The sequence below is a fragment of the Miniopterus schreibersii genome (assembly GCF_964146895.1).
Source record: "Miniopterus schreibersii genome assembly, chromosome: 2".
In the NCBI taxonomy this organism is placed as follows: Eukaryota; Metazoa; Chordata; class Mammalia; order Chiroptera; family Miniopteridae; genus Miniopterus; species Miniopterus schreibersii.
In genome coordinates, this window is record NC_138102.1 from 9,818,940 (window position 1) to 9,891,028 (window position 72,089).

The 72,089-nt window shown below is 37.5% G+C and overlaps 1 pseudogene across 1 annotated transcript; it reads right to left on the reverse strand.

Moving 5' to 3' along the window:
• Nucleotides 1-1,063: 1,063 nt before the first annotated feature.
• LOC308553619 (UPF0711 protein C18orf21 homolog pseudogene) lies at nucleotides 1,064-10,546 on the reverse strand (annotated as a pseudogene). The gene is made up of 3 exons: nucleotides 10,475-10,546; nucleotides 8,222-8,291; nucleotides 1,064-1,573 (listed from the first exon to the last, which is right to left on the reverse strand). The product of its transcript is annotated as a UPF0711 protein C18orf21 homolog pseudogene (transcript).
• Nucleotides 10,547-72,089: the final 61,543 nt, after the last annotated feature.

The following is a 72,089-nucleotide window of genomic DNA, read 5'->3' on the forward strand; positions in this document are numbered from 1 at the left end:
TCTTCTGTCACCATATATCTGACCCTTTACCACCCCCCCCCTTCCCTCTGGTAACCACCACACTGTTGTCTGTGTGTCTATGAGTCTTTGTTTCTCTTGTTTGTTCATTTGTAGCTTTCAGTTTTAAATCCACATATGAGTAAAATCATATGGTTCTTGACTTTTCCTGTCTGACTTATTTCACTTAGCATGATACTCTCAAGATCCGTCCATATTGTTGCCAATAGCAGTATTTCATCTTTTCTTATGGCTGAGTAGTATTCCATTGCACATATGTACCACATCTTCTCTATCCAATCATTTGAAGGGGTTGTAGAGACAAAGGAACCCTCATTCACTGCTGGTGGGAATGTAAAGTGGTTCAGCCACTATGAAATGCAGAATGCAAGTTCCTAAAAAAAAAAATTAAGACTAGAGTTCTTATATGACCCAGCAAATCCTCTTCTGGGTATCTACCTGAAAATTTGAAAACATTTATTTGCAAAGATATGTGTACCCCTATGTTCATTGCAACAATATTGACGGTAGCCAAGGCATGGAAACAACCAAAGTGTCCTTCAGCAGATTTCATATGATTTTGATCCTAACCACGCTGTGAGGCAGGTGGGTTTCAGTTCTTCTTTCTAATTAGGTATTTTCTCCAAATGCACCGAAGGATGATATGAAAATTTTGCTCTTGGACCACATTTTCTTTTTTTTTTTTTTTAAATATATCTTTATTGATTTCAGAGAGAGGAAAGGAGAGGGAGAGAGAGAGAAACATCAATGATGAGAGAGTCACTGATTGGCTGCAGCCCGCAACCCGGGCGTGTACCCTGACCGGGAATCGAACCCTGATCGCCTGGATCCTAGGTCGACGCTCAACCACTGAGCCATGCCCGGCTGGGCTGAACCACATTTTCATGTATTTAAATAATAAATAGTTGTTTTTTAAAAGCTTTCTTTCTGACGAACTTTAGTTACAGAAACTGCATTGAACATTTGTTATTTTCACAGTTCATCCTTTATAGAGAAGGAAATTTTCTGAAGTCAGCCTTTGGATTGTTTAGGAATTCACTCTAAGCTACCTTTTTAGCTGAGAGAAGGGTTTCTTCTGTTTTGCTCAAATTCTTTGAGGAGCAATTGGGCGTTGACTGTCTAGACATAGGTGTCCTAAAAATCAATGCTGGGCTCTTGCCTTTGGCATCAAAAGTACCTTGAATTCAGTTTAAAAGACTGAGTCTTGAGTTTCCTTGCAGGAGTGGTAGGGTTGCTCTTCAGTGCTAGTAGAGAGCTTTCACTTTCACCTGATGTTTAACTATTCTGTTACTTGTTTCACAAGTAATTAACAATACATTTCTGGAGTCCTTGTACTTTTTCACAATTTTTGCTTCTTTAAAGCTGAGTGTATAATTTCTTGCTTCTCTATTAAGAAGTTTCTGTGTTTGGGGTATCAGTTTGGGCTTGGGTTTGAGGTGCACTCAAAAGTTATCCAAAATCAACATCTGAAAATAAAATGAACACGTCTCTTGAAAAGTGCCATTATCGTGTGAGGAGCTGTAGTCCCAGAGGCTCAGGCAGCTGACTCCTGTCCCTGCGGCAGCCACAGGGGATTGCCCATCTCATCGAGTCCCTTCCACGCCGCTGAGACCTCCTGAGAAAAGGAGACTCTTCCTGAAGCCAGCTTCCCAGTGTGGCCAATTCCATGTTTCTTAGTTGCTGAGTAGTATTGGTCTAGTTCCTTAAGTTCCCTATGGCTCAGATGCTTTATCTGTAAAATTGGGATAATAGTAACACCCACCTCACACAGATGTTGTGAAAATTGAATTAACAGTGCCTAGGCAAATAATAGAAACAAATGATAGCAAATATTGTTAAAAATCGCGTTTAATCTTCAGAGCAACCCCGATTGCTGTATTTACATCCACATGCTGGCGGACCAGGAGACCACAACCTCACGCAAGCCAGGAGCCTGAGGCCTTGCAGCTGATGCACAGCAGAACCCAGAGCGAATCGATTCTCGAGCGCTTTCTGCTCGATGCCCCTGCTCCTCACAGGTGATTAATGTGCCCCCGGCCTCTCCTGTCTCATTTCCTAGTCCTGGTTTATGTTGCCATGTTTTATTGCAAGTAACGTGTTTACAGTAAGTCAGAAAATTATAACATTGAAGAAAAAGAACCCAGAAGTGGGGCGGCGAGGTGTGCAAAGGTTGTTACAGCAAGATTTATGTCAATTTAGCTCAGTGTTCCTAGTGCATTCTGCCATCGAGTCAGAATGAAATCTCTCTCACCTAAAGGAAAAAAATCCAAGGGGCTTACAATTCATTCCAGTTTTCCAACAGATTTTATTGCACTCATGTTAACATAGATATGTCAACACATGCTGTTATGTAAGTAAGTAACTTAAACAGAAGACATGCACAGCCTTTTTTCTTTAAATCTTTTCTTGAGAAAATCTAAAATTCTCATCAAACATTTTTGTGCACTTTGAAATTTAAATTTCATAATGAGCTTGGATTGCTAATGCTTTTCATGCTGTGGCTTTCCAACTTGACAGCACCTCCCATTCATTACAGATAGAGATAGATATGTGTAGCTTAGAAGGTTAGATGCAGGTGCAAAGAGGTAGATCCCAGCCTAGAAGGTGCACTGTATTCATCCGTGAGGACTGTCCAAGAAACCCTGACTGTGGCACCATGTCCTTAGAAAAGCGTAAGAAAGATTAAGTCGTGGAAAGGAAGTTTCATTCTCTACGCTGCCAAAGCTTAGGGTGTTTTTAGTTGAACACAACTAAGAGAATGAACTGCAGAGTAATTAAGAGGAGGCCTGATCCCAGATTTGTTCAGCCTGCTTCTCAGAATCGTCATTAACTGACTTTGACATTCAGATTCACTTCACTTGGTGAATGCCGTGAAAGCCAAGTCACATCAGCCTTTCTAGACTAACAGCCTCTCTAGGGTTGGGAAAAACAACTCACCCTAAGAAATGTTGGGTGACATTTTGAGATGTTTGACAAGGAGTCAGTTTATGAAAAAATTTAGCTTTATAAGCAAGAGCCAAGCATTTTGTTTTTCTTAGAAACTAATAATTTCAATAAGTAATTGATTATTCTAATAATTAAATTAAATTAGTAGCCTTAATTATTTCTCTAAGCATAGCCCCTAAAATGAATGGCTAGTGACCATTTTTAAGGATCCTTTTATTGATTTTGGTTATAATACCGGACAGTTTAAGAAATGTCAAAAGATATTGCCTTAAACACTCTTATTCAAATTCAACTTAGCATTATAGACCTACATCATGGGACGCAGGTTTCTTGTGGCTCTGTTCAAAGACAAGTAGATGAGAAATGGTTGATCCACAGGAATGGGTGACGATAATTTCATGTTTCTATTACAGAACCAATGAAATGGCCTAAGTGTTCTTTATCGTGTGGATTGGAATGTGCAGAGAAATGGTGGATTAGACACGGGTGTTTTCCTACCACTCCTACATCATTTCGACGTGATTCCCCCAGGAAATCAGAAGTAGACAGGGGCCTCCCCTTCCTCACGGCGATCAGGTAGCAGAGTGCATTGTTAGCATCTTCTTGTGTAACCTGGACAAGCATGAACCTACGCTGTTCAGGCTCAGAGGGGCATGGGGTTCAGGAAGAAAAATTCAACAACTAAAAAGTCATTTTAAACAAACTCCACCTTTGCTTTCATGTTTGGAAAGGGGAAAGGTATCCAATCCATAGTCCACAGCAACCTTTGTAAAAATCGAGCTTCTTTTCTTTAAACATTTTTTTCACACCCTCACTTATACCCCAGACTCCAGGTCTAGAGTCATTCGGGTCATATTAGCTGTCATTCTCAGGTGCCAGTGAGGAGCTAGGTGTTTCACGTTGTCAGTGACCCTCATGCCAGTTTTACAATGTCCCCATTTTTCACAGGTGGGCTAACTAACTCGCGCAGACTCACACAGCGAAGATGCTTAAAACGTTTGATTTCAAAACTTACATCTCGAAGCCTAGACACTATGATGCCACTCAATATTCCAAAAACCCTATTTGTAATCTGGGAAAAAGCCTATTTCAAAATGTTTCTAATCCTTAATTCAAATTCATCAACAAATATTTTTGTTGACTTCACCCTGTGTGTGTTTCTTCTTCATTATTTCAGACTTTTATGTGTGGTTTTCTAAAAAATGGGCTGTTAGCTCCTTTTTTAAAAAAAAAATACCCAGTTCATCATGATTCCATTTGAAATGGTAATTGTGAGTTTTGCCTGCTCACTCCTGGAGTTACCAACCTTTCTCTTTAAACCTGTGGCTTTACAGTCTCCTTCCATCCGTACAAAATCTTTCTTGTGCAGGAGTCAGGGTAAAAAAAAAGGAATATTTAAGAGGAAGATGGAGAATAGGAGAATGAGAATTCATGTTCAGTGCATTTAATTCTTCAAATTTTTAAATATTATTCTTTATATTTTATATTAAAAAGTTACAGTTATTTATTGTACAATGTTACCCTAAGATTTCATAATAAAAAGTGAAAAATTTGAGTACAAAATTAACACATTTTCAACTGCTTAAATAAAAGAAAACGTTACAAAAAAGATGTCAAGGTGCAAAACATTTAAAAATAAGTTTTCCAATGGTCTTAAGTTTTAGAAAAGTTAAATAATTCATAACAGTTCAAGGGGTTTACCTCTTTCCCTTGTTTAAACCTATGCAACACATTAATTTACTTTTGGATCAGGAAGAAATAAACAAATGAATTGCATGACATTCAGATGGTGTCAGAGAATTAATGTCAAAATGTAACATCCTAGTAAAAATTTGTCTGTAAAATACAAGTATTTACACAAATATTTAATCTTTCATTCATGGCTAATAACTTTAGATTCCATTACTACTGTAATATATTAAATATGGTCCTTATTTTTGGAAAGAAATACTTTACTACATTGTAATAGTAATTGAATCTAAAGTTATTGGTTATGGATAAAAGACTAAACATTTATGTAAGTACTTATATTTATAGGCAATTTTATATTAGTATGCTATATTTTGACATTAATTCTCTGACACCAACTGGGTGTCCTACAACTCATTCTGACAGTAACTACCTAGCACAGACCCATTGGTTAAGAGCAGAGTCTTTCATAAGATTGGCCCCGCTTTAGATGCCAGCTGCCAGTCTCGGATGGCCCCAAGCCACCTGCACTTCTGCCCAGCCAGCTACAAATCTGGGGCTTTCTATTAGCCTCTCAGTTTCAATAATTTGTTAAATGACTCAGTACTCAGGAAAGCAATATATAGGGGTGGGCATAAGTAGGTCTATAGTTGTAATACAACTAAATAATACAATAATTGATAAATAATAATGCAAGAATAAACTGTTTCACATACAACTGTAAACCTACTTTTGCCTACCCCCTATACTTATGATTACCATGTTATTATAAAGGATACAAATAAATAGCCAGATAAAGAATTGCATATGGTAAGGTGTGTGCTCAGGAGCTTCTGTCCCGGTAGGGTCATAGTGTACACTGTCCAGGTTCATTGGTAGGCCCACCAATCAGGAAGCTCCTCTGAACCTTGAGTTCAGAGTGTTTAAAAGAGGTTTCATTACCCAGGCATGATTGGTACCTGCTCATGTACTTGAACTCAATCTCCACCCACCTTCCCTCCCCTGAGGTCAGGTTGGCCCAAAGCTACAACCCTCTGTTCCCATGGTTGGTCTTTCTGGAGATAGGCCTCCATGGAGAAGCTGAGTAGGCAAACCCCGACCATGAGTTGCTTCAATGCCAGCCTTGGTTCCCATCACTCAGGAAATTCTAAGAGTTATTGAAGCTCTGTGCCAGGAACTGGGGACAATGATTAGATATATTTTTATAATATCATAGATACTCATTATGTGTTAATTTTATTTAGTGTTGTAATTGATAGAGGGCTTTTAATATTTTGTTCTGCCATATACACTTTAATACTCTTATATTTTTTCATTGTTATTGATTTTGAGATTACATTCCAAGGCAACACATTCTTTATATAAGTTTCATATAAAAAGTTATAGTGACTATAGTTAAATAAAAAGAAGAAATACAAGAGAAAAAAAAGTTCATAGGTTGTAAACAAGAATACTTTTCTACTGGTAGCTTAAACTTATTTAGTCATAAAGATGGTTTAAGGCTGAGACAACCCAAAACAGGACCTGAAGCCTGAGTCATCCTTCTACTCCAACTCTAGAGACAGAAGCACTTGGAGAATAAGCAGATGTGCAGTATGAAACACCCTTGGGTCCTTGTTGGGTCCCTGAAGTCATAAACATACTTGAAACTCCATGTCGAAATAGCCGTGGAGAGCTTTTCAAAGCACGAGGATGCCAGCCTGCTCACAGAAACCAAGGCTGGCATTGGAGTGTGGGCCGTTAGCAACCAGAGGTGGAAGCTGATGGGTTCAGGGCTTAATAGAGGCCCCTAGTCAGCTTATTTCTAGCCTGAGAAGAATCTGTTTTTTCAGAGTCTTAGAACTATAGCCCAAAGAACTCCAGGATTGACTAGTGTGTCAGTGCTCTCCACCACGGCAAATGTTTTGTGTCTGGTCTTGCTTAAACCTCTCTCCTCATTTCATCTTCTCCTCTTAGTAGCAGCCAGGCCTGATCCACATCTTCCTGGAGTTCAGCCTCCTGATACATGGTCCTAATTTATCCATGAGCCAGACCATTGGTCCACAGTCTTGGCGACACATTAGAATTAGTGGGTGGAGTTTTAAAAATGGCCACATCCGAATTCGCCCACACGAATGAAATCAGAATCCTTGGAAGCGAAGCTTGGGCATTTGTGTGTGTGGTATTTTTAAAGCTCCACTGAGCTGATAGAGTCAACTTTTACATGTAGCAGTTATAAAAGCAACATAAGTTAAAAGCAACATTATTGTTAATTTGCATTCTATTGCAAGGTACCAGACTAAATTTTTTTTTTTAATCCTTACCTGAGGATATTTTTTTCCATTGCTTTTCAGACAGAGTGGAGGAGGGGGAGAGAGAGACATTGGTGTGAGAAAGACACACTGATTGGATGCCTCCTGTACCTACCCTGACAGGGATTGAGCCTGAAACCAAGGTACATGCTCTTGATTGGAAACGAACTGGAGACCCTTCAGTCCATGGGCTGACACTCTAACCACAGAGCCAAACCAGCTAGGGCCCAGACTAAATTTAATCCAGCTGTTCAGGGAATTTAAGAATGAATGATCAGAAATTATTATTTTTTAAAGTAGTGGATAATCTTCCAAAGCAAGATAACTTTTCCTTTAAAGTAAAGGAAAGCTACTCAACATCATTCAAATCAGTCTTAGAAGATCTTTTATGGAAGATGTCAACAGAGCACATTTTCAGATGACCCTACATAAATTAGTGCAAGATCAATTAAGAAGTAAAGAATTCGAGCAATATAATTATAGTTGGTGAAGTCAGAGAGTATTTACACTATAATGACTGATATTTTAACAAGACTAAGAGAGAATATTTCCCAATTAGTGTTTCTCTTCTGATATGACATAGGCTAACTAGGCCAATTAGGGATGGATCAAAGAAGAACACAACCCGATAGATATGGTTCAGGCTGATTCATTCATCTTTCACTCTTTCAAACACTTTCATGAAGTGCCTGTCATTCTAGAATGACACCTGGTACCATTCTAGGCAATGAGGAGGTAGTGATTAAGACAGGAGACAAACTCTCTGACATAATGACATCTGCAGTAGTCAGATGAGAAACAAAGAATGCAAAATGTAGTGTTAGGTAGTGAGAAATACTACAAAGAACAACAAAGCCGAATAAGGGACAAGGATGATGGAAGGAAACAGCAACTTAGAAAAAGTCGCTAATGAGGATTTGTTGAAGTGGGTGATATTTGTCACAGTCTTGAGTGAAATGAGAGAGTAAGCCATACAAATATCTAACAGAAAAACATCTGGGGCAGAAAGAACTGGAAGTGTAAAGACCTTAAAGAGACAATGAACTCAGAATGTTTAAGAGACAGCAGACACCTGTGACTAGAACACAATGAGTGAGATGGGCAACAGTAGACAATGCAGCTGAGAAGCAGTTAAGGGCCAGTTCATATAAGGCTTATAGAGCAAGATAAACATGAAAAAAATGGAAGTAAAGAAGACCCAAGCTCTTGTTTAGTTTTCATTTTCAGTATTTCCATTTGACTTTTACTTAAAGATCTCCTCTCTCTGCTAACATTACCATCTGGTCTTGCATGCTGTATACTTTTTCCATTATAGCCTTTAACATATTTATCATGGTTACTAAATCCCTGTCAGGTATTTCAAGACATGGAGCATATCTGAGTCTGGTTTGGATGACTGCTTGCTTCCTTGGGAGAGTGTTGTTTTCTCTTGCCTGTTTGCATACTTCCTAATTTTTGTTGTTGAAAGCTAGACATCTCCTTTAGGACTCCAGAAACTCAGGTAGATCTTTTTCACATGTGGCAATGAACATGCTTTTCCCTCTGGTCGTCCATTAATGTGAACAGTTGAGTTTGTCTAATTAAGAATCGAGCTGGGTTTGAAGCTTACAGTGCTGTGGTCACCACCAGGGCACCACAAGATTAAGCTTCCTATAGAAATATATTGTGTGTAGGGTGGGAGCTGCCTTACCAGAAGGCCTTTTTTCAATGTCTTTTGCATCCTTTTGCTTTTGGTATTTCCTGTGAGTATGTCCAAGAGCAGGTCTGTCTCTTGCCTGTAAGTTGTATGTTACCAGATCCTTGCTAGCCTGGCAATGAGTTGTGTGTGTGTGAGTGTGTGTGTGTGTAATATGGGCACAATTTCTCTTGTTTCCAATAAGCCTCAGTCTAAGGCAGGCACAATGCCCCTGGGCCTCGGGAATGTGGCCTGCTCCTCCCATGGCTATATGCCTGGGTGCTCATGTATCCTGCTCGTCTCCCACTCCCATCTCCCACCCATACCCAGGTTAAGGGTTTTGTTCCACAAGGGAGACTGGCGAGAAGGATCTTGGTGAAATTGCTCCCTTTTCTTGCCATGGCTGCTGTTCTCCTCCCTCAGTTCTATACAGGGGAGACTTTCTCAGGATTCTGCCAATGTTACTCTGAGTGCTCAGCAAGACTCATGCAAAGAAATTCGGTAAGAGGAGGTGGACTCCCCCAGGGTCTTCACTCTGTCTGGACAGCCTCCGTCACTTTGCCCATCACCTTAGCTGAGCTTACTGGCTGCGTCCTAACCTCATAAGGTAGTTCTGCCTTTCATCTCTTCCCACTGGCACCTGTATCTCCTTGGATTTTGAGCCAGTTCTCTGGTGGGTTCCAGAAAAGTTGTTAAATGCTGTTTATCTAAGGTTGGAAGCTATATTTGTTTCAGCTTTCTATATGCTAATGTGGAAGCTAAGCAAAAGGTTAAAAAACCTGCCAAGGTTATTAAACTATAGCTAGTTCATTCATGGTGGAAAAAACAACAGTTTTCTTACATTATTATCCTATCTGCAAATATCATAATAGTAGCAATATTGCAAAAACCAAGGATAAAGCCATTTCTTTATAGGGTCAGTAATTTATAGAAATGATGGCCACGGCCTCATTGATTTTGTGAATTAGATAGGGTGGTTGGTTTGGGGTGTTTTTTGCTTTGAATTAGACAGGAAGAGCTGTCAGGGACTGAGTTTGGTTTTTTCCTATCTTAGGGTGCACAGCAGGTTCCTGCTATGCCAGCTGTGGATATTGATGTGCACACTTACTTGTAATTGAGGCAGGAGGAGGTGTCCTACTTGCTTGTATACCCTTCTTGCATCTACTTAAGCCCAAGCTTATAATTGAGATGCTTTTTTCAAGATTAAACTTCCCTATTTTATTGCAAAGTTTGGGTTCACTTTTGTACACCTCATCCTTTCTTTGGGTTTCTACTGTTGCAAAAAACATTTGATTCTGGATTTAAGGGAAGACACCTGATTCCTCACCAGCAATCTTGGTACCTGAAATTGGGAGGAAAAATAAACAACATCAGCCCATTTACAGGGGTTTTGTCTCAGCCTTTTCATCTGTAGGATAGAACATTCTACACTGTTCTACATGCTATTCATTAGCAATATTCTTGGTGATCAGCACACCGTTCAGTGGCCAGGTCCATGTCCATCAAGCTGTCAGCATCGCAACCACCATTCGTAGCGACCAGACTTGCAGGGGCAGGGTCTACTTTTCTGCCCCACAGGAGTCCCCGGGGCCTCCCAGTGCCCTGGCTGTCTCCTCTGTGAAAATGCGCCCCTGCTGAACGTATGGTGCGTATTTCCTTTCTTTCAGATCTTTTCTCTCCTTCACCCTGCCCTTCCTGTCCCACCTCCTCTTTTTCCACCGGGTCCACAATCTGATCTCCCCCTCTCCTGACCTGCCACGGCGCTTATTTCCTCTAATACATGTGGTGACACTTGATTATACTCTGTCTTCCATCTTTGCCCAACATTTCATGGATCATATCATTCCAAAATTACTTGCATCCCTCGGGGAGGAAGCACGTCAGTCTTATTTTGCATTGCCATGCTCCCCTGCACGTCGGCAGGCATGTTGCAAGCGCGTGACAAACACCGAATTGACATAAGTTTAAATTTCTTTATTGAAGAGAGAGCAAGAGTGGGAGAGCGGCTTTGGTGATCGGTGCCAATTACCTTTAATTCAATAGGTAAAGAACCTGGTGACCACTGCACCCCAGAGCTGAGTAACTGGCCTGAAATTCCTATGCAATCCCCACCTCTGATTTCTGCTCTTCTGTTTGCCCGAAGCCAGGGCTGTCACTGCACCTTCCCGAGGCTGTTGTGTCGTCCCCATTTGTTCTCTTTGTCATGGCAGATGTTCCACTTCCTGACAGCGCCTCTGTCTCCCATCTGCGTCAGTTCCCTGTGACGGGGTGTCTTTTCTCACGGCGCCGAGCGGGACCCGTTTCCCCGAGCACCATTCCATCACCAGGGGGGGAGCAGGCGTCCAGAACCACTTTGTGGGGACTGTGTGCCACTGCTGATGTTAGGGTGACTCAGAAATGCCACGATGGGACTGCTCCAAATGACAGATGGGACATCCGCGGCAGAGCTCACCGCGCCTCAGCCAGTGTCCTGTCAGGCTGGGACCCTGCTGCAGCCTCGCTGGCCCCCGATTATGTCCATCTCCTGAGCACACTGCCCGGATCTGGTACATGCCTCACGCTTCCGTCAGTGAATTGGTCGACAGTGTGTCCCTCTGATGACAAGCTGATGACAGCTTTGTCCCCTTCTGCCGGTGAACATATGTTGGCGTAATGGAGGATTCGTGTGTAGTAAATGACTACATGACCTCAGGCTCCTGCAGGTTGCTGATGGTTCCTCTCATGACATTCTCTGCAAAGTGGTGCAAAATTGCTCGCTGAGTGCACTGAACACCCAGTTCTTGTCCAGCGTGCCTTCCCGGATGGCTGAAACACCTGCCTATTTCACAGCCGGAACACTGAATCCCTTGAGTAAAAAGCACTATTCAACATTCACGGGTTTTTTCTTTTTCTTTTTGTCAGTGACCTTTAGTTGCTTGTAAGGAGAAAATAAAGCTAGATCTACTGCATGTGTGGCTTCAGTTTACTGGCCAGGATATTATCATTTTGTTTTGACCAACAATATCACCGAATCTTTTCAGAATTTCCCTGGGGAGAAAACAAAATAAAACAAAACAACAACCAAACAATCTACTCGCAGCTGCCAGATTCTAAGCCTGCTGCTTTTTTATTGAAAGATGAGAAATTTAGCTAACTGAAACTAGATTGCATTCAGATGCGTCGAAAGGAGTAAAATGAGTATTTCTGCTAAGGAATTTGGATATGATTAATTTTAAATTGAATCACAATTGCAATACGGCCACTTAAATTGAAGTTTTAAAAAATCTTGTGTTATGCGATTTCAAATACAACCCCAAACAAACAATCGCATTTAAAAGTAAAGTGTACATTTAAATACAGCTTTTCCCCTGAAGAAAATGTCAGCAAGCCAGTTCCTTGAGATTCATAACATATGGTGTTTTTGAATAACTCTATTAATCAGCAGGTGAAAAATAATTTATGATTTTCAATAAAGAAACTTGCAATTTTCTTATTTGACACTAATACCCACATCCAGGAAATTTCAAACCCAGGGCATAAATGGTTGTTATTCTAGAAACCTTGGACTATTGACAATCCTGCTCCATTGCAGTTGTTCCTGCTGTTTCCATCTCTAGTCACTCTTGGGAGCTTATACCGTCTTTGGTTATCTCCCCATGAAGAATTATCTCTCATTCTCTTCGTCTCCCTCTCTCTCTTTCTTCTCTTCCTGTCTACTTCTCTTTTATACATATGTACATTTATTTCCACAAAGTTATTTACGCAGTTGGGTTCATTTTATATGCACCACCAGGCATCTTATTTCACTCACTCCTAACGATATATTAAGGTTACCCTGGTGCTCATGCTGCATTATTTCATTCAGGTTATCTACAGGACGCAGGATAGAGCTCCACTGAATGGGTGCACGTTATTTTTTTGAAGAAATAGAATAAACATGTTTGCATTTTAAAAGTAATGATGCACATGGTAAAAACGATCTGAGACTGTACAAAAGGGAGCAAAATGGAAAGCAATCATCTTTTACTGCCAATTGTACGCTTCAGAGACCGCAGTGTTAGCAGCCTTTAGATTTCATGGTCATCACTACAGTAAGTGGAAACAATTATGTCTTCTCATCTCTTTCTTAATTTGTTGACTTTATACAGTAGCTCTCCACTTTCAACCCCCCCCCCCACTATGATGAGGAACTAAACACATCTGTAAGCTTCTTTGTCCTTCTCTTCTGCCTTTGGGTTTTGTTGCCATCATCACCATCATCATCATCACCATTATCACCACCATCATCATCACCATTATCATCATCACCATCATCATCATCACCATTATCACCACCATCATCATCACCATTATCACCATCACCATCATCATCACCATCATCATCACCATCATCACCATCATCACCATCACCATCATCATCATCACCATTATCACCACCATCATCATCATCATCATCACGATTATCATCATCACGATCATCATCATCATCACGATCATCATCACCATCACCATCATCACCACCATCATTATCACCATCATCACCATCATCACTGTCATCATCACCACCATCACCATCATCATCATCATCACCATCATCATCATCATCACCATCATCACCACCATCATTATCACCATCATCACCATCATCACCGTCATCATCACCACCATCACCATCATCATCACCATCATCACCATCATCACCATCATCATCATCATCACCATCATCATTATCACCATCATCACCATCATCACCATCATCATCACCACCATCACCATCATCATCATCATCATCATCACCGTCTTCACCATCATCACCATCATGACTTTGGTGAACAGCTTTTTTTAGCTCAAGTTGACTTCCCCAAAGTGTTGACAACTGAAGCTCATTCTTGGGTAACACTTCCCGCACAGGGGTAATGAGTCCTTCAGACCAGAAGGGATTGTGTCACAGTGTGGTGTCCTTTACAAATGCATGCAGACAGCACAGGGACTCCCATGGCACAGAGTAAGGAGGACTGTGTTCTGGGGATGCACTTTTGCTTTCCTCTCTTTCTACTGGGGAGGACCAGTGTTCCCTCAGGCTCTGCTTCTTTCTCGGGTCCGACTGTGTTCACTACAGGCCTCCCTGGACAGGTAGCCTACTTTCTTTACGGAGAAGGTCACATTTTTTGAAGGTCAAAAGCAATGGCTACCACCAATTCCTTTTTCAGAGAGAAGAAAGACAACTGGCTCAGGAAACTATTCATTAATTTGTCCTGTGATCACCTCCTTATCCTTATGATGTACCTTTCATTTGTTTACTCCAGAATGGGAGGAAACCCCACATTTTCCTCTGATTTTGTGCAATGGCTTCACCTTTCTTTAAACATGAATCTTGTCTCATCTGCTGTTTTCCTGGAACTTTAAAAAATCCAAGCTATTCCTAGGACACTTTCTTGTTTTTCTGCACTGTTATGCCTTCTTTCTTCTTACACCTGCAGGTTCTTTCATTCCCTTCATGGGTGAGAAGCCTGTGTATTACATTCTCACCTTGATTGCAAGTGCCCAGTCAGCTCAGAAGAATGGTCACCAACGTCCCACCCAGCTCTGCCACTTATGACCTATGTGACTTAAGGCCAATTATACACCCTCTCTGAGGCTCAGTTTCTTTTAAAAATGGGAATAATAATACTACCTGAAGTAGATGTAGAAAAATAATAAAAATTTATATCACAGTGTTTGGTACATAACTTGCATTCAAGAAATGATTATGGTCCCTTTATATCTTTAATCATAACTATTGATGGGCCTGTATTCTTATAAAAAAGTAAAACTTTGATTCTTTAATAAAATCTAAAATCTATCAGAAAGCCAGAGTGCAAAAACTCTTACAGATGCAGTGAGGCCTGGTATATTTGTAAAATGGCTTAACAAAGTGACAGCTTAGGCAATGGTGCATATAATATTTTCATAGCCAGTGCTACCTTGAGATTTCACAAAATGTCAGATGTAACGGTGACAGCACTTTACATTATAGCTTTCCTGCTTAACACCTTTGCTCTTAATAATGTTTTATCTCCTTTATAAAATGGATTGATTAAGATAAAGATAAACTAGTTAGAAGCAGGAGGTCAATTGCAGACTATTATAAGATATATTACATTCAATTGGAGTTTCTCAGTTGTGAGAGCTGCATGGCATGAAAGAAATATCACAGAACATAGCCTTCTCTTGACAGATATGTGACTTTGCTTTAAGCCAGTCACTTTCACTTTTAGCCCCAGTATTCTCAGCTCTCACTTCAGAATAATATTGTCTCCTGTATTAGTCTCCATCAGCTGCTATAACAAAGTTGCACATAATGGTTGTCTTAAACTGTAAAAATGCACTCTCTCACAGTTTGGAGGATCAATGTCCAAAGTCAAGGTGTTGGTGCTACTGGTTTCTTGTGGTGGCTCTAAAAGGCCTTTCTCCCAGCTCCTGGTAAAGACTGGCAATGCTTGACATCCTTGGCTTGTAGATGTGTCACAGCAACCTCTGCCCCTGTGTTCACATGGAATTCTCTTCTCTGTGCGTCTATGTCTTAATTTCCCTCATCTTACAATGACACCAGCCATTGGATGAGGGCCCAACCTCATCATAACATCTTCAAAGACCTTATTTCCAAATAAGATCATGTTCACAGGTACTGGGCACTAGGACTTGAGTGTATCTTTTTGGAGAACAAAATTTAACCCATACCATGTCCTAAAATTAGACATTTTTATAACAGCTATGTTAATTAAGACACTTTGTGTCATGCATCAGAAACCCAAGGAAGCAAAAGATGAAATATTTAGGAAAGGATTCTAGACCATCCCACACTTGAGCTGGACATTATGAACAAAAGGCAACTGAGGACAGCAGGGTTAGAGGGAGCTGGGGAACCTTTTTCTTCTCATCTCTCCTCATCTATCTTCTCTGCTCCATTCTCTCCCTAGTGGTAAATCAACTTTCTCTGTCATTTTGTGTAACAGGAATGGCTACCAGCAGCTTCCCAAGGTTGAAGAGACACCAGACAGAAAGGGGTACCAATATGAACCCCTCTGCAGGTAGGTGGGGATATGAAAGTAGGGTAGCCCCAAGAAGCTTAGTGGGGGAGGGTCTTGCCCACTGACCTTATTTTACTCAGCGGAGAAGGGTGCGGGTTTATTTTCTTAGAGAAGAGAGATTTCAATGGTATGAAAAGAGTCAATATTAAAGTTTTATGAAAGATGTTCAGAAGAATGAGAACCAGTGATGATAAGCCATGGGACTGAGAGTGAATTAGTGCCCAGGCTGAGGTTGGACACCATGTGTGTTCAGCAGGCCCATCTCTTACTCCTAGGTTTGCCATCAGCAATGGTCAGGAACTTCTGTATATCAGACAATTACTAGATGACCCCAGCCTTCTCACATAAACAACACAAGAAGACATTTGAGTTCATTTAAACCTGACTCCTTTAGAGTATCTTCATGGTAAAATGGTCCATCACAAAATCAATAACATATACAACTTTTGTCAAATATATTTTTTCACATTTCTTTATCAATATATTTAACCCTTAGCTTCTAAGGAAAAACATTATTTTTTCATAAGTCAAGGTTTCTGAGTTGTGGGTTTTGAGTTACCATTTTTATAACTTGAGCTCACCAGAAGTACACGTTTCATTTCTAAATACACATAGGTGTGCTGAGTTCATCACTGGAGAAACTTAGGAACGGCCTCTTGCTCTTTTATAAATGCAATGACTCTTTGGCCAGTCAGAGAGAGCAGGAGGCAGCCCAGACTCTTGCCTTACTAGTTCATTATTTTTTAATGAAAAAAAAAACAACACCAAAAACACACCTTCTATTATACAGAGAAGCACTTCTTTCCAAAATTTTAGGGTTTTTCTTCCTTTTTTATTTGTTTGTTTGCAATGGACAGTCTAGAGAGTTTATGACTTAAAAATCAATTCAACAAAATCGAGGCATAGTAAATTCTTTCCTTATGATTTTTTTCTTTCTCTTTTTCTTTCTGCCTCTCAGATAAATTCTTCTTTTCTCAATATTTTTTAAACCTACCTACCCGATTCCATCTCCCTTTTTCCAATCTTTCTTCTTTTTCATTCCCCAAACAGGTTATGAATTTCTGGCCACATAACATCTGGAGATGCACCATGTTCCCTGTCCCTCACTGGTGATATTCTTTTTGATCACTTTGTCAAGATGTCATACAATTTCTCCACTGTATAATTATAATATTTTACATGCAACTAACAAATGAACCACATTTGCATGATTCATAAGACCATGCAAATATCCCACTTTTCATCAAAATACTGATGTTTCTTGCCTGAACTAATCATTACTGTGATGGTTGTTATTGTTAGGTGATTTTCCAGTCCCAGCACTCCTTATGCGCTTACTAGCTGGCATTCAACTTCTCCTGTAAACAAGGTAAGTGTTGGGTGTTAAGTCAATTTCTATTATTGGACTTGACTCATATAATAAATAATGAGACTTTTTTTTACATTATTTGTTTAAACCTTTGTTTTCATATTACTGGTTTGAAAATCTCAGACTGTTCTTTCCAGGAGCTTGACCTTAATTGCAGCAAAGATCCAATACTGAAAGCTTTAGTGAAGTTCATATTCTTAAAATGTGATTCATTTTTTAAATGTATTTGAAAACATTTCGCTGTGGCTATGAGTTGTGAGTAGAGAAAATTGGAACTGAAACTCATTTGTCACCAGAACAAATTTTATCTCTGCTCTACATCCGTAAGGGAAATAAACATGATTAATATTTAGACCATTTACATAAAAATATAGCTCTTGAATTTGTAAAAATAAAATAGCCCATACTTCTTTTTTTCATCAGTTATTATCTAATTTACTTAGGTCTACACTGATTCAAACACTGATTTTAGAGTTAAATGTGAGCCAAGAGAAGAAAAAAGATACATTAAATTAAAAGAAACATTTCAAGCCCTTGGAAATGTACTAACCCTTCTGCTTTCGGTTGACAACATGTAGATTTGCTTGTTTTTCTTTTACCTGGCTCGTCTTTCTGTTTCTTTAGTCATTACAGGTAAATAAAAAGGAGGTGCTTAATTCTACTGAATCCTGTAGAACGCTCTGTCCTCTGACAGCTAAATGTCTCACAAGCAATAGGGTCTTGGCTGCTCCTCCCTTGAGTAAAATGTGGCCTCTGCATCTGAGCAGCATGAAAACAGACTGACAAAGAGAAGCATAAAGAAGTAAAACCTTTCCTCTGGACAAAATACATGAATGTATTCATTTGAAAGGGCTCGATAGCATAACAAAGGCCAAAGAGAAAAAACAGAGCAACAAGCAATTTAAATTATTTTGTGACCACTTAAATTATCTTGTGACTATATCTTAGTTGATTTGAGAGTTCCCATGTGAATGCACAGACGTTCATACTCTGCATATGGCTGTGCTTGAACAAAGGTCATCAGCTTCTCCTTAAACCAGAACATGGAGTTGAGATGAACTGAACCAAGCGCCACGGGCATGGGAGAGCGTAGGCCAGGGAGCAGTGACAAGTGCAGCTCCCAAGAACAAACCACTGCGCTCGCAGTCTTGGCTGCGAAGAGTATTAAGGAGTTGCGAGAGCTGGCAAAGCCCATGCAACAGCCAGAGAGAGGCTGGTAGAAGGAGAGAGGGGTGCTAGGGCTGTTCTTGGACATGCAGAGGAAAAAGAACTGCACCTTCTCTAAAGGACCTCTATTTTCACGTTGGTAAAACTGACTCTGCTCAGCACTCATCAGCAAACGGTGGTCCACAATTTGGCTCTCACGGTTGTTGGGAAGACACGAAAACATGAAGCGAGTCCCCTTAACGCGATGCTTTGCGCTGGTCTCTCAAAACTCAGTGTCCTTTTCTAGGCAGCTTGATTCCTCCTTGCAGATGTTGCCAAAAGCAAAGAAGTTCACTCCCAGTTGCATGAACTTGAATCCTGACTGCCCCTTGGCTTTGTTAAATGAATTGAACAAGGAGACTATTAGACTGATGTGGCTCTCATGACGTGGCCTAAGTAAACCAAAATACGAGTTTGTAAATGCCGCAGGGTTATGAAACCCAAACAAGAAGGACAACCGTTTACAAACAGCCAACCAGGCTTCAAGCTACAGCTAATCAATGATTTCCTTACTTTGCTTCTGCCTTTTCTCTATAAAAGTCTCTTCCAGAGGTCCGATCAGTGAGGTCCTCCTATTTCTTTTTTGGCACTTCCCAATCTGAATTGATTTTTGCTCAAAAAACCTTGTAAAAATGTTTACTGTTTAAAATAACTCCGTTTATTTTTTAACATTCTTAACATTTTTGAAACATCGATATGTATTTTTAACTCTGATAAAAAAAATGCAGAGTTCTGTCTTACCAGAAGCAAAGGCGCCAATACAGTTTGAAGATTGTCTCTGGGGGAAGCACCACCCTGTCCAGATCTCCAGTTACGCAAATACCCTCTAGTGACCACAGCAGGAAGGCTTCTCTCCAAACGCTCTGTCCCCAGGAAGGCATTGCTCTGTATAATAAGTGTGAAATGGTGCCTGGCTATCACATTGAGCAACTTTTTAAAATTTTTAATTTTTTATTGAATCTAGAGAGAAAAGAAGAGAGAGGGAGAGAGAGAGAGAGACAGAGAGAGAGAGAGAAACATCACCCACACCCCAGGCATGTGCCCTGACTAGGAATTGAACCCGGTGACCTCTCGGTTCATGAGACGAAGCCCAACCAACTGAGCCACACTGGCCAGGGCCTTGAGCTTCTTTTTATTTTGTTCCCTCCAGAGAGTTTTTATTTTCTCATAAGGATTAGGATTGCTCTGTGTCTGAAAACTGTTGCTTGTTTTTAATATGTATGTGTTTTTTCCTTGCCTCCCCCCTCATCCCATTGCTTTTAAGCAACTGGGAGCTGAGGGCCTAAAGAAGAAGGCATTCTTCTCATGGGTGACTGCGTGACTGTGGGCTTGTTATGCATGGTGCTGGGCCAGGCCCTGGGGATGCAGGAAAGGTCCAGGGAGGGCCCGCATCATGGCCCCGGGAGCTGGTCCCCTTGGAGTCCAGCATGGCATTCTTGCGGGGCCACTGCCTGCAGAAACCTCCCCAAGGCTGTGTCTGTGGAGCACCTTCCCGAGGGGTGAGTCACGGAAAGAAAAAGCCAGGGCCAGAGAGTGGCAGAGGGACTTCTGCTGAGTACGCGGGACACCCAAACCTGGGCACGCTCAGAAATTCCAGTGAGGGCAGCTGGGGGCTTGCCGGTGGGTGTCATAGGACAGACATTAATATAAGTGGGACTTTTCTTTTCCTACACGGTCAAAGGCAGAGATCCCACTTCCTTGCTCATTTGGGTCAAAGCTTGGAAGGTTTCTTTTAAATGTGAATGTGGTGTCAGGGTTAGGTGACATTATGCCAACACTAGCCATGAATATATTGTTTAAAAATATTTAAAAATATTTAACAGCAATGTAGTTTAGCTGAACTACATTCTAAGAGGACTCCCAATGAAGGGGATTAAGAAACAAATGCTATTTGAAGCTGAGTTTAGGAGAAGCAGCAGGAAAATGTAAGAGAACGGAAATCCGGCTAATCCAGTGGGCACTTCCTGTGACCACTGAGCTCGTGGTTAGAAACAGGGTGCCTGGCCTGGTTGGCGGAGGGCAGAAGACGGGTACAGGAGCTATACTGAGTATAAATTTAATGTATTGGGTCTCTTGTCAGTCTGGAATTTACATTCACTATTAGATTTTGAGAAAATCTCACAAGCTTTTACCTAAAAAACAAAATTCAGTGAAAATACAGTTTCCAATCCATTGTAAACCTTGGAATATTTCAAAGTTAAAGCTTAGCCCCAAGTTGAAGGCCTCCAGAGAGCTGGCCCAGCTAAAGGGCAGGGTGGGAAGAGATGCTGACGCTGATGGCAGCCAAGGTGAGGTTGATGGGCTATTGGAAAGAGATCGCCTCGGTGGATCAAATCCTTGCCAACCAAAATGTAAACGGACAGAAGTCATTAGTTTGCGGTGTTACTCTCTTTCTACCAATAAGACTTATATTTGCCTTTCATTGCAAGCCTCATTGCTCTGTAACTCGGCGTCAGCCAGTGAGTGAGACCTGTCTTAGTAACAGTGACAGCAGCCAATTCCAGCAGCGTACGTGTCACACGCCCGCACCTGGCCTCCTGAAGGTTATCAAGTCGAATCATTTTCCAAGCTGTGCCTCTATCCTCAGCTCTGCCCGAGACGGGCAGAATACTGATAATCATCTGCGGTCCTGGCAGTTTATAACGTTTGTTTTTTAATAAAAGCAATAATAAATTTAACTCAAAAAGGAAATTGAAGTTATAGCCTCTTTTAAGTGAATCAGTTGTCTGAGATTTGATCAGCAATCAGCCAGCGAGCCTTCCTCTGATCTGTTCAGATGTAACCCGCAGTCGGCTGCGCATCCCTGCCTTTGGCGAAGAGAAGCTGGGCCCAGCCCCTGAGCCGCGGCCCTCATCCCGGCTCCTGTGACCTGTGGCGAACTTGCCTTCTCATGGACATTTCGCTGAGCTCCTGTCTGTGGGTGGCTGCTTCTGCTATAGCCCATCAAACACTAATGAGAATTTTTTATGTTAACTGATTAAAAAAGCCATTTCAACTAGCATCCAGTGAAATGAGTGTACTTTTCCAAAAGCACTGTTTGGCGGCTATGGAAGGCATCACACTGTGCAGCGGTGTCACCCAGCGTCCTGGTTTCTCTTCTCTCCTCCCACTCTGTCTGGTTTGGCTGCTCTTTGCTTCTCCTTTATTTGCACAGAGAAAAAATCAACTCTTTTCTTTGCAGGGAGAACAGCAATCATCTCGTATATGTTTATAAAACGTGTTGGTTTGATCCACTTATGTATTGCCGTGTGATTACCTCCATAGGGTTAGCTAACAATTCTGTCATGTCACATAATTATAATTTCTTTTTTTGTGATAAGAACAATTAAGATCTAGTCTCTCAGCAACTCTGAAGTTTATAATACAGTATTGTTGACTATAATCACTATGCTCTGCATTAGATCTCCAGTATTTATTGGTTAGTTGCAAGTTTGTGCCCTTAAAGAACCCTTCTCCAACTCCCCTTCTCCCCACTGGTAACCACGATTCTACTCTTTGTTACCAGGAGCTCAGCTTTTTAGATTCCAAATGTAAGTGAGATCATACAGCATTTGTCTTTGTCTGACTTATCTTACGTGGCATAATGTACTCAAGTTTCATCCATGTTGTTGCAAATGGCAGGATTTCCTTCTTTCTCATTGCTGAATAATATTTCATTATATATATAGTGATATATATGTATATATAGTGATATATGTGTATATTTAGTGACATGTGTGTATATATAGTGGCATATATGTACATATATACTGTACATATATACATATACATACATATTTATAATGTTATATATAGACATATCACATTTTAAAAAATTAATTCATCCATTGATAGACCTGAGTTATAATTTTAAACAGAGTTAGGATTTCATTGCATCACAACAATTTGTCCAATCTTATACAAAATTATTTTTGTTAATCTTTTTAATGGACCTTACAAGAATCATTTTATTGGTGGGAATAACACATTTTAAAAATAAAAATAATAAGGAAAATGGTTGAAAAATGGAAAATTTACTTTCTAACAAACTCAAGCTTTTGTAATTAATTGCTTCCCATGTGACCCTGGAGCCAGTCAGTCTTGGGTTCAAATCACGGCTCTGCCACTCACTAGCTCTGTGACCTTGGCAAATTGATTAACCTCTCTGAGGCCTGATTTCACCAAGTCTGAAGTGGTTGGCAGAGTGCCTGTCAGATAAAAATATTTATTTTCAATAACTTTCTTCCTCCTCCCCATAATCTAAGTTTTAAAAATAGGAGAGTGCTAAAATCCAATTTCAGTGGCCAGGATCACATTAGAGGAAATACGTTATCTGTGAGTATAGACAGAGTTTTCATTAATTCTTTTTTTTCTTCAAAGTAAGCAAGAACACTATCTTAAAATGATATTAAACATGGAGGTCAGACCTTCTCTTTTCTAATTGTTTTACTTCTTATTTTCTACTTGGTTACTATTTCATAACATTGCTTATAATGCAAGTCTTTTAAAGTGAATTAGGTGTAATGAGGAAAAGAGCTTAGTACCATAAACCGTTAGGGAAGGATCATTTAAATTTTAAAAAAGTAGAATCAGAGATATGGCAGTATTTCAGGAGAGAGGAGGTATGATGTAATATTGATAAAAAGATGTCTAAAAGCTATAAAAAACATGTTTTCAAAAAACATCAGCAAGCCCTCCCCCGCCAATGGCTCTGTAATACATCCTGGGCTATGGTGTTGTCATTCAGTGGTCCCCAAACACAATTCCCAGTCCAGTGCAATTGGAAAAAAACAACAAGCAAACCAACAAACAAAAACCTCAGAGATGTCCAAGCTCTAACCACAGATATTCTATTTGACTAGCCTGGGATAAGCTTAGAAATTCGTATTTTAAAAAGCTTTGCAGATAATTTTTGTTTAGCCTAGTTAAAAACCAAGGGTCTAATTGGCAATGGTCAAGCAATAGACCATATTTTTAAAGTAGGTATTAAAATGTATTCATTTTATTTATGTAAAGAAAGGGCTCATATATAATTCTCAACATAAAAGCAAAAACAGTTCTCATAATGTTGATTGAAGGAAAATTATCACATGGCTCTATTTTTACATTTCTCTCTGGTTTGAAACAATCTGCTTGCAAAGCGTCTTAGGGAATTCTTTGTACAACACTCTTTAGGTTTACAAAGTAACTCTATGTCTGTCCTTTCATTTGTTCATCACAATAGCTCTTAGAAATGGGTGAGAATAGACATCCATACCACCTCTGTACTTAAAACTCATATTGTCATCATTTTCTCTCTGGTAACGCAAAGTCCATTGCTTCTAGTTCTCTGAGTACATGTTGTTGAGTTACACTTTCAGACTTTTTCACAACTGGGTCCATCTTCTGAGAATTGTACCCCTGGCCTTGTTCTCCTAAGGCAAGGACTCCCCTCTGTTAGCTTTCCCGGTTTGACCAGCAGGACAACAGGGAGCCACGCACTCAACTCTGCCAAGAACCCAGGTGCACAGAAACTATACTCACCCCCCCCCCTTCGTGTTAAAGAAGCTCCTTTTGTTACCCACAAGAACTTACAACAAAGGGAAGAACCCAACTTCAACTTCCCATTGAAGCCAAATGGAAAAGTTCTGGAATCTATTTTCCTCTGGATCAGCAGTTCTCAAACCTTTTTTTTTTTTTTTACCTGATTATACATAAAATATGGCATTAGCATGTGGAGATGCATTGTTAACTGTTTAATTAATAATTTTTAAAAGCAAAGCATTTGCGGGTTCTGGCACTTTAAATATGATCAGTGACAAATTATTTGTCGCACCCTGTGGTTGCTCACAATTAGTCAGGACCCCCAGTGGGCCGTGTCCCCCTCCTGGGCCCTGCAGGCCTTTGTTCCTGGAGAGGGATGCAGCGCCTGGTCACACCGAGGCCTGGGCCGGGGGTGTTAGCTCAGTGACTCAGGAGCAGCTGCCTCCTGCGTTCTGTAGCAGTTAGACGGCGATTAGTGATGAGTGTGACAAATCGTCGCTTTCTGCCCTTCACCGAGGTGAGGACACTGGTAATGCCATTTAGTAAGGAAACAAAACCAGAAAAACAAAACTCCCCGTGTGTTCCTTTTCCTCTCCTACCGCTAACACCGTCACAGCTCTTCTGACACCAGATGAGCCTGTTATCCACCCACCAAGCAATTCTGCGACGCCAGCGGCATGCCCAGCAATTCCGTCACTGCTGACACGATCTACCTGTGGTTAGCGTCGCACCCCCCAGGTTAAGGGGTCAGTCCTACAAGGTGCCCATCACGAGTCCCAGGCTGCCACCTGTGTTCCTGACCGACTGACTACACTTGGGGTTCCCATGACCCGCACCTGGAGTTTGATAATTCGCCAGCTGGCTCACATTCTAAACTTTATTATCATGTAACAAAGGATGCGTTAAAGGGCGCAGACGAACAGACGGAAGATGACAAACACAGGACAAGGCTGGGAAGGGTCAGGAGGGTAGGGGCTTCTGTCCCCAGAGACTCAGGGTGCCTCCCCTCCCCGTAGGCCCGTGTGTCCATCAGAACACACAGCTTACATTTCAGGTAGAGGGGAGGCTTCCTGTTCAATGATGGTTTCTTAACACAAGCGGGCACCGTGCTTTGTTGGATGCAATTTATAAAGATCTTTCCTGGACATATGTATGTCCAAGAAAGCAGACAAATTAAGAGACGAACTGTTTCTTATTTTTTTCATCAATATTCCTGTGTCTTAGGTTTTCCATCAAGATTGCCCCTGTTTTGTTGTGTCTCACCCAAGTCTCACATATTGGATAGAAAAAAAATTGTGTGAAGAAACCTCCAGAATGTATCTGCAAAATTAGACACTGCCACGTTATTTAGCTTTTATGGCTGTACATTTTCAGCCAGTGTTTCTGAGAAGTATGTTATGAGGCTAGAAATTTCAGGCAGTAATTCAAAGCTTTTACATCCGAGATGCCTTACCATGGCTTCATTTTTTTTTAATACCTCCAGGGTATAAAAAATAGATATATTTGGCATCGTACATTTTAAAATTAATTTTGTTTGGGGAACTTAGTGAAATCTGAAAATTAATGAAGCTAAAGCAATTAATTTTAAACTTTCCCCATTCTTTATAAATTAAAAATAATAATTTTAATTCATCACATTATCTCCAACTTACGGTGTAATTATAGAGCAAGTCTTTTATTATTTTTTAATGAGTAAGAAAAGAAAAATAACCAAAAGTCAATGATAACATTTTGGTGGCAATTCTTTCTTAAAAGTATTTAATTTTTAATTTTTTCAAAAATATTCACAAAAATACAGACTTTCTAGGCACATGAGATAACATTACACTATATATAGTGCTGTTTCCATGCATGCACATTTATTTATCTTTGTAACCACTGTTACCTTTTTTATATATATTTATTTACATCCCTACTTTCTCTTTTAATTTTCTCTCTTTAGGCAGTAAATTTATCAGATAGCCAGTGTTACCATCTTAGTCTGATTGTTTTATATATTTCTCCATTCCAGTACAATTAAATGCAAAACAACACAAACTCATGCATATTTCACAAGTTTTGTACTGATGTCTCTATTTTTTCTCTTCTCACTCAACAATGCATTATGGAAAGTCTTCCGTGTCAACTAGTGGAGCTCTAACTCATCTTTTGGTATATTTCATGATGTGTATATATCACAACTATTCCCCTGCTAAAAGGCATGTACATTATTTTTAGTTTTTTTAACACTACAGGTAATGATTCATTAAGCATTTTTGTACACAAATCCTTAAAACATGGAGCTTTATTTCTGTTGTAGACACCCAGAAGAGATGTTAAAATAAAAGATATATTTATTATTATTATTTTAAATTTATCTTTATTGTTGAAAGTATTACAAATGTCCCCTTTCTCCCCCTCCTCATGGATCCCCCCCATCCCACATCCACCCCATCCTCAGGCCTTCCCCATACCAATGTCCGTGTCCGTGGGTTATGCATATAGGCATTTAAGTTCTTTGGTTAATCTCTCCCCACCCACTCCCCCACCCCCACCTTCCCTCTGAGATCCCTCAGTCTGTTCCATGCTTCTATGTCTCTGGATCTATTTTGTTCATCAGTTTATTTTGTTTATTAGATTTCACATACGAGTGAGATCATGATGGAACTGTAGAGTATTATGCTAAGTGAAATAAGCCAGTCAGAGAAAGATATCTCTATATATATATATTTAAAATTTTAATAGACATTGCCTAATTCTATTCCAAAATAGCTGGTATGAGGCACATTCTTTAGATAAGAGAATCCGTTTTCAGTCCTCACTAGAAGTAGGTGATCTTTTTCTACTTAATGTTGGCTGATTTAATAGATGAGTGATAACTACAATTATATTTGAGCATCCTTTCAAAAATTTGCTACAAATTTGATTTTTTAATTTTTAAAATTATTTATATCATTTGCTTACTTTCCTACAGAATTATGACTTTTTATTATAATTGGTAATAGTATTCTCTATTTTAATATAAATATCTTGAATAAAAGTTTTACTCTAGTATTTTATATTTCCCAGCATATAAAATTGCATAAAAGCATATCCTAGGTGATTAAATTACTCAATAAAAATTAAATTACTCAATAAAAGCATATCCTAGGTGATTAAATTACTATCGTTTATCTGAAAATCCTGCATTTTTTGTGAACTAGGTTTTAGCAGAAACAAATTGTACAGTTATTAATAGCACATTATTAGTACTGCACTGTGAATAAAGATGTGGAAATCATGGCTTAAAAATTATGGAAATAAGTTGAGATTATCCAGAATAAGACCCTAGAACTGGAGTATGAGATAAGAAGTTTTCCAAATGGTTTATCCGATATACACAGATGTAATAACAGTTCACATTTTTTCTTAAATTGCAAATCTAGAAACATCTTTCATAATATTGTTTAACAGGGAAACTTAGATCTTATGTGCTGTTCTCTTCAATCCTTTCTTATTTTTTCTCTTTGCCTCCAAAGCCTAGAGCTAAAGCTTGTTGCTTGACTGAATTCTTGGAGATAAACTGTATTAAAATGTATCCTAGGACCCTGAAAAGGAAAATCAGATCAATTTTGCAGCTGACCTTCAGGCCAAATGGCAGTGAAGAGGCCACGTGTACAGTTGGGAGCATCTGACCTTTAGACATTGTCCATTTTGTGCTTGTAGAACAACTGACGTGCATAAAGATAGTTTTGGAGACCATTTCATAGGGAACATGAGAGAAAGCCACACAAGTCAGAAATCGTTTTTTATTCCAGGCAACAGACTCTGCCTCAACAATTCTTAAAGCTAGTGTCTTAAAAGAGATTAAAGTTCAGTGGTCTGAGGATGATATAAAGGCCTCTGACATGCAGAATAATTCCACGACTCCTATACGTTTCTGGAGAAATATGCTCTTAAAACTGTAAATTATTCACCCTAAGTTTTTAACTCATAATCCCTGATTGGTGACTGATGAGGGTCGTATACATTTTCGGGAAAGACACTCTGACTCAATTTGGGGACAAGGGGAAGGAAGGCATTTCACCTGTGAAGACTGGATGACTTGTTCTCTAGCATCTGTCTGCTCTTTCAATTGTTTCCGCTTCTGACAAATGTTCTCTTTTTTCTGCAGGAACCTTGCTTATTTAATGTGACTAAAGCATGTAGAACCTAGTAGCTTCTCAATCAATATTTATTGAATGAATAACTGAACAGATTGTCTCATCATTTCATTAAATGAGCTAAAAAGTGCAAGTCATCTTAACTTGTTAGGTACCAGGCGTTGTAGACCAATCACACAGGCTGGGAGAGAAGAGCTGTATTAAGCTCTGAGAAGCCCAATGAACACCTTTGGAGAAATCGCTCCTACACTGTAGCCCAGATTTGCTATTTTGGACTTTCAGAGATCATAGTCCACGCCTTCACTTCATATCACTGCAAATGCACGATTCTTTCTGTCTCTGTATTTTCCTCCCAAACTATTCAATTTTAGATATTACAGCAGCTACTTTTATGGTGCCCTCCCCATTTATTTTTTTCACTCATAATTATGCCATCTTTTGCACTTCACTACCCCAGATTTCACGTTTGTATAAAGTTGCAGAATTTTCTTTATTTTAAAAATATTCAACTAATATTTTTATTGCATAGGATATGTTAGATACTGAAGACAGAAATATTTATTAAGATAAAATGAGTTTTACTTACATTGCTAATCTGACCTTAAATTGCTACTTTGTATATTGTGCATTTTAGAACATTTATGTTGAAACACTTTCAAAAGGTGTAAGACATTAAAAATATCACTGATCACAGCAGACCTTACTAAGCTCCTTGTAGTAATAAAAGTTTGCAATCTCTCTTATTCAAAAAGTCAATGAAGAACAGATTAATACTAAATAAGTAAAATAAATATTTTTCTGTTGCTACTATTTTAAAAAATTAACCACATTTAATAATGCATAATTTGAAATGTCATGAAATGTAGTTTTTAGAGTATTGTTAGCCTTATTTTTTTATAGTTTTTGTTATTTTAGCCATTTTTACAAAGCTTAAAAGTACCTGTAATAAAAGCATATCTATTAATTATAATTCCTACATCTCAATCTTTCTTATCCACCTGGTCCTTGAAGACCCCAAAGCAGTCAATTTTAAACAATTTATGGCCAGATTTTACTGCACTGGATTTGACAACTTTTAGCTCAGTATGTTTTCCAAAATGCATAGAAGTAATTATAGAAATCCCCAAGGAGCCACTGGAAACGGTCATTTCAACTTGTCTACTTAATTTTTCACTCCTTAAGCAAGATATTTATTGAGCCCAACTCATAAACTAAACTTTGTGATCAAGACAACCAATATTAATTCAGATGGGTTATATATAATTATTTTTCCACTTTACATTATTAATTTGGTTTCTTACTGACAACTCCTTTGTCTAAGGCCATAGATTAATTTATTAACAAGTCTAACGATAATTCTAAGACATACGTCCATCTCTGTGAAGACATGACATTTTACAGAAGTGTATGCCATCGAGGGTAGCAAGAGAGGTCCAAAAGATAAAACAGAATGAAAAAGTCTTATGTAAACTAAATGGAAAGCAAATGACATATCCCAAAATATTTTAACTGATAATAGGATAATATAAAAACATTTAAGAATATTTTTCCCATATATACTCACATTACTTAGATAAATATTCTAGAAATGACTCCAGAGACTCTTCTTTATTAACAGATATAGACACGGATACACAAAAGGTTAAATGATCCGCCCAACGTGCTTCACTGGAAAATCAAAGCAGGGTGAGGGGCAACTTATTCTACCTGCATGGCCCCAGGTTTATGCTGACTCACAACTGAGGTTAGCAAATTAAACGATACATCTTGTGAGACAGCAAAGCCATGACCTAACTTCAATAAAAGACAGACTCGAGAATGATTGTTTTTACGCTCTGTTTCTTCATGTTGCTTATTATATCAGATAGCTACAAATGTCTATAGCTTTCTAAGGTTATGTCTATTTTTATTTGTAATTAAATTGAATATAGTAATTACTCTGTGATGAATAACTACTGGTTAATCTGAATTAATCATAATCTAAATTAATCACTGACTGAATTCCCTGAAAATGCATCCCATTCTTATAGTTAATTGTATTGAAAATAAGAGGAAAACTCTCCAATATTTTAATTTTTATTTTTCAGGGATAATAATATTATAATTCCCCAAAGTTTTATAACTACAAAATTATAACAATTTTTTACATGCAAATACTAAAATAAGTATTTATTGACTCTATAACTGAATTATTTGCATGTGATAATATACAACTGTAATTAGCTTACATAACAGGAGGTTTTCTTGGTAAAATAATAAACAAAGTTGCAGAAGTAACAAAGTATATGAAGAGTGTTGATGTACATCAGGAACCAATGGAACTGGTGCTATCTATTTGGCTTCATTCTTGTCTCTTTCTTTTGGTTAAATTTCTGTATGTAGCCAAAATATCAGTGCCAACAGCCAAGAATTACTGGATTTTATAAGATGCTATGAGACTGGTATAAAACACTGGGCATCAAGTTAGAGCATGTGACAGGTGCTCTGGGAAGCTACTTTTGAGTCAGATGAGCCTCCTTAGAACAAACCATCATGTCCTGGGAGCTGAATCTAGAAAAAGGTTGTGATTTGCAATGTATCTTTTATCTACATCAGATCTGAAAGGTGGAAGAATTTCCTAGTACTTGGGGTTATATAAGTAAAATTACTTTAGTAAATGCAATCGCCATTTAAAAAATATTTTTTAGGTACAAATTCCCAACTAAACAAATCTTAATTGATATTAATTTATTAACATTATAAATAGAAATCAGAATAAAAATTTTAACTTCGAAATTGGTGGTTTGACTTGAGAATAATGTATATGAACTTGATTAAAATGGATTTTTTTGAACAAAGCTTCAAGCTTCAAATCCCATTTGTTAGAATTACCTTATGTTCTTTTTAGCTTTCATATTTTAAGTTCTGCTTTCTTGGGTCTACTTGTTTCTTTTGGTACAAATGGCATTCTAGCGCTTAGCTTGGAAAATTGCTGCTTATGAAAAGACTCTCAGAGAGATAAAAAGAGGAAAACTTTCCTGTCCCTCAACAAATGGTGAAAAAAGGCACACTTGTCTTTGAAATAAAACTTATTCCTACAAAGTGGTGAACTGAGAACTTTCACAAAATCATCAGTCTTACTCTTCTCTGATGCGGAGACTTCTGTGAAATGGATGATTCATTTGTTGTTGCTGTTTGTGTTGTTAAAAATGTTGGGGGGAGCCGTTATTCATACAAAGGAGTCTTTTAAGACCCTTATTTGAGACAATTTAATAATATTTTTATCAATTGTAAACTGAGGAATAATATGTAAGTTGGCATTTCATTTGTGGGAACTCCTTGTTAATAGTTTTTCTTTGCTATCTGCATTGAGATCAATGAACCCCTAGACATAGTGTTTCAGACTCTTATTTTTGTTCATTTCTACAGGCCCATAAGCTCCACGGACCTTTTCATGAACTATTCTCCCTCGATAGCTTACAAATCTAGCAACTTCAGTACTAGCACATGTATGTTAGCATACTGAGGGCACTGCTGCTAATCCTCCTGTAAACGCTCAAAGTACGGCCGTCCAAGAGCTGTTATTAACCTTTTCTTTGTTTTTCAACAGCTGGTCTTAGAGAATAGAGCTTCGCCTTGGTTTAAAATAGACTTACTGAAATGGCTCAACAATGAGCAAAAATCATTTATATGTGAAATAAAAAATGTAAGAATTTATTTAGGAAAATAAACATTAAGAAAAATATTAAAAATCAGGTGTGGTTTTGAAAAGTATTATTTTACTGCTCAAATGACCAATATGACACTATTTATTATTAACTATTTTTGTTTTTCTTTATAAAGTAATAGTTTCTGTTATAAAGGGAATTCATTTAGACTTAAAAAAAAAATCCATTGTTACCTGTAAAAACATTAACTTGAAAATGTAAACATAAGAAAAACACACTGGAGCTCAATGTCTTGTTTAAAATTTTTCCCTTTTAGTCCCGAGGGATGATATTGTCACACTCGGTCCCTCACTCATAAGAACCTAAAAAAGTACTAGCTTTTAAAACAAATCACTTGTTCATACTTGTAGCTCAGATGAAGTCTAATCTTCAATTTTAAATAGGTTTTTAGTTTACAGAATCATACTGAAGTTTAGTCAGGAAGTGTAGTGGTCTGCAAGAACTCAAGGGCACATTTGCATGCCAATATAAAAAAATATTAGTTTAAAATGAACCTTTTCATTTGAAAAATTTAACTTGACTTACCTAAAGATATTAACCTGAACATATGTAGAAAAAAATAGAGATTCAGTAGTAGAATAAATGTACAAACAGTAGCCCATCACAGGGTTTGGGAATAGGTACATTATTTCAACCATATTGGAAGTTATATAGTGCTTAAAAATATGTCTTTATCTGTCTTTTTCATAACTTTTTTAGCTAATTACCTAAACTCTTTGTCACTAAGCCTTCACTTTTAAAATGATAATAATAATAATGCTCATACTTAACGCATCTAAAACTCTAGAGTAGTGCCTGGCATATAGTGAGCACTCACTAAAGATTTGCTGCTGTAATGATCACTTATCAGATGATCAATAGTGGGGAGAGTTCCTCAAGTCAGCGTTATAATTCATTGTGTATCAACTTTGCAGCCTTCTTCGAACTGGGTTTTGCGTGTGGGGAAGAAATGGGATTTTCAGCACATTCAGGGACTTTCCACAGCAAAGGAACCAGCAGGAGCGCGGGCTGTGCCCGGGGGGAGGCTGTGCCCGGGGGAGGCTGTGCCCGGGGGGAGGCTGTGCCCGGGGGAGGCTGTGCCCGGGGGAGGCTGTGCCCGGGGGGAGGCTGTGCCCGGGGGAGGCTGTGCCCGGGGGGAGGCTGTGCCCGGGGGAGGCTGTGCCCAGCAGTTGGCAGCCTGGCCGCCCTCCAGCAAACCCGCGGAAGGGGGAGAGGATGGCGTGGAGCATCTCACGGCCTGCGGGCAGCGGGCAGCGGGTCTGCAGGGAAGCCCGGCGTTAAATCAAATACAGTCACTCGGCTCAGTAACCGTCCAGTGGGCCGCGCCTGCTGAAGACTGATTTTTGGAGAAGGCTGTGCTGTGACTAATGTGAGGCACTCACGGGAGTGACGCAGCCTGTTAAATTCTGTGTTTTTAAAGGCGGCCCCGTGGTCTGGATGCTGGGCAGACCTTCCCACCCGTCCCTCCAAGCACCTGAGCTTCCCCCCTCCCTTGCATCCAGCGCTTCCCTTCCCTTTGCCGTCCAGGCCCTCTGCCCTTTTCCGTGGGCGCCTTCCGTTCACAGAGCCCATCGCTAGAATGGGTCTGCGTGGAGCTTCTCAATTCCTTTCTGCCTCCGTTTCCTCTGGAAGTCACAGTGGACAGTTCTTCCTACATTCTAAGGTTATTATAATGGTTACGAAAGTTAATACATTTAAGGTGTTTAGAACAATGCTCAATCCAGTGTAAGCATGTAAGAAACGTTCACCAAAAGAAAACAAAATAAAGTAAAGAAAAAAAGAAAACCGCAAAGCCTCCTCGGTGCCGTCGGCTGGCGACCCTGTGTGTCCTAGGAGGGAAACCCGAGCCTGGGAAGCTGTGCCACACTGTCTGTCACACGGGCGCACAGCACTCACGCTCTTTCCTAGCGGGAGAAAGATCTTCCACTGTGTTCCAGTCATGCAGTTGATTTGATGCTTTAAAAGACCAGAATGTAACTTTTTCCTTGTTCCTTCCATTTATTGGGTGTTCACCTCCATGTCTACTTAATTATATCCATTACATAATTTATTGATTGACAGATGGGTGTTATTTTCATTTTAACAGTGAGAAGCTGACACCCAGAGAAGTTATCCCGCTGACTCAGCAGCACACAGACCAGAGAGGGCTGCGCTGCTGACGCTGAGCATCAGTCAACGGGGCTCTCAGGATAACAACCCGCACTCACTCTTATAAAGGCATTTTGCTTAGTCTGAGGAAATAATATTTATTATTTAGGAGCTTAATGGAAAAGATATCAACAACTAAAATCATCAACATTTGAGGAAAACTAACATTGTTAAAAAAAAAAGGCAACAAACTCAACAAAATATGACTCCAAAGTAAAAGATGTTAGGAAAAAATAAATGAAACTATTTGTATAAGTATAATTAGAATTCATACTGAGATTACAGGACATCTATTTTTTAAAATTGGATTCAAGTTGCTATTAAAAAGGAAGAATAAAGATTTCTTGGATAATAAAATCATTACTTAGGAAATTAAAACCAAAATTAACAGGGAAGAATAGGAGATTAAACACAGTTGAAACTCAAATTAATAAACTATGAAATTGAGTTGAAGAATTCTCCTAGAATGCAGTATACTGAAAATGATGAAGAAAGATTAAAAGATATTGAGGGACTGTATTTAACTTGATAAAGTTTATCTACCAGAAACCCACCGATTATCACACAAAATGATGCAATAATAAAAGTGTTTTCATTAAAGTCTGGAATGGACAAAGATGCTATTAGTACTCTATTGCTGAACTGGACCATTAAACAATACTATAGGACAAATGAAAAATAAAGCCAGGAAAGAGGCAAAACCATATTTGTTTGCGTTAAAATTGTCTACCTTCAAGCTTTAAGATAATTAACTGAAAACTTTTTTAAGATTTCAGTTTAGAAAAGCATTCAGGTATTAGATCAACATATGCAAATTTAAAATTTCCTCTGATAGAGCAAAACTTATTGGATAATTGAGAAAACATAACCCCATTCAATTCACTACAGCAATTAAGATACAAAAAATGGGGAGACTGGGGTACTAAGCCTAATATAAAATATGCCAGACTATTTGAAGAAAAGTGTAAACACCATAAAAACTATAAAAACCTACCAAAAGACATGACCAGATGCTTGGTGAAATGGAGAAATAGACCATTTTCTGGTTGAGAAGAAGCTGTCAGATCTCTGCAGGTTAAAATATAAATTCAGTGCAAAACCAAATGGCAGCCCCAACAGGATTTTTTATGGAACTTGACAAGCTGATTCTAACATATATTCAGAGAAGAAAATGTTCCACATGAAGCAATAATTTTAAAGCAGCCCAGGGAGTGAGTGATGACCCTGCTTGTTATTAGTTCATACCCCAGTAATTGAAGCAGTCAGCTGAGATGCAGGAACACACAAACGGATCAAGGCAATAGAATTAAAAAATAGAGAAACAGATTAAACATACATTAGAATTTTGTGTTTAAAACTTTCTGAGAATTTTGTGAAGCCTCTGAAATCCCTCTATATTCTTAATTCAAAAGTCCAATAGACGAAATTGTTTATTATTGGAAAAGCACAGAACTAGAATTTAAGAAAATGGTTTCTAGTCTTTCCACTGACAGAATGCTAGTGACCCTGGATAAGTCATATAACTTCTTAGGTGCTAGTGTTATTGAAAAATAAGAATAATTTAAAAAGAGTTTTTCCCCCAATCTTTAATATTTTAAGGATGATCAGATAACACCATCTGTGTAAAAGTCTACAATTTATAAAATAATACATACATTCAATGGGGTTTTTTTGACTAAAATTTTTTCTCTCTTTTATAGACAGAGGAAAACTAAGGATTACAATACAAAATGGTAATTTTGAGTAGAATAGATCATTGCCATTTACATCAGATCTTTACAAATTTCTAAATCCATGATTAGCACTCTGAGATAAACTTTCTCCAATAAAGTACAAATCACTGATGTACGCAAATTGGAGAAAACAAAGGGAAGAGAGTCAACAGTTACATTTTGGGCATGTTAAAATTTCTTTTGGAAATCCAGTTAAAATGTTGAATACGTAACTAGATATACAACTATGGAATTCACAGAAAAGATCCAATTTGAAGATATAAAATTTCAGATTCATCAATACAGAAGTTAGGTTAGAAGCCATGAGATCATCTAGAAAGTTAGTGCCAATGGAGGGGGAAGATGTTGAGGGACAGGAGTATAACAGTTAGAATTCAGGGCAGAAAAGACGAACCAGCAAAGGAGGCTGGAAATAAGTAGCCAAAGAAGTAGGAGGAAAACTGAGAGGTTTGGATTCTGTAGAGGAAAAAGTTAATGATGACGGGAGAAAGCCATGGACTGGACCAAGTGCTGCTGACGGGAAGAGCTGGCTGAAGGCTGGGCCTTGATCACTGACTTGAGCAACGTGCAGGTCACTGTAGAATCTGACGGCAGTTCCAGGGGAGTGGAGAGCACGCTCAGCTGACTGCCGAGCCTGCAGAGAGGACGGGAGAGCAGGAGCCCGAGCAGCAGGGCTGCTTTGCGGGGGTGGCAGGGTGGAAGCAGCCAGGTGAAGACGAGGCGCAAGGGGAGGCCTGATTTTAGTAGTGGGAGAGTTCTTCTTGCATTGCATGCCACTTCGAATGATTCAGGAGAGAGGGGAAAGATGAAATTTCAGCAGAAAGGACAATTGCTGGAACAAGTCACTTGAGTAGGCGAGAATTTATGATTCTAATAGACAATTGGAACATTGGCTTGGATAGGGTCGTAGTGAATGTTCTGAGTTTCAGACTCTAATATGTAGAGCTATCTTATTTCCTCTGGCCAGTAACCAAATGGTAGGAAAGGGAAAAAAATAAGTTTTTTGCAAATTACAAATTACTGTCCATCTAAATGTATTTCCTTTAAGTTGAACTCCTAGCTGGTATAAGTACTGCTCTGATATCCCAATGGTCGACTAAGTTTATTAATAGGCATAAAAGATGATCAGGCTGTCGGATTGCATTTACTTGTTACAAGTGTCTCAGTATTCAGGCAATAGCTCTGAATATTTGACTAGATGACTCAATTACATTTCAAGGTGACTCACCTAATTTAGGAACACTGCAAAGTTCCAATTTTTTGACAAAATACTCTCAAATCTCAATTCGAGCAACTCTGTAAGATTAATAAATGTTACCAATTAAAATATTTACAACTCTAAAATCCCAGTTAATACTTTATTCATGCCTGGCCAGGTGTGGCTCAGCGGTTGAGCATCGACCTAGGATCCAGGAGATTGCTGTTCGATTCCCAGTCAGGGCACATGCCCGGGTTGTGGGCTCAGTCCCTAGTTTGGGGCGTGCAGGAGGCAGCCGATCAATGACTCTCTCATCATTGATGTTTCTACCTCTCCCTCCCTCTCCCTTCCTCTCTCTGAAATCAGAAAAAATATAAAAAAGAAAAAGAAAAGTAAATTTAAAAAAATACTCTATTCATTTCACATAGGATATTCATGCTAGAAAGAATTATTTGATTTATTAAATCTCTTAAACTGAAAGTATTGTTTCTTGAGATAATGCTTTATAATTAAATAAATACACAATTTCAAAAATTCAGTTTGATTATAGTTTTTAGTTCTTAAATTATAAACTAAAATAAAGAATTGCTATAGGCAAATAAAAAGACAAGAATTTAGATGGAAGGGAAGCACTTTTCAATTAATAATATTTCTATTCTGCCTCCAAATTGACCACTGCATTCATTACTTTAAAACAAGAGAAAATGGTAGCTTCCTTCTTCCAGTTACTATTACTGCAAACCAAGTAACTCCAAGACTTTCTATCTTAAAACAAGCATTGTTATAATCTCACACAGGTTATGCAGGTCAGCGGTTGGGGTGATTCTTTTGCTTATGGCCTAAACTGAGGCCACTCAGTGCTGGTAGATGGGACGGTAGAGGGTCCAAGATGCTTCACTCAGAAGTCTTGAACCTTGGTAAAGAGGGCTGGAACAGGAGATTTTCAACCAGGCCACCTACAAGTATTCTCTCCAGCCAGTGATCTCAGGGCCGTTGGACTTGCTATACAGCAATTTATTTTCCTCATGGTGAACATCCCAAGGGAAGCAGGAGGAAATTGCATGGCTTTTTAAAGCACCCTCAGAAGTAACCCAATGTAACTTCTGTGTTCAAGTGGTTGACACAGTCACCAGCCCTCTATTATCCAGGGGCAGGGGCACAGGTTCCCGAGCTCTCAGTGGGATGAGTGTCAATGAGTATTTTAACCACCACACACTATCTTCAGAAATCATCAAATAAATTAATCAGAGTTAAGAATTAGCTACAACTTCAAAGAATTTTCAGGAAAAGATGGTAGGTAAAATCAATGAATTAAAAATCTAAAGTTCACTTCAACCTCTTGAATAATTCTGAGAACTATTGTATCAAACCAGTGGTATTTCTTTATTTGATAAGAATACTAGAATAATCCATAGGCCTTACATAAGATATGTGATAGTGTCTCTATTAATCCTGTGGAAAATACATGAAATGGATGCTAGCATAACTAGGTAGGTTGGTAATAAGTTCTCAAGGAGTTGTCAGTTAAGGAGTTCTAGAGGCGTAGAAAGCTTATGTCCTTGACACAAATTCAGAATAGATTGTAAAGATGTTGAATGAGAAAATCCAAATTCAATGCATACTTGATAGGATAGAGCAGAATTTCTCAGAATGTCCTCCTGAAAATACTTGTCCAACTGGGTGCTCTGTTAATATAGATTTCTGTGTTCAGTATAATTCAATAACCTGATGACAGTTTAAAAAGGTGGTTCTTGGATTTCTTTTCCATTTTATATTTAAAAATACTTTCAATGCATCAAACATGACATTAGCTCCAATGTCTTCTCTCTGTCTTTCTCCTGTGAGCCAGATCTGTCCTCCCTAGAAAATACATCAAAGATGTCAGCCATTGACAATGATCTCACAACCACCTATTCCTAGACATGGAAAAGTGAGGATCATTGTCAATGAGCAGGGAAATAAGATAACTTTAAGTCATATTGCCTCACAACACAGAATGATTTATTGGTGTTGCCGAAAAGAATCATGTTGCAATAACCCCACCAACAAAGTTTCTGATGCCAAGCATATGATGGGATGTAGATTTGGTTAGGCAATTTCCATCCAAATAAAAAGCACTAGCCATTGTGTTGGTGAATGATATTCAGTATGACCAATTCCAGGGGGAAGGTAAGGAGAGAATTAAAGCATCTCTCCAGAGGAGATAACTTCAATGGTTTTGACAAAGATGAAGAAAACTTCAGTGACCTATCATCATTTGTCACAGAATCATTTGCTTTAATGATACCCAGTGTTCTGAAGATACCTGCAGTTTCTGTTTGATTGTGACTGAAATAATCAATGAGCCAGCTGTCACCTCTATCAATTATGTTTTGGACAAGATATTAAGTCCTAAAAAAGTATGTTGATCTTTGACCTGGAAGTGTCACCTTGTTGTGCTCATCCTTAGTATCAATGTTGAAAGATTTAAAATTCAGTCTACAACTAGGTGCACTGTTGAGTGGACAGCCAAATGGCTTACCATTTCATCACCAAGTTCAAGTGTAAATGGAAACCACTGAGACTTCCTCAACTATCTTCTCAATATTGTCCTTGCTCAAAGAGCCTTTGTCAATGGTGCTTACATATAATTCTTTCTTCATTTTCTGTACTCTGATCCACCACAGAAACTTAAGGGTGCCACAGGCATTAGCATGAAAGCTGATTTCAATCTGAGGAATGCTGTGTGTCTCCTAAGGATTGCCTTCTGAGCATCCCTGATGAGCCACATAGGGATGTCGAGCTTTCCAAGCAAGTTTTGCTCTTCATTATTGCCTCCCCATCTTCATAATTCCAAATGGTTTTCAAAATGAAACATGAAAGTCTGTATCTCCCTTGCAGGACAGGAAGGGGGCATTATGCTTGATGAGAATATTTACCCCTTCCTTGCCGATTTCCATAGTGAGGAAAAGATGACAAACAACCTTAATATTTTCTGATTTGTTTGCAGGTAACTTGGCTTCCTACACAGCTGCTCCATCCACAACAGCCTAATTATCTCTATCATCTCTATCTCTATCTCTATCTCTATCTCTATCTCTATCTCTATCTCTATCTCTATCTCTATCTCTATCTCTATCTCTATCTCTATCTCTATCTATCTCTATCTCTATCTCTATCTCTCTCTCTCTCTATCTCTCTCTCTCTCTCTCTATCTCTATCTCTATCTCTATCTCTATCTCTATCTCTATCTCTACCTCTCTCTCTATCTCTATATCATCTATATCTATATCTATATCATCTATCTATATCATCTATGTCTATCTATAGGTAGATAGGTAGGTGATAGATATAAACTTAGAGTGGGGTAGCGGGAAGAGGAAATTACAAAGAGGAAGGTGGGCTTATCTCTTCTTTTCTTATACAGATGTTTCCAGGAATCTTGAAAGGATAAATGCTTCCTAAAGACACTTCTAAAACATAATTTAATTTTTAAGAACATAAATTATTGGATTAAGTTATTAGGGTTAATCTAAGCTATATATCTGTCTAAAACCTCTAATGATAAATGGATATAAGTCGTACGGAATACAATAATAAGTACACTATTTATGTAACAGATGTCTAAAAACTAGCAAGATAAATGGATATGAAGCTTACTCTTTTAAAGTATCAAGGAATACAAGAATACATGCCATTTCTTTAATAATTATTTATGGCCACTGGGTACTGTGCTTTATGTCATAATTCCGCCTATTATTTAATTTAGTCTTCAAAACAACCTTAAGAGCTGGCTGCAATTATTTATTTTATAGGTGAACACACTGAGACACAGAGAGGGTAGCCTGCATGATCAAGGTTACATAGCCAAGAAGTATTACCCTCAAAACATAAAATCAGTTTTATTTTGAAGTTCCTATTCCTAACCAATTTCTCTGTTGTCACCCTTTATATCTTAATATATCTGAAAATAGTTGTGTAAGTCCATGATCAATGGTCTGTTGTTTAATAACAGTTGTTACCTGATGAACACTGCATTTACCTAATATTAATATTTTAATTTCCAAGATATTAAAATTACTTAAATATCTTTCAATGATTCATCTATAATAACACCACCAGCTACAATATAATTGAACTGTCAGGCAATTATAATTTCTCCCAAATTATTAAAAAATAAAAACACCATCTTTTACACTAAAAAGTAAATGATGTCAAATTCGAATGTCCACTAATGTGACACAATCATTTTAATTTTCAAGAGCTGCTGGAGGGACAGACTAGATTGAAATCTTCCTCTCTCTCTCTCTCTCTCTCTCTCTCTCTCTCTCTTTTCCTCTCTCTCCTCTCTGTTTTTCTCATTTCCCCCCAGCATCTGTCCCACGTTAAGCATACAAGTAAGATAAGTATTGTTAAATAAGTGAAAACTGTCACTGATATTAGGAAGGCATATCTTTTGTCTGGTACAACATCACAGCATCATTAAAGATACCACCTTGAATAAAAAGCTTGGAAATGTTGAAACAGACATTTGAGTCTCAAGGGTGAGCCACTGGACTCCAGAGATGTTTTTAATGTGAAATTTGTTTGAGTTCTGGACAACCTGTGTTCATTAAAGAAGCCCCCCCCCCCCCCCCCAGCTACTAATCAATGTTCTTTTTAATGCTTTCCAACATTTACCAGGAAATACAACTCAAATGGTAATGCAATACCTGGAATGAGAATCATATCATTTATCTCACACTGACATTAAAAAGTTAAGTAAAAAATTTGCCAAGAATAGTGACTTTCATGACTAATACCTTACTTAAAGTTTTCTTTCCTTCATATATTACTTGATGTTAACTTAAATTTGGAAGATATTTGCAGTAAACAATGCATAATGCTCTCCAAAATATCAAAGCATCATTTCATATATTGATACTATTTCAAGGTGAAGTGTGAGAAAGTAAACAAAATATCAGACAAAATTATTCACTGGAAATATCAGTTACTAACAAGATGAACTACTCTGGATTAAAAGATAAGAATAATTGCTAGGACTGTAGGAAATCAAATGTACATACAATTTAAATGTAAATAGGGCTCTTACTTTGGTCCTGTCCAGGACCAAAGTCACTTATTACAGAAAATATACCAGATATGACAATGCTGACATTGTCCAACATTTGACTGTAGGCATTTTACAGTTAATTTTGAAGGCTCTTTAGCAGAGGAAAATGGGTAGTAAGATCATTATTAAAGCTAAAACAAATTTTCTTTAAAGGTGAAAAAAATCTGTTGCTTCATGTTAAATGGCGTACTTTCATGGGTATGGCAATAAATTTATTTGAAATTATGACAGAATTTATGATAAGCTTTCTAAAAATAAGAAATTATTTCCAAAATGCTATTTTGGAATGATCAAAATAGCATTCTAGGGCATAGAACTCATTGAATTTTGAGAGAATGCTTTTGGGAGAACGCAACTGTTATAATCTGCTTTTAAGGGTTATTCACTTCCACTCCTAACAATTCAGTTACCACATATATAGAGATTTAAATGTAAAATCATCTGCATTTGGGAAAAAAATCATATTCTAGCTTCTTTCTATATCACTTCTCTTTTTCAAATTTTTGTTTATTTTTTCTAAAATCTGCCGGATAATTTTATTATTAATAAGAGCTTAGAAATGTGCAATTAAAAATTACCTGGGCAATTAAAATAATGACATATCAAATAATTTAAATAAAAATATTATAATTTTGTTATTAATAATCAGGATTATTCCAAAAAAGGTTCCTTCCTTTTTCTTATTATAGAACGGTTGATATGATAATTATGCTATTTTATGGAGAAAATGTCTTGAAACCCCATGCTGTATTTACAAAGGTTAATCGGCGTTCCCCAGTAATTGTTTCTATCAATCAGACTTTATTTGTGGGCAATGACAGGGTATAAGGGACATGGCACTGGTAAAGTGAAATATTTCTTTTCCTTTCTGCAAACAATAATCTGTTTCATAAGTTTAAGAAACAGTGTCTCTGGTCCCAATCACCTATCCTGAAATTTAAAGAATTGGTCAAAATTGCAAAGGGGACCAAATTGAGAGTGTGGATGGTTTTAAGTAGAATTGAAAAATACATAATGACACTACTATTTAAAAGGGATGTATTGATATCTTATATTTTATTATTTAGACTCATATTTTAAAATCATAGAAAAATAAATATAATAATATGTGCTCTTCTACCTGTGTCAACAAGTTAAGTAAAAAATCAATAAGTAATGTTCATTATGGCATTTATAATACTCATGATATTATAATATTTATAATTATATTTTAATGATAATTTATTATTTTGTGTTTATAATAATATTTACAAGAAGCCCTATTAAAAATGAGTATATTTTGATATTCTTGACTACTTCTGGCAAAAAATGTGAAATCCAGTAACAATACAATAAAATGGCATATTGACATTTAATGATGTTATTTTAATTTGTAATTTTAGGCTAAAAAATAAAAATAAATTTTGGATTAGTGAAAATGAATAGTTTTAATTTTAAACTTTGGTAGTGTTTTAGTACTGCTGATACATATACAATAAAGAAAAGAGTAACAAAAAACAGACTTAACAATGCTTAAATCTGTTTTTATTGAGGTAAAATTTATAAATCTTTTATGCATAGATCTTGTGATGCATTTCAATGAGTGCTGATAAATACATAAATACTCATGTAGCCACCATCCCATTCAAGAAAGAGTAGCCCGGCCGGGCAGGGCAGCAGTGGAGCATGGATCTGGGATCCAGGAGATCGCGGTTCGATTCCCGGTCAGGGCACAGGCCCGGGTTGCGGGCTCCATCCCCAGTAGGGGGCGTGCAGGAGGCAGCCGATCAATGACTCATCACTGATGTTTCTCTCTCTTGCTTTCTCTCTCTTAAATCAATAAGAACATATTTTTTTTTTAAATTTAAGAAATAGAGTAATTTCCTCACCCCAGAATGCTCCTTTGTATACTTTTTTCTTCAATTCTCGTGGCCCAGAGGCAACCCCTCTTTTGCTTTCTATGTTTGTTTTATTTTTGCCTTCGTTCAGTGGGCCTCATCAATTTAGCATAATGTTTTTGAAAGGCATTCTTGTGTCATTTCTCAGTATTTCTGAAGAGTATTTTATTGTATTAAAAGACCATTATTTTTTAGTTATTCTTCTGTTTTTAGGTATTTGGTCAGTTCCATTAAAAAAAAAATTATAAACAAAGCTGCACTAAACAGTCTTGAACAAGTCTTTTTGCAGACAACCAAATATCTGTTGCTCTAATTTAATGGAGAGAGAAGAATTTGGGAATATTCATATCTTGTAAAATTGTTTTTAAACATTAGTTTATATATGAATATATACATATTTATTCTAAAACACTGGAAACGCAGTATATTAAATTATTTCTAAACACTATAGCACTTATTAATCTGGATAGTAAATTTTTAAGTTACACGCTGAGCGTCATGATTAAATATATAAGCCAAGTTGTAAATTACCCTTTTTCCATGAAAACCAAAACATATGCAGTCTCTCTTTTCCTCTAAGATGCTTATAGCAACAGCTGTTATAGTCATATAAGGTAGAGCTTTGCATAACCCTTTTTCTTTTTTTTTTTTGGCTTGGCACATTGTAATAAAAGAGTTGTATTTCAATTTAGGAGGCTACTACTTAAACAATAGCACTTTCCAACCATAACTCAATGCAAATTCCAGAACCTCTGTCCTGTGCTGAAACTGGGATGCTAAAAACTGCTTTGCATTGATCTCAGCAAAGTCTTTTCCAAACACAAAATTTACCTACAACATTTGAATTATGGAGTCAGTAGTTTTAGAACAAACCTATAAATTATATAGCTCTCCACTCTCACTAAAGGTATAAAATTGGGGTGCAGAGAAGATGTGACTTACATGAAAGGGCATCTATAACATGTTCACTCAGGACCTAACTTTGAGTTTGAGCTAAAAATCCAGCACATTTCCCACTTTACCATCCTGTGCATTAGATAGTAAATGATTCCAGTGAAATTCAAACAATCTACACCCCCACTCCAACCTTTACTGTTAGAAATTTCTTTATGACTTATTCATGTTCTGTATATAATTCCACTGAGCTGCAGAGAATATGAATTTTGCCTAGAAGTTAAAAACGACTGTTAGCAAGAGTGTTGGAATTCAGCATCAAGGACTGCGATAGCTCCTAAGCAGACCACACACCACAAAGGATACCGACATTTCTTCCTCAGACACCAGGTCTCAGGCCTGTAGCATTTCCAAAGTTTATTAGAGAAAATGCTATATTAAAATCCAACTAGCCTCGGCACAAGTAACTCCCCAAATAGTACCACAGCCATTCATGAATGATACATGAAGTAGCGAAGAGACAAAATGTCTTTCCACAAACATTTAATTTTAATCTTTATTTAAAAAAATATACTCAATAGGTAAATTGCTGTCCAAGAGCTATGATCTATAAGGGTTTTATCTAATTCTATTCTATCATTTGCGTCACTTTAGAAGAATATTACACACAGACGGTGGGAATGTGGGGCACACATTGTGTGTCCCTTTGACACATGAAAGGGAATGGGGGAAAATATTTTCAGAAAGTAATGAGTACACAGGGAGATGGTGCTTAGCATAATAAACATGTACTTTCATCACTTTATGTGCCTTGTAGTTGCCTTCTAAGTCCACTTTACCATAATAACCACTTTACCATAACAACAAATAAACCAAGAACATATTATTGTCCATTGTAGAGGTGAAAGAATCTAAGCCTGAAAATAAGGGACTAATTCAGAAAACTATAGCTGGTAATGGGGGGCACAGCAGCACTAAAGTGTTTCAACTTAAGCCAGTAATGTTTCCCCAGTTAATCACATCTTCTGTCAGATCAGCTTTTCTGCCTAGATTTAAAGGAAAAGACTGGACTGACTTCTTTACGTGAATTTTTATTTCACTTGCTACTGCACCTGTGTAATTACACATCTAGGAGAAATTAAAATATAAAAGACAAATTTAACAATATGAGAGAACTAAACCTGCATAAAATTAGTGCATGAGAATATTTACCTAGTGATGGTTTATATTATCCCTTCCTAAGTTCATCTAAACTCATTTTGCATTTGGGTCTGAATTTTTCAGGCAAAACTATTAAAGAAAAGATTGTATTAGGCCAAGAAAATTTTTTCTTTTCATTAATAACTTCAAATATCCTTACATAATTTTCCTGTCTCATCCAAGAAAAATGTAGATGAACATTTTTGTCTGGTCAAAAACAGAAAATGAAGGAATCAACCTAGAAATCTTGTATATACATTTTTCAACTGATCTAGAAATATTTTTAAATTGTGAATTTTTAGAATTTTAATGGTCTAGGCCCACATTTATAGTACTGTGTAAACACCAAGGCATTTATGCAGTCAGTATATATTGAAAGGATATTTAAGTCTGGATTTATACTTCATATTATTTCTAAAATATCAAAGTTCAGGTATGTGGAAGGTGGTGGTTAGATACACATTATATTTACAGTTAATCTTAAAATAGTGTCAACAAATGGGTCATTGGGGGGAAAACAGGACATCTGTAATATTTTAAACAAAAAAAAATTAAAAAATATATATATATATACCAAAAAAAATAAAATAGTGTCAACATATTAAGTGGCTTAAGACACAAAAACATGTCTATAATCAATTTAACAGAATCTCATTATGAATCTTTAAAAATCATAACTTTTTAAAACATAACTATAAATATGTAAATTTAAAATTTCCCTTTTTTCTAACATTAATTTGGTCAGCTGAATCTTCTCTACAGTTTATAGGGATAACTATATAACTTTGGGGGGAAAACATCAGAAACAAAGTACCTAGGGATTTTATTTGATATAAATATTATGGTGAAATTTTAGGTATTGAGAAATACAGTATTTGGCTTAATTCCATTTTTATGTTATATCCTTGCATTAAAAAAATCAAAAAGTATTTAAAATAAGCTCAATAATTTTGCTTCACACTTTTAGTAACATTAATTCTAACTTGAATATCTGAAGCATTTTTGTGAGTTGAATTGATATATATATATACCTCATTACCTAGTGACTGCTTCAAAATGATTCAGATAAAAACATAGCTTACAAATTCATTCTAGAAATCTGAAAACCAAATCTGAAAAATCTAGAGAGCAGTGCCTCATCAAATATTGTGGTTAAAAGCAAATTTATCTTCTGGGAAAATACTCATATTCTATAAACATCGGGAAGACAGGATTGCACACAGTGAATCTGGATCTGGTAACTGATTCTCCCTCAACAGCAAGGTAGACAAGCATTTATAAGAAAAAATATGTTTGGCTCAACCAGATTGAGAAACGAAAATATCTTATTGAAAAGGTTCAATTGAAGGACTTATTGCTTTTGTGGTATTTCTGTTAGTGAGAAAGAATAAAATGTTTATTTTAAGACATTTTTTTCTTCAAAACCCTGTAGGTCTCTTTCAGGACAAGTGATGCAGAGAATCGCAGAGTATGACACTATCTTAAAGGTCAGGGAGTCCAGCCTCCTTCGCAAGGCAGGAAGTTTCACAACCCACCAGAAAACGATCTTTTCTTCTGTTGCATTTGACAGTGCTATAATTTTCTCCCCATGCCTCTCATTCTTTATGCTCACCATCATCATTCCCCTCAGAGGATTTTAGATTTTAGTTACCATTTCCCAGATAATCTTTATCTAATGTCCCAGAAAGTCCCACAAAACAGAGCAATTATTCCAAATGTGTTCACACCCATGCATAGGGTAGTATTGCCACGCTAAATAAGAGCATCGTTTTTGGCATAGAATTATAATTGGATTAATTTTTAATAGGTATGCCTTTGGCATCACAATGAGCTTATCTTTTGTTACCTTCCTATATCCTATACTTGTGTAGTTAAATTTAAGTGGAAATGCAGCGGTTTTTTATTTATTCTAATTCAAGGTCATCTTGTTTGTATATCAAATACAAATTTTATAACCATGCTGTCTTTTTCTCATCCAGATTGTACCAGACAAGATCAAAAAGGACACACACACACAACTAGAGATTTTGCTGCAGAACAACATTCATCCCACAGTCAACACTCCTAGTATTAATTAACCTGCGTGATTGTATAAGCCACATCTTTGGCCCCAAGGTTATTCGTTAATTCAGTCATTTACCGTGGACCTACTCTCTGCCAATGGTGGTCACAGATGTTTTTTGTAGCAATATAAAGAACAGACTAATTACTTGTATAGTTCTGTAAAGTCAACAACTAAATGCCTCAACTACAACATACATCACATCTGAAGCGTTCATCTGGTCGACCAGTGTGCTGCTCCTACCACAGGAAAAAGAGGTTAGTTTAATCTGATGATTCTTACTCCATCCTTCCTTCCCTTCCCTAAAATCCTCTGTTCAATGGCATTTTCTGGGCTTTTCAAAACAATAAAAATCAATATAACTTGGAACCCTTTGGGATTCCTGTGTCATTCCCCACATCCTACCAAGCATTTAGATTGTGTCAGTTCTGCTTCACTGATACTTTCGGATTTTTCTGTTTGGCCACTCTAGACGATCAGATCTTACTCACGTGTTTGCAATGACTTCTTCACCAGCCTCCTGCCCTCCAGGCTTTGTCTTTCTCCTTTCTCTACAGTGACGGAGGGCTTTAGTGAAGCGTGGATCTGCTTGGATTGCTTTCCCACTTGAGCTTTGCGTGAATGTCCATGACTAGTAGAATAAAATTCTAATTCCTTGACAGGACTTATAAAGCAAAGATCAGAGAGGAAAATATTAAAATGGGTTCAGACAGGGGGCTGGCGAACTTAAGATATTGCAGTTTTTAAAGAGAAATTTTCTTTCCTTTTTCTCATCCTTACCCTTTCAGCATCTGACCCTAACATCAAAACATTACCAGCAAATGATCCTTTATTAATGAATTAGAGTGTGGAGGGAATTTAAATCAATCTTAAGTCTTTCCCAAAGATTACTGATTCTTAAACCATCACTACTGTCACTTGAGGGTAAGAATTTTCCAAGCAGTCTTTCCAGGGTTTGTGAAGTTACGTTACATTCCCTCTGTGTTGCTTTAGAAATAGACCCCTAAGTGACTAACTTGAACCATTACAGGCCTGTAATTCCAATATCTGTAGGTCGTAAATATCTTAAATTTGTGGCAAATTATGGCAGCCAAACCTATTTCCATCTGACATTAAGTTATTCTTGGTCTTTATTGCACCCACTGTGAATATTCATACATTTCACTGCATAAATATTAATGTGTTTGAATGTAGGGTGTTTCCTCAGACCCTGAGTATTAATATATGACACACACACAGTATTGCCTTCCTAAATTATCAAAATCTCTTAAATCTAAATAACACTGACCTCAAGGGCTAAAGAATTCTGAGCTTGTACTAACCTTAGTTAAGTAAACCAGCGTCTATCAAATTTCAGATACATAAAAGGAAGTAAATCTTTTTCTTTAATATGAGAGTCATTGAAAGAAGGTGTTTAAAACCATTTTTATGTTTAGAGACCATGTTATGTTATTGCCCACTTTTCCAGGGTACCTAGTAATTTACAGTTGGGCTGACTTTAGTGCCTCACAGGATCTAACTCTCTTCCAGTTCGACCTAGTCCGGCAATTGTGACTCAGACAATGTTTTAGTCAACAAAAACCTTACAGGTCCTAATACAGTTTAAGACCAGGATTGCATAATCCAACTGACTTCTGAACAGTGATTTCTCATAGTTGCTGGATTAAAAAGATCAACTATTTCATAGTTTAGAAATTTCAGGCTCAGTGAAGTAAGTTGAGTCCTAGGGGGGCTGATACACTGAACTTGACGTAGGGCTAGAATAACGAAGCCTCCTGAGAAGCTCACCACTTCCCCGTGTGTGGTCCTTTAGGCATCAACACATTTGCCTTGGCAGTTTCTGCATTTCACTCGCTACAGATACAGTTGTATATCTTGGCCTAACTTTACCTAACGCACCTTTTATTCTGTCCTGATGCTTACGCAGAAATTAGAAATCCTCAAGGTGATACCTTCTGTTTCCCTGACATCATTCCCACTCTCAATCGCATTTTACACTGATTTTTATTCAAGAGCCTCTGAAACAGTCACCAAGGTGTCCTAGAGAGATTAGCTGCGTGCTGTAGTTTAAATAAAATAATCCCAAGTAACCAAACATCTCCAAGTAGTTTATGAATATTGATAAATTATCGTAGACATTCCTGAGAAGTTTTCTGTTTTTTTTAAAAAAATCCTCTAATAAGTATGTTTTTAAGTTTTCATGATTTAGGGGATTTCTTTTAACTTTCAAAAAATATATATGAATGTCTGAAATTAAAGCATGCATAACAAAGATGTGTTTTATGTTTATGCTCTAAAAAGAAGTTTTTATACTGCGTGTGTTCTGTGGCTTTCTCCTAAATGTAAACTAATATTCCCTTTAAAGAAAATAAAGGAATTGAATTATGAAAATGCCTTATTCCTTAAGTTGCAAAAATGAAGCACTTTCAACCTGATAAAATCCACACACATATAAAAGTTGGATCTTTACATCAGGAGCCTGAACTTGTTTTTTATGACATCAGCATAGTGACATAGTTTCTTCTCCCCCGAAGGCTTATTAATTATTGGAAACGTGTAGCCATGAATGTTTGTTGTGATTGTTGAAACAGTGTTACTGGTATTTCAGCTTTTGAATGTATTTGGTTTGTTTTACAAGAAAATTAATATCCTAAAGAAAAACATACTGCTTCATTAATTGCCAGGTTTATGTTTCATGAAATCATTTTTATAGCATTAAGAAATATAACATAAATATCAGAAACTAAAAACTTCAAATCATTTAGAATTCTTAATTAGTAAAATGATCTCCGTTGTTGCTAATATTAAATATCTTGGTCGACGGCTACTCTTTTTCTTACACACCCGAAACTCTGTCCTTAAAACTTTTAAGAGACCCAAGCTCAAATAAACTTTTAAATACGATCCAGAGAGTTTTTCCTTTTACAAATAAAGTAAACATGCAACAGACTTTCAGTATACTGGTCACTGCTCACTGCTCAAAGCGACATTGAATCAGTTGGAATGAAACCCATTTATTACCACATTTGAAATCCATTCTTAGCCCATAACAGAATATTTTAAAGTAATTTTAAAACAAATGAGTAATGTGTGAAAAGAAATATCACATCATCTTCTCAGCTTGAAACAGATGTAAAAATATAATCACATGTAACAATCATATAAATTAAGCTCATTTAAACATTCATGATAACTACATGTGAGAACCAAATCCACTGACATAATAAAAATGATGTGGCACATGCATCTCGATATTGGTAAAACTGGGTTTCACTTTTCAGTGCTATGGAGTTGAAGGAACACTAATTGAGGAAACCCCAATCAATGGGACTAAATGGCTCAATCAAATTAACATAAAATCTTTGGAGTGTTTTTTCATAATCAGTGAATATCAGACTCAAGTGTTTCGGGAACCATAGTGCGGAGATGGTAGAAAGGTTTGTGAAAAGGTTCACAAGATATGTAAACCATGTAATTATGACTTAAGTAAATTCGCATTCATTAAGTAGGAAAAGCTCGTGTCAGTGCTTCTCCCATTGGCTAGTGTAGCCACTCAGAGACCAGGCAGAGAGGAGCTCCTCTTTGGGGCACCTTGCCCCACCTAACACAGTTGCAGTGATCGTAACAAATCAAGGAAACGGGGTGTAGCCCTTTCTTAAAAATTAAGCCTATATTTGGATTGCCCTGAAGGGCCCTGGGAAGAAAATAGTTGACATGTAAAGCTTGAAACTGAGCAAACTCTTCATTGTTTGTGCACAAGTGCGTAAGAGATAGGAGAGGAGCAAGCACTAGGCACCTATGTCATCTTGGCTACAAATGAAGCTGCACGTGAAAAGGAGACACTGCGGGACACCTTGGTTATGCGGCTCAGCATGTCAGTGCATAGCATGTGTACACCATGGTTCAGCATGTCAGTGTAGAGCATGTATACACCATGGTTCAGCATGTCAGTGCAGAGCATGTATACACCATGGTTCAGCATGTCAGTATAGAGCATGTATACACCATGGTTCAGCATGTCAGTGTAGAGCATGTGTACACCATGGTTCAGCATGTCAGTGTACAGCATGTGTACATCATGGTTCAGCATGTCAGTGTAGAGCATGTATACACCATGGTTCAGCATGTCAGTGTACAGCATGTGTACACCATGGTTCAGCATGTCAGTGTAGAGCATGTATACACAGTGGTTCAGCATGTCAGTGTAGAGCATGTATACACCGTGGTTCAGCATGTCAGTGTATAGCATGTGTACACCATGGCTCAGCATGTCAGTGTACAGCATGTATACACCATGGCTCAGCATGTCAGTGTAGAGCATGTGTACACCATGGCTCAGCATGTCAGTGTAGAGCATGTGTACATCATGGTTCAGCATGTCAGTGTAGAGCATGTGTACACCATGCATGGCTCAGCATGTCAGTGTAGAGCATGTATACACCATGGTTCAGCATGTAAGTGTATAGCATGTGTATACCATGGTTCAGCATGTCAGTATAGAGCATGTATACACCATGCATGGTTCAGCATGTCAGTGTAGAGCATCTGTACACCGTGGTTCAGCATGTCAGTGTAGAGCATGTATACACCGTGGTTCAGCATGTCAGTGTAGAGCATGTATACACCATGGTTCAGCATGTCAGTGTAGAGCATGTATACACCATGCATGGTTCAGCATGTCAGTGTAGAGCCCAGGTGCTTTGTGCTTCAAGGTTTCTGGCTTTAAGAATGCTGGTTTTGGCACAGTTTTGGAGGTGCCATAGGAGAAATATTCACTAAGAAGCTTTGTAAAAAAATAAAACATATATATGGAGTAAAAGCACTGAAGGGCTTGCCATGGGTGGTGTGTTTCAGTGGTGTCTCTCATATTAATGTTTCTCTCTCTCTCCCCTCCCTCCCTGCCTTCCACTTTCTCTAAAAATCTATGGAAAAAAATATCCTCAGGCAAGCATTAATAACAAGAAAAAAGTATCAAAGAACACTAAATACTGAAGGAATTTCAGTGAGAAGTAGTTTTGGAAAGCTTAGGTTATTTATGGGGAATCTCCACAGAGAAATAGAGGGTTTCCTAGTCAGGTTCCCCAGGGTTGCTTATTTTGTCTGGTTCACAACGGTCACATAGGTAAGATGTTTGATTGTAAAGAGATTTCCTAGAATGTATCTCCAGGTCTCTTTCGAGTTGAGGATGTAACATAACAAGGTTCTAGAATCTAAAAATAAAATGACACATTGATAACAGGTGGAATACTTCTGGTAAACTAAGTGATTATTTCTGATAAAATGGCAATTGAGATTAGAAAGAACAGGAATTTAGGGAGGCAGCATGTCTAATTAGTTAAAGGATAGTCTCTGGATCAGCCTATTAGAAGAGCTGGCATCCAAGATAAAAGTGGGGTCTGTTGAAATCCATGCTGCTGAGAAGCCCATCGGGCATGACTACAGAAGTCTGAGTTGCAAAGTCAAAATCGCACCAACGATAAAATAAAGTGAATGGATCTTTGGTCCATTAAGATTAATTCAGTGAAAGTGTTGATGACGGTGTTTATCAGTACGTGCAATACAGAACAGGAGCAACCGAAGTGTTCAGCAGCAAGCACCCAGTCATCCCATCTGTGTTCACAGGAGCTATGACCGAGTTGCTGTTGTCCTAGATTCCAGGGTTCTCAGCCTCAGGGAACTCACAGTCTAGTCAGGGAGACAAATATTTTCTTTGATAATTTAAAGAACTATACACATATAAATCGTGATAATTATTTAAAGAGGAAGTATGGGAAAACATTTAACAGAAGAACATGGTTTAGTGTAGCTTCATTAAAATATCATTTACATTGAAATATAGACCAGGAGGTTGGGGAGGTGGTGGAGAGATTCATTCCATGGCCAAGGACTAGCCCATGAGACAAAGGTGAGAGAAGATGGTTTTTGAAGAGCCTAAAGGACGAGTTTGTGAGATACGGAGTAAAGGACGAATATTAATAGATGTTAAGACTATTATAGAAGAATTATATTGAAATTCTGTAAAAATGTGACACATCTTTAAGTGAAACGCTTGTAATTTTATGTTCACAGACCATATGTTATGCATATATGCACAAAGGATGGAAGACCATATGATGAAGAGTTGTGTGAGAGTGGAAAGATGAATTATACTCCCTCTCTCTTTTTTAAAAAAAATATGTTTTTATTGATTTCAGAGAGAGGAAGGGAGAGGGAGAGATAGAATCATCAATGGTGAGAGTCATTGATGGGCTGCCTCCTGCATGCCCCCTGCTGAGGATCGAGCCCCCAACCCAGGCATGTGCCCAAAATGGGAATCTAACAGGGACCTCCTGGTTCATGGGTCAATGATCAACCACTGAGCCACACCGGCCAGGCTCCCTCTTTTAAAAATAAGTTTCTTAGTGAACTTGTTTTGGTGACGAGTTCGTGTACTAGAACTACAACAATACAGAAAAGATAGATGTGACCCATCACAGGAATGACCCAAATTCCTGAAGTGTTTCATATTTTAGACTGGTCATTTTAGAAAATCACCATTTCACAGCCATCATAATAAAAATCAATTTGTGCCATAGTCATCAAGGATGCTGAAGCTGACAGGTGAGAGTGTAAGGAATAATAGGATACTAACATAGCTGCAGAGTCGCTCCCCACAAAATGCTCACTAGTAACAGGGGGGAGAACGGCAACTGCAGAGATGGGACCAGGCCAGCGGTTCAGTCACCATCAGGGTGATTTTCCTACTCAACTGCTCTGCCTTTGGAAATGTAATTTCTCTGCAACTGTGGTCATATTGTATCCCATTTTCTTCCTTTGAAAGTGTTTTTGATAACACATTTTCTCAGAAATAAGATTGGTGCATTTACTTCAATTCTTCACTTATTTCAGATCTCTTCAGAATTCTCCAACCTCGTATTCTTATTCCATATATCATATCATTTCATTCTGTCTCCTTCACCATCTGTTTTACCCAGAGACCAGCTACTTCTGCTTCTGAGCCCCTGATCTTCTAAAGTTTTAATGAAACTGTCTGTAAAGCTTGCTGACAAACTTCCTAGGGTCTGAGTCGCTGATCTGGATGCTTCGGCAATCGCTAGTCTCGAGGATTTCCACTAATGGGCCATCACTTGAGTAGAAACTGCATCGTGGAATTAGACAATCTGTGCTAATGATTCTGAGCCCATCACTGTCTTCCCTGCTCATGAAATAATCTCTTCACTTAGCGCATATTTATAGATTTATCCTTATGTGCCACATTTTAACTAAATCACACTATCCCTTAAATCAGAAGTTCTCCTTAAAATGCCATTTTGTTTTCTCATCAAATCTATTTTGCTTTAAAGTTTCGAATATTATTTTAAATTTAAATAATAGTTAGACCAGCCCATCCACCTTTCCATACAAAAAATAAAAATGGCATCTGATGGCATCAAGTCCCATGGTTGCCTTGAAATAAAAGTAGCGATAAGGAGGTCTTAAAATAATTATTGATTTGAGTCATTAAGAAAACAATATTCAGTAATTAGTTTGCCTCAGCTTACATGACTACTTGATCAAATTTCCATGGATTAAAATAATAAAGACTACTTTCAAAATAGAATATTATATGAGGAGGTACTAAAACCCTCCCTAGGTTTGGGTCTGATGAATAAAATAATGACAAGCACACTTTAAAATCTATTGAAGACCACCTACAATTCTCAATGGTAGAAGAGTCAGAATTACTTATTGGTATTATAAACATAGGACAGTCTCCGAGCTGGCACACTGAGCAGAGGAGAGAGCATGCTGTATACCTGGCTTAGACAGGGATTCTGCTTAAGGTGCTAAATAATAGAACTACACCCACTGAAGTTACATTTTGGCAAATGCTAAGACATCTTCATTAACCACGTATATTTAAATATCATTGCACACCAATCTAAGAAATAATCTTCCTAGCTCACTTGAATACTCTCAAACTTGACTTTCTTTGGAATAACTGAATAAAAAATTTAACATTCTATACTGTTTGATTATAAAAAATCCAATTAAAGACTGTTGAGAAATATTAAATTTATAAATTATACAATTGGGGCTTTATACATTCATGTTTCTAGCAATCAAAGTACAAGATGTCATTGAAGACCAGGATATTCAACAACATCCCTGAAATTGTCTTAGAAGGTGATTATAAATACATAGACACATACGTGTGTATGTATGTGTGTGTGTGTGTGTGTGTATGTGTGTGTGTGTGTATGAGAGAACAGGGTGGGGAGGAATTGCCTGGGAAATGGCATGAGGAGAATTCCTTGTTGATAAAATGTTCTATATCTTGACAAGAATATGGTATTTACTTGCCAAAAATCATTGAATTGTGTACTTAAAATTTGTGAATTTTGCTTTTCCTTATGGGTGCATTTTACCTAAAAAAAAAAAGAAAAAAATACCTATAAACAAATATCAATTATAATTAGTAAGTTTGCTTTTGGTGGTGATCTTTATTAACAATTCTGAAACTACTTTCTACGGATTGAGGCTTATAAAATTCAGGAATACCACTGAGAATATGAGAATCAGATTTTTTATTGTTAAGAAAGGGACTTATAAATATGAAGAAGGAACTCAATTTATGCAGTGCTTATACATAAACACAGAGTTTTGTGAATATGTATTCAAAAATTCACATAGACATATATATTTCTTTTTAAAAATAATTTTATTGCATTTTAGAGAAAGAGGAAGGGAGAGGGAGAGAGAGAAGCATCGATGTGTGAAAGCAAAACATCAACAGGCTGCGTCCTGCAAGCCCCCTATTGGGCATCGGACCTGGAGCCTGGGGATTTGCCCCAACTAAGAACAGAACCAGCAACCTTTCGATGTATAAGACGACACCCAAACAACTGAGTCACACCAGCCAAGGCTAGATATATATATTTCAATAAGCGTGTATAGATGATTAATAAATACAATAATAAGTGCCTGAGTCATATATAGAACTATTTTTCCTAGCTCTCTCCCCTCAGAGGGCTTAGACACATGAGCTCTCCTATTGCTCAAACCTTTAGTTATAAATAATATTCTCCATCAAGAGAAATCTGGGCTTCCTGAAGAACAGGCTGATTCCAGAGCTCGGGCAGAGAAAGTACAGAATGAGCCAGGGACATTTTAGGCTTCTATAATGTAAGGATGTGCTAAAAACAACAACAAGGGTCTGTCAAAATCACACAGATTCAAGACTTGCACAGACTGAATCTGCAACAATTTGAACATGAAAGTAAATAAAAATAGTAAAGTAATATAACCGATTAAATAAAATATGAATCCACAGTCCATGCTGATATAAATAAATAAATAGACATGGGAAAAAAAATCTCTCTCTTAAAGTAGAATATGAACTAGTAAATATAGAAGAAATAATGAATTTAGAAGCTATCAATGTGAAATAGCGGGTAAAAGTTTGTTGAGTAAATTAACATTTACATGGTATTGTCCCATAAACTTCTTATTAGAAAGCAAAAAACAAATGCTCTTGTGGAGAAACTGTGATACCACCTTAATCTACTAGTTGATGCTACTTAATCAATTAGTTGACGCTACTAATATTGGGATAAACTGACTTCCTGTGCCTTCTTTATGGTGCAGTGAGAAGAACATGACATTGCTTGTTTGGCATTCTTGACCCTCCCAACTTACCCCCACTCTTCGGAAAAACCCATAAAATAAAGCTAATAATGAAGAAACAGTAAAGTTAATTTTGAAGGATGTTCTAAAAAATAACTAAAACGACAGACCTTTATTTTTTAAAAAATAAAGGGTAGGACAGACAATAAGGTCTAAAGAACTGTATCAAATTAAAAGTGAAAAAAGGAGACTACAATAAATGCAATGTATTATCATTAATTAGATGTTGAGCCAGGGGAAAAGTATCTATAAAAGATATAATTGGGACAATTGAGAAAATTTCAATATGGGCTGCAGAAGGTTCAGAAATAATAAAACGAGAGAGAAAGGGGGAAAGAGAAAGAAATGCAAATGCAACAAAATATAAACGATTGGCAAGTTTGAATTAAGGGCATATGGGAGTTTCTTGATGATTCAAACAAGTTTTCCATAGTAAGTTTAAAAATATATGAAAATAACAATGTATATAAAAGGTATAATTTTAAATACCTGAAAATTCATCAAATGCTTAAGAATGATATAAAGAAAATAAATACTTTAAAAGCTCAACACCTTTGTACATTATTGAGAGAAACTTTAAAAAAGTTCTATGTAGATTGGAAGACACAATAATGTAAAAATTTCAATTCTCTCCTAATTATTCCATATATTTAAATAATTTCAATAAAAATTATTTTTATTTGGAAATGAACAAGATGATGCAAAAATTATATGAAGTAAAGGGTCAATAAGAGCTTTAAAAAGCTTTAAAAAGATCAAAATTTGGAGAAATTATTTTACTGTACCAACTCAAAAACCACAGTATTGAACATAGTGTTGTATTAGTGAAAGAAAAGACAAATAGATCAATGGAACAGGAAAAAAAAAGAAAAAAAAGAAACAACCACATATAGTTGATGACAAAGATAACATTATAATAGAGAGGTTATATGATCTTTAAAACAGTCGCAATGAATCACTGGGTATTTCAATAAGGGGGAAAAGACTGTTAAAATGAAGAACTTTTTTATCACAAGATATCATTAAGTGTATAAAAAGCAAGCCACAGAGTGGGAAAAAGTACTTGTAGTTCATATTTCTAACAAATAGCTCATATCCATGATAGATAAAGAACTCATAAATTGATTTGAAGAGAAGACGGTACAATAGAAACATGAACAAAAGACTTAAATGGGAGCTTCACACAAAAAAATTCTCTAAAAGCCAATAAAAATATGAAAATCTGCACAACAATAGCAGTAGTCAGGATACTAAATTAATTCCATAGTTAAGCTATGACAGGCCGCACTCAGAATGGGGGCAAAACCAGCTTGGTAAAGATATTCAGAAACATTGGCAAGCATTTGAACCCAGAGGGCCTGCCATCCATTAGTAGTAAGGACTTACTCTGGTAAAACCATCTTATACTTTGGAAAACTGTCAGAATGGACCAAAACAAAACATATACATAGCCTTTGATCCAAAAGATTTTTCTCCTATTTGTATATTCTACAGAAATACACACAAATGTACACAAGAGAAATGTATAAGAATGTTAGTTGCAGCTTTATTTATAATAGTTTCAGACAGAAATGTATACTATTAAGTATAGAATGAATAAAATAGTGATATATTACTCAGCAATTAAAAAAGGAAATGACTAAAATTGGCTCCTTACCGTTTTATGAATCTTCACTAATGATCCCAACAAACTTGGGCTCCTAGATTTTCCAGTTCCGAATGTGAAGTATATGATGAGAAAACTGGTGCTGGGATTAATACAAAAAAAATTTATTTTGCAAAATTTAATAACACATATTGGATATGCTGATTAATGCTGTCAACCATTACTTCATGACGGAACTTCTATAACTCAATAATGTTTTAATTAAAATTTTACTATACTATTTTTTTATCAATGGCAGCAGTTATTGTGTTCATGTTATCTTTTAAGAAACTCATTCAGCGCTACATTTTCCCACTTCAGTTTATACTCAGTAGAACAACCAGGATGATTCTATTAAAATGTCATGCAAATCGCATCACTTCTGTGTTCAAAGCTCTTCTAAGAGTTCTCGTCATACTCAACGAAGGAGTCTGCGTCCTGATATTGTCCTTCATGGCCCTGCCAGTGCTGGCCTGCTCCCTCTCTGTCTCCAACCACTCTCTTCCTAATTAACTTTGCACCAGCCAAACAAGGCCTCTTTCCCCACTTAAACACAGACAGCAAGTTGGCATCTCCTGTTTCCTCTCCTTGGTGTGAGCTTCCCTGTCATCTTCCAGGTCTTTGCACAAATGATACCTTGTCAGGGAAGGGCTTCCCTTGAATACATTATTTAAATTTTCAAACTACTCTTGACATGCACTCACCCTATTCTCTGCTTATTTTTCTCTGTAGTGTGCATTACTTTTCAAGAGTAAATATAGTTCTGCTTATTGGTTTGCCATTCATTCGTTTGTTATCCATATGTCTCAACTGGAATGAGAGTTTTTGGTGGAGAAGGAATTTTTCTGTATTGTTCCATGTTTAATCCTCAGTGCTTCTAAGAATATCTGGGGAAAAGTGGGTTATACTAAAGTATTTGTTGAATGAATGGGAGTAAAGCTTAGCAAAGAAAGCAATGCTTGGACACATAGAAGATAACTACAGTCACAATGTCTTATAGCCTAGGAAGGGGTGGAAACAAGAGGAGAGGATCTAGTTTCTGATACCAGCATTTTTTATTACATAAAAGGAAAGGCAGGGGACATGATTCCAAATGGTCTGTTGATTTGAAATACAAGGATGAGGGAGTATTTCTTCCCATTTCTTAGGGAAGCATAGGGCAAGATCATGCAGGTGGAGAGTTGTTTATAAAGTTTTTGAAATCATACCTTGCTATTTTAGAACCCAGAGACACATAATAAGAAATGGGGGAAATTAAAATCAGGGAAAACGTTATTTCAAGTGAGGAGGCGAAATCATGTAATGATGGCAGGAAGGAGAGAAAAGTATTTCAGATTGCAGTGAAGGGAATTCATAGCTCTGCTGCACAGAAATTTGTCTTGGGCGACCAGAGTAGAAGTTACAGAAAAGAGGGATGGAAGTAAAACTTTTCTAGCATTGTATTATATAGAAAGAACTTACTAATTTTGTGATTAATTTTACTGGATGGTATATTATATATTTCTTTAAAAGTCTTGGGGCAACTTGTACACATTAAAATACTGAAAACAGAGTAATTAGGGAAACAAAACATGACAAAAAAGCAGAGAAATGACTGTTACCAGGAATTCTGCGTTGAGTGGATGACTTCAGGTATTGCCATCAGCTCGTATTTTCCTAGAACCTACAACACATGCAAAATTGAGTTAGAAAATTGAAGAGGAAGGGGAAACATGAATTTATTTCAAGAAACAAATATTTTATGCTGCCCTTGAATTCAAATAAGAATTATAGTAAAGAAGGGATATATATTTAGGTATCAGGAAACAATAAACAATCTTGACAAGTTATGGATATAGAAATAAATGGTTCAAGCGCATATTTCTCATGGCCGCTTGCACTAATATTTGTGTGTTGGGTGTTACTCTAAATCAGAACTCAGCAAAGGTATTGTTTTCTGAGCACCTGAGAAAATGTGGTCTAAGCATTGTAGTCCATGATGTCTTCATACAAGAATAGGCCTCAGGGAATCTGAAGAAAAGGTTAATTAAAGTCTTCATTTGACAGGTTCTCAAATGTCCCATGTTTCAAATGGCTCTTGGCAGAATTTCTCATTATGTTGCAAGAGTTTTAGGTCTAGACTTGTGGAATTGTCTGGGTCAGTCCACTTCTTCATAGGTGGAGCCAAAACAGGGTCGACATTTGCCCTTAAATATAAAAACATGGTCAAACATTTGAGGCAAGAATTTGCTTGAAATTATGGAGAACATTGCAATTTAACATAAAATTGACAGATTTAGTCTAAAATATTTAAAAATGTAATAAAAAAGACTTAATCTCATGGCTTTCATAATTTTTACTTTAGATGAACTTTCCATCAGATCAACTGTAAATTAAATGAAAATAGGGGCTATTTTCTGAATTTCTCCTACACATCAAAATCCTCCTCAACCCTGTCTTACTTTATTATTGTAGTCACATAATACAAATGTGCCTTTTACCACTTACACTTTACAGTTGAGGAAACTGAGGAAAGTAAAAGGAAGTAGTTTAAGTCACATAGTTAATGAAAAGGCAAGTATGGAGCACAGGCCTAATTTTAATACTATAATATGGCCTCAATTTGTTGAACAGAAAAATGTTTGCATAGTGTTACTTAGATTATACATATTACTGTGGGAGCACATTTACAAAATAATTATTTTATTTTAGCGACAATAAATTGCTTTTGACAGTAATTGCTCAAGTATTTCAAAGATTTCTTCATTTTGTTGCCATTTAAAAACAATAAAACATTGTCAACAACGTGGAAAGGGATGCTTTCTTCTTATTTGGTATATCTGGGAGACATGCATTTAATTAGTAGCTGTTTTCAGTTGTTTCATACGTAGTTGCTGAAAGGCTAAAACATAGTCCTTTTAGGTATATCACTTAAACTGAGCTAACAAAGTTTTAGTCAGCTTGCATTTTAGTAGACCAGGGTTGAAGAAGTATTAATATTACAGGACTTTTAGCTCAAATCTAAATTTCTACCCTTAGACAACTGACAATGGGAAATGAATGCTGTGAAATTCTTCTTTTGATCTGATGAGAGAATGGTCTTACATGAGTATTTATCTTTGAAAACTAGTTCATCTTAAAAAAAAATACTAACTCCTGAAAGAAACTCTTCCTGGGGACCATTGAGTCAATTAGGGTAAGGACTCAAGAGTGAGTAAAAAGTAGTCCATCCCCAATGAGCTACAGAAATTCAGTTGTAAGAGATTAGATATTGTATAAGAAATAAATTATTAGATCTTAAAGTACCTAGGATCCTAGATATTAGAAGATATCTTTTTACAGCTGAATTTTTGAGTGAAGTATGTTCTCTAGTTTCCAATTTAATAACAATTGCATTTGGATTTCTCTTTCAAAAGCAATATTTTAGCAGAAATAAAAATGTTGGATAGCTAAACACAAATTCTCCCACTGAGATTTATTATAATTATAATCATGGCCTTGTTTTTAAACTCAGTATGCATTATTTCATTTTATTAAGTCTTTAGTTGCCTGCAAGAGAGTTTTATTTGAGGTGTGGTCTCAATAACTTTGCCAGGAACTTAGTGTCACGGTATTATATCCATTATACCAAGTCATACAATGTCAAGTCTTCTGGGAATAGTTAAGGCTGATTTTAGGTTGTCTAAAATCTGTCCAGAGAAAGTTAAAGTAAAAATGTTTTCTCCACAGGGAAAATGAATAGTACTTCACATTCTTTTGTCCTCAGGAGGTTAATATTGAAACTGGTCCATTATTTTCTCCTTATAAAAATATTTTCCCTCTAATTTAATTATTGTAGTTGGATATATTATGTGTAAAAAGACTTAGAAATAATGTTGCGGATCAGAATGAAATCTGTATTTTTGTGATATTTTTTAAATGCAATATTTAAGCAGAAAATTGGAGAGAAAGGACACATGCACTAAGAAATTTTAGTAGATGTGAACATTTACCTGTGCTTTAGTTATCATGTAATAAATAACTCAGATGCAGTTAAAACCCTCTTTTCATTCCTCCCTGGCGAACTTTCTCCCCTTTCTCACATGTTTAAAACTCTCTTTCAAATTGTTTTTATAATATGCTTTCTTATGTGGCTTTTAATTTTTAAATTGTGGTTTAAAATCCTCTGATATTTTTGTTTGTGACACTTGCATGAGCCTAGGTGGTTGCAGTGCTGTACACAACTGATGTTTTTGCTTTTTCTGGAAGCATTGGGAGCTCTCAAAGAGTCTGATTTTGATTCATTTGAGTCACCTCTTAATTTACTTTATTTTTTTCCCTCCTGTCATATCCTTGAATAGTGGGCAAAATTCTTGTTCCTTTCCAAATTCACTGGGCAAAATTTTTCTTTGATCTTCATGGGTTTTAAAGTTGTTTAAGGTCTGAAATGGTAGCATGAGGAGTTTCCCAGACCTGCTCTGCAGGAAAACAACCATAGCTTTTGAAAATTATTAGAAAAAAATTAAAAATTTACAGCCTTTGAAAATTTTGCTAAAGACATAAACATGTAAAAACGTTTATTAAAGAAAAATCTACTAAGTCTTAGTAAGAACAGCTATAGTTTGCTATAGCAATGTGATCTGTTCTTTCCTGCTACCCCTTAACTCTCATTCCCAAATCAGGATGATGGAAGATCTACTCTGGAGAGATGTGGCCAAGAAGGTGGGACTCCCTCTTCCCTTAGTTCTCAGTCTATGGTTTTGGTGTCTTCCCAGGAGGAGTAGGTGTCTTCCCAGCATTTCTACCTCCACCTCCCACCCAGCTTTGTGTGGCAGAAGCTAAATTCAGTTGAGCGCAGCCAAAATGTCAGTGAGTCCCTTCCTCCTCTTAGCCTCCATTCACAGGATGCAGAGTCTACACCAGAATCGGCAGACCACGAACTTTAGGGCCCCAGTTGCTCTAGGCCCTGATCCTTTCTAGGGTAGAATTTTCATTTTGAAAGAGGCAAGCTTAAGAGAGCAGAGGATACTGTGCCCACTCGAAAAGCAGGAGTGTTTCTGCCAAAGAAACTGATCACTAACCCGACCCCAGCTCCAGAACAGTGACTCAGAGGTTTTGCCCAGGAAAGGAGGTGGCCTTCAAGAACAGAGCGCTCTGGAGATTTTCTTTAAGAAGTGAAATGTAATTGGAACAGAGTGGGGGCAAATTCAAGTCTAAGGCTGCCGCAGAAAACAATGGAGATTTTAGCAGTAAGCAATTAAGAGAAGGCTGGTAGCTCCACGAAAGCAAAAAAACGCTAAACCACAGGCCAACTAGTTTCTGGGAGAGTACCATGGAAAGAAGTTGCTAAAGAGAGAGCTCCTGGGGTCAGGACGAACCTCAAACGTTGACCTTAAAAGGTACCCTAGCAGAGAGGCTCAAATTATTCGAATCAATTTGTGAAACAATTGACCATCCAAGGCGCTGTTGAAAACAACAGGGCTATCAGATCTAAGCCAGTGGGGCCTAAGGGCTGGGTGTGATCCACAGGCAGAAAGCTAAACAGAGATCAGGAAAAGAGACAAAAAGAGCCTTGTTAAAATCACTGAAATCCTAGGGCAACTGTGCACAGGACCAAGGCTGTGCTCTCTGGGGGTTAACGTCAGAGGGGTCACACTGCTGGTGAAATGATGTCACTAAAATAGTGTAGCCAAGTTGTTAAACAAGTAAACAAGCAAATAGCAGCAGCAAAGAAGGCTCAGGGCTGGGGATCAGTAGCCAGGGCTTACCATCAGGGAAGCAGCCTCTCAGATCTCCATCCAGAACCTGCGGGGCTGGCGGGGGAGGCCCGCACAGCCGACTCACAGCCCCAGGGCTTCCTCTCTGCCTTCCTGCAGAGACCTTGCCTCCCCAGGCGGCTCCCTCCAGCAACTGAAACAGCTGGGCCCCTACTGCGGACGGGTCTGAGCCGGTCTGCAGCGGCCTCTTTCCTGGGGGAAGCTTGTAGGCCGCACTGCGATTTTTAAGAAATTCTCTGCAGTTGAGCCTTTCCTGACTCGTCACTCTCTGCCTGTCCCCTCTTCCTTTGTCTTTCACTTATAGGTCTCAGCCTGCTTGGTATTTGCTTCTGATAGGAGTGAACTAATACGCCACATTCTTGTGTCCCTGCAACATGGCTTAAAACTAAGGACAAAAAACCCCAAATCCTCATCAAGATAACTGGTAGATAAAGGATTAGTAATAAAATAAGAGCCCATTCTGACCTTTACGGCTCTTAATATGGTTAATAAACATTTTGAAAATATATTGATTGGTGAATTGTAAAGTATTCCGGGGTATCTGAGAAGTCAATATGCCTATTTTCACGCAAATATGGTTATTTGTAGAAAACTGATTCAATATGTGTAACTTAAAATTTCCCCCTTTAAGGTAAATTACTTTTCAGTGAGGCTTGGTGAAGAAAAAAATTAGCCTTAATGGTAAAGTACCTTTTAATGCTGCTCGGTCAAGAAAGACCTGAAGATTTCATTATGTCGAAGTGTGTTTTCTAAAAACACAGATTGCTTCTCTCACCTGGAATTTTCACGGGGATCCTATTAAATAAATCTGAGGCCGAGATCAGGTGAAGAAGTCAGGAGACTGCTGTGTTGGCAACAGTGCTCTTCTGTTACTAATATAAACAGCATATTGTAGACCTATCAAGGGCGGTACTTCCGAATCATCACCACCGCCTTAGCATCTCCATATATTAGGAATCAATGTGTTTGAATGATAAATGTACACACATCTCGTATCATGACTATTCCAGTCGGTAGGCACCAGGCAGACCTATAATATACAAGGGTGAAGGAGATTCATGTAAGAACATTTTTTAAAAAGAAGAGATGTCATCAAAATTTGTGCTATGAATGTAGACAATTAATTCTGCCATTTGATGAACTGTTCCTTTCTTTAACCACGTATGTATGTAAAATAGGGGGTAAATTATTTGCCATATAATGTCACTTCACATCGCTACTCTTTGTTCCTAAGTCACTCATTGGTGATAAGTTGGTTCTTTGAAAGATATTTTGTACTTCCCTAGACATCTAAATTACTACTACTTAGACACTGAGCAGAACTGGCTGGATGTTCTTTTTAAAGGGCAATTTTACATAGAATCAATTTAATCAAAGTGATTGAACAGGGCCACAAGTGAGCATGTACAATAAAACCTTGAATCACACGTCCTGCAAATGACAATGCTCTGTCAGCTTCTCCACATATCAGGGCAACTGAATTGTGAAAGGAAAATAGCTTTTAAAAAATACCAAGTTGCGCATTTGTCATCTAAATTAAATATACTGCAAAAGATTTCATACAACTTTCTAAGTTTATTCTGTAAGTATAAACTCATTTTGGATGACAGCCATCTAGTTGCTTTGATATATCTCTATAATTATAAACGCACAAAAGTTAACTTTAAAATATATGGCAATAAATTTTGAAAAACACAAATAAAAATATTATATTATGGAAGGAGAACTAATGAGAATCCAGGGTTGATATCTTAGTCCCATAGGGGACATTCATTTTAATATCATTCAGACTCATGTAAGAATAACAGTAACATACACAAAAAACATTTTTGGTTATTCGAGTATTAATAATTATAATAGATAACATTTTAATTGCCTGCTTTCACTTGAAATGTCAATATTTGTGAATTACTCTGTAAAGAAATGTTAATTTAAGAAATATTAAAAAATGAATTATTTACACAAGTAATTTTCTCTTTAAATATAGCCTAAACATTTTTGTCGCTGAAAAACAAGATTAAAATCTCTCTGTACAGTTGATTTTACATGTACTTACGTGATTAATATAAATGCAGAAATTATCGTATGCAAACATCTATAAGGATGAGAAAGTAATTTTGGGAAACCGTATCTTATATCAAAATTTTATTAATAATGTTAACCTAAAAATTCTCTCTGTTTTTCCTCAGGCTCAACATTTTTTAAAAGCTCCATTAACTGCTAAATTCTTGCAATTGCAAAGGACAAAATGAATTTCATAATGAAGCTCTCTCTCTCCAGAGTAATGGTAAAAGTCTGAGTAAACTAGCTAATAAGATTACATATAATATCCTTCTAAAAACACAGATGTTCTTTTGAACCTTGTGTTTTTACTTTAGTTTTAGTTATAGTTGACATACAATATTATATTAGTTTCAGGGGTACAACATACTGATTAGACATTTAAATATCTTATGGAGTGATTACCCCAGTAAGCCCAGTACCCATCTGACACCACACATAGTTGTTTTAAAGAACTTCTAACTACGTGGTTTCAAACTTTATAACTTATTGTTCATTCATCTAACAAAAGTACAATTATAAAAAGTAAACATCCATCAATTAATAACAAATGATTTGAATTTTGAAAATCAAAATGCTTGTCTTTCATGAAGTTTTACATTGAACTAAACAGATCAGTGTTATTTAAACTAAATAAAAGTGCTCTGAAATAAATGTATACTAAATCTTGGTTTGTCAAATTCATAGAAAAGAAAAATATTGACAAACTATAAGCTGTATACAAATTTGGTACATTTAACTACATAGATTTTTTTTTTGAATCACATAAAGAATCACTCATTCATAATGTTTACTTTATTGAATGACCCTCTAGAATGATAAGCATTATATATAGATTACCATATATATATATATATATATATATGCCATATATATGTAGGTAACTCTCAAGTCCTATTATAAGTGAAATAATCAACTGATGTCTTAATGAAAGTCAAATGGAAAGTTCATTAAAATTTTCAGGAGAGTCAAATACAGGAGTATAACACTCTATGCTGTATAAGTCTTTTGGAAAAAATGTAGAAATAAGTTAACCTATAATTTAAGTATGGTAGAACCAAAGTTAATGCTTACGCGTAATTTGACTTTTGAGAAGATAATGATTTCAAATTTCATACTCAAGAATGCCTCCATTATTAACCACTGCTCCTCAAATTACTTGAATAGTAGCTGATACATAAGATGTATGCAATAATAGAATGAATATATGAATGATCAAAACATTCAAGGGATGATGTTACCTTTAGTACATTGTTAGAATGATCTAAGTATATTCCTTTGATGTAAAATCATATTTAAAATCCATTCTTATGGTGGCTTTCTAAGCTACATTACAAACTTCTGCCTTGTATGGGGTGGTGGGTGTGTGTGTAAGAGAAAGAGACACAGACAGCAACAGGGAGAGAATTTTTAGGCAAAATTCCCTTTGAAAATTGCTTACATTGAAACATAAGCATTTTACTTTTAAAAGAGTCATTTTGTTTCTGTTTAGATTATATTTATTATTTTAAAATCATTTTAAGTAGGTATATTAAAAATGTTTCCCAACCTGCATTGGAGGCAAAAACATACAATGGACTACAGATAGCTTATTCAATAAATGGTGTTGGGAAAATTGGATGGATATGTGCAGGAAAAAAAAAAGATACTAGACCATTTTCTTACACTGCACACAAGAATAAACTCAAAATGGATTAAAGATTTAAATGTTAGACTCAAAACCATAAAAATCCTAGAAGAAAACATAGGCAGGAAAATCTCAGACATTTCTCATAACAACATTTTTTTCTGATATATCTCCTAGGGCAAGGGAAACAAACAAACAAAAATAAACAAATGGGCCTACATCAAACTAAAGAGATTTTGCACAGCAAAGGAAACCATCAACAAAATGAAAAGACAGCCCACTGAATGGGAGAACATATTTGCCAATGATACATCTGATAATATCCAAAATTTTTAGAACTTATAAAAGTCAACACCAATAAAAACAAACAATCCAATTAAAAAATGGGCAAAAGACCTGAATAGACACTTTTCCAAAGAGGACATATAGACAATCAATAGATGAATGAGAAGATGCTCAATGTCACAAATCATCAGAAATGCAAATTAAAACCACAAGATATCACTTCACACCTGTCAGAATGGCACCATCAACAAATCAACAAATGACATGTGCTGGCGAGGGTGTGGGGAAAGGGGACCCTCGTGCACTGCTGGTGGGGATGCAGACTGGTGCAACCACTATGGAAAACAGTATGGAGGTTCCTCAAAAGATTAGAAATGGAGCTGCCTATGACCCAACAATTCCACTTCTAGGAATTTATCCAAAGGAACCCGAAACACTATTTCTAAAGACTATGTGCACCCCATGTTCACTGCAGTGCAGTTTACAATAGCCAAGATCTGGAAGCAGCCCAGGTGCCCGTCAGCAGGTGAGTGGGTGAAACAGCTGTGGGGCGTTCGCACCAGCGAACACTCCTGGGCCATAAAAAGCAAGGAAATGTTACCCTTTGCCACAGCCTGGACGGGCCTGGAGAGCATTGTGCCGAGTGACATAAGCCAGGCAGAGAAGGAGAAGTGCCGTATGACTGAATCTAATGAACAAACTGAGCTACCAAGCAAAATAGAGACAGACTCATGGAGAGAGAGCCGGCAGGCAGCTCGGGGAGGTGGGTGCCGGGGGGTTGGTGGAGGGATTGAGCAGAAAAGAGGGGGGGGGAGAGCTCACGGCCATGGCCAGCAGGGTGGTGGTTATGGGGGGAGTGGAAGTGGAAGAGGGCAGACAGGGGGTAAATGGTGATGGTAAAAAAATAGGAAAATAACCTGGAAAAAAAAAAAAAAGAAGAAATAAAAGGATTAGAGCTGCCTAGCAGTAGCAGTGTGAGGTAGAGAGAGTACAGGAGGGCCGAGCGAGGGTGAAGGAGAAACACGTTCATGTGTGTCCCAGTTTCTCTGGAGACATAAACGCAGGTGGTCTAACTCCCAATACGTGGCTATACCACCGTGAGGGTCGAGAGACACTTTAATTCAATAAGACCGAGCCAATAATTCAAGTTTCAAGAAGGGAGACAGAGACAAACATGAAGCAAATCACACAGGGTTTATTTACCAGTTCCCAATGGTTCTTGGCACCAGCAGGCCACCCGGAGGATCCGCTGAAAGACACACACAAGGTCTGGGGGTGCGGCCCGACGGCGTCGGTCACTGCAGCCCTCTGGAAGTCCTCCTAGAGAGGTGCAGGGCAGAGCAAGGCAGGGTCAGCTTTCCCGGAGCTGGGGATGAAGTCTGTGGAGGGCAGACAAGCATCCAAAGATGTGGCCGAAAAGCCCCTGCTTTTAACAGCTGAGTTGAAGGTGTGGTGCGTCTTCAGTGTGTCTTATCAGGGTCCTACAGAGCGCGGGCCTGCTTGGAAGCCAGGGCTACAAAGTGTTCATCTTATCGTGGCACGCAGGCCTCACAGTTACACTCGGTCACACAAGATGAAGTTACTTATTTCAAATCTAATACACACATCAAACTTATATTCCTGACTCTAATACACACACAAATCTATTTCTATAACAATGTGGAAGATGGGACGGAGAACGCTGTGGCCTCTGCTAAAGGGCGAGGGATTTTATGACGGGGGGGGGTTGGCACGGTTGGGATGTTTTGTGGTCCAATGTGTCGTATGCTCCTTCCTTTCACTGTGAAAACTTTGGAAAAACTATACCTTTCTTATCAGTACTTTGGGTGTTGAATTTATACTTTGTTCTTTGTGATTTATACTCCGTTCTTTTTCCCAAACTGAGGCTAATTACACTGTCACCCCTAAAAACAAGCTGCTGCTTTTACAATACATACCCAATACAAATAAAACCCCCTTTCTTCTCTGAGCAGACTCAGCCGCTACTCAGTGGCACTAACCTCATTTCCATGGGTGCTCTAGTTTCATCTGCAAATTATGTCATCCCGTGGCTTCTTTGACACTTTGTCTTCTGGCACTGAAGTCCCTTCGCCCCTGTCTCTGTATGACAAAATCTAGGCCCCCTGGTTTCCTCCTGTTGAACATCCCCTATCCAGCCCTTCAGAATCCAAAACCAACCTGTTCGCATTCTACCCTTTACACGAGGCTGCCTGCAGCCTTTAGAGCGCCCCCGTGCCAGTGAACAACACGTTCACTTATTCATTCTGGCAGTAAATGTGATTGCCCCCTACTATGTGCCAGGCATTGCCCGGTGATAGACATTGAAACTAAATAAAATAAGCACAGTTTTCATCCTACTGGAGTTCACATTCTAGTGCCAGCCCATAAAGTAAACAAACAGGAAAATACATACATATAAATCCTACATGTGCTACAAAAAAGAGAAAGATCAATATGCGAGATCATGACAAAAAATTAAATGTTCGTTTCGGTGGTCTGGGAAGAACTTTAGAGGAGATAACACTTTCTTTATGCCTATTTTAATCTGATAAAAGTTTTCACGTTAACAATCACAATTTGAAATTGTATATTTATTTGCTTATATATATATATTTATTTATTAAGATTTTATTGATTTTTAGAGAGAGAGGATGGGAGCAAGAGAGAGAGAGAACCCTCACTGATCAGCTGTCTCCTGTGCACTCCCTGCTGGGGATCAAGCCCGAAACCCGGGCATGTGCCCCAACCAGAAATTGAACCAGCGACCTTTTGGTGCAGGGGGAGACATGCAACCAACTGAGCCACGCCAGCCAGGGTGCTTATATATTTCTTTTAATAAATTTGGCAAACTGCAAAAGTTACAAGAATTTTATAAACCGCCAACACATGCTTTGCAAGCTCAGTTGTTTACTTTTGGAAAAAAAAATCACACCATAAATCTCAATTGAAAAATGTGCTTCTCCCTTTTTTGAGTTCTCTAGCAAACATTTAGGGTTTTCTTCACTATATATTTTTTAATAAATTGATATCAGTCTCTCCTATTAATGTCGGCATGTTATAAAATCTCATTTTTGCTGGGGATAGAGTCTTATTTTGCTTGCGGCTTATTTGGCCACTTTTATCAGCAGCAGTTGTAGTATTATCTGTGATTAGGTTTCACCTGCACCAATTCATCTCTCTCACCGTCCACAGTTCCCGGCAGGTAAATAAACTTAAAACCAACGGAGGAGGCAACTTAGAGCACAGAAGGCAAAATAGACGCAGCATCTGACTAAGTGATAATCAGCAGCGAC